Below are 72,089 nucleotides of genomic sequence, written 5' to 3'. Positions count from 1 at the left end.
TCCTAGAACCACCCTGCCAAGCAAGTCTGTTTCTGGTGACTCGTATTGAGCTCCTCCATTGTAATTATCTACTTAAGACACAATAAAACAAGGCCACCACTAAAAGCTGTACTAGAGATGTAGCCCTGGAGAATAGGGTGAACTCCTTATTAATTTCTTGTGTTCTTGTATTGCTTACTATATTTCTCTGTTGTCTTTCCATTTCAATTGTCTGTGTATTAGAAATCTGATTGATCCGTTGCTTAAATAAAATGGAAACACACACCAGCACATGAGTTTATAATACCTTTATTCAATAAATCTTTAACTGAGGTCACTCATAGGGTGATTATCAGATCACTAGGCTACATCTGTCGGGTCCAAGGCTACCAAATGGGCATGTCATTGCTTGAATTAGATGCTCAAAATGGTTATATAGTGAGAAGAAAGCTGAAACAGGCAAAACAAGGTGTGAAAATGAGTTCAAAACACAGAAAATAGTCAAGAATGACTTTTGTTTCACCTCCAATAGCTAACCATGGCCCAATATAGCTCCAACACTCCCTAGGCCCTGATGGCTCTCCAAGCTTCTTCGCTGATAAAGCACTTGAAGATGACCTCTGATGTCTCTATAAACTGTACCAATGGCTCTGGAGTGCTCAGAATGGTCAAAATAAAAAATAAAAATAAAAATCGTATCAAAAGGCCTCTCCTAGCCAAAGTTATGGCTCATTCAATTTTTCTCCAGTTTTTCCCTAAAAATCTCCACTAAAACTAGCTAACTACCAGTTAACCCGACTAAATTTGGCCTTACCACCAATTTGGGCATGCTCTGCCAACTAAACTAACAGTTGACCATAACTTCCAGGCAGGACCACATGCATGTGACTGGAAGTTTCAGAACAGTTAACCATTTGGATTTATCCGCTAGGTTTAGGCCATTGGTTCTAAGCCCGTGGTTTCATGAATAGGGGTTTGGCCCTTAGGGGCTGGCCCCCTTTACCGCCCAACCAAATCTTCAATCAAATTTAAATATGAAAGGAACCCATTTGTTGTTAAGTTCCAATGCATAGGCGGGCCGATCGGGCCTGTGGGCTGGTAGTGCGGAGACCCGCATTCCATTCCTGTGAGCTCCAACACATTTCGCCATACAAACCTTTGGTCTTGGGGCCACGTGGCGGCCTCTGGGCAAGGCACATGTCAGCTCCCAATTGGACCTCCAAAACAAAATATTCTCGAGAATATTCTAGGGAATATTCCTCGAAATATTCTTTTTTATTTTTTTTCAAAACTCAAATTTTGCAAGTTATTGGGCATTTTCAAAATACGATAACTCCTCCATACGGTGTCGGATATGACTTTTGTTTGTGGCTACAGGATCATTTCGACGAGGCCAATCTGATCATTTAGGTTGCAAGTGTTTTTGGACACTTTCAATTTTTGAGCCTTTTCCATGGCTTGGACTTGAGCTCCTCGATCACTTATCATCAACAAAAATAAGACTACAAACTCTAAAAAGAGTAGAGAAAAAGAAACTAAAGGAAAATGTCCTATGTAGGCAAGGCAAAGCAAGAAAAAAAAGTTGGAGAAGGTGGATGTGCTTCTAAAAGAAACCAATACCCTTTTTTTGTAGGCTTGGGGTCATTTTGAAAATTTTGATTATGCACTTAAGAAACAATAATTTTGGCTTTATCGCTGACAGTGTGCTTAACAACATCTTTATATATAACAAAGGGTTGAGGAACTAACATCTCCACTCTTAGCAATTTTGAAAGAAATAGGAGCTAACATCTCCACTATCAACAATTTTCAAGAATAGGAGCTCACATCTCCATTGAGAGCAATTTTGAAGAGGAGTGATGACATATTTGTTGTCAGTGAAATTCAGCAAGAGAAACACTGACATTCCCACTATCAACGAATTCTAAAAACCAAACAGAAAGGAAAAGTTGATAGTCGTTCTATCAGTGAAATATTCAACTCAAGAAACCAAAGAAGCTGACAATGGTAGTATCAACAAATTTCACCAAGAAACCCAAGGGAAAAGGAACTCTAACATAAAATCATTTTTTGAAAAAGGATTGAACCTATTTGCTAGCAAGGATTCAATTGTACTAGTCAGGGACTTGTTTATATTTTCGACGAAGATATTCTAAAGATATTTTTTCTTAGCCTATATGTTAGCATATTTTCCAGCAGATATTTTATTTTAGAAAAAACTTAATGTAATTAAAGATATTTTCCACATGCATGAACTTAGAATATTTTGATATTTTTGGATTATTGTAATTAAGTTTGAAACTATAATCCTATGATTAGTTGATGTAATTTCTATAAAGACAATTTCTGAAGAATGGAAAAGGGTTGGTTTTTATTGTAAAAACATTAGCATTCTGGTGTATTTGAGCATATATTAAATATATTGCAGTTTTGATGAGAATTTGTAGAAAATTCATGTGTTTTAGTTTCTTGTCTATTATTTCTCTGTTTATGAAAAATCTTCTTCATGTCTAGAAAATTTAGTGTTATAACCCTATTTTCCACTACATTATAGTGAGAGAAACCCAATATCAACTTACCTCAAATGTTTGGCTAGATTGCATCCCTTTGCACCTTTTCTTTTACTGATGTGAGATTTATCCCATGATAAAAGGATGAAAATACATAATTGAGCAATTTATCATAATTATTTTTCCAAAATATTATAATTGTGAGATAATAATTATTTAATAATTAAGATAATTGAGAAAAATTTCATGATTGTGAAAAAGGTTTCTAGAGTTTTCCATTCCCAAGGAGATCAACTTTACCCACTTGTGCATGATTTGGCTAAGGTTCCATTATTGTAGAAGTTTCATAACTTCTCAAGCCCCTTGCTGTCTATATACATTCTCATGAAGGATATAATGAGCCTTTATAATCTCACCAAGAGGAAAGGGGGTTAAGGAGAGAGTATCCAAACTATAGCACGAGACCTCTGTTGTATTGGGAGAGGAGACCATACTAGAAGCTAGAGGAGAGGATCTTAGTTGTTAAAGGTATATTGATGTACTTTCATTTATATGGTTAATAAAAATATACGTTCCTTCCCCTTATATCAGTTTTGCAATAATTTATATGTGTGATTTCTAGATGTTTTTGAGTTGATGATCTTCTACAAAAGATGACTTGTCATCTTTATTTGGTTGTGTTTGTGTTCAGGCTTTGGATCGAGAGTGGATGAAAGATATCGCTTGATTGGACTGCAATGATTTGTCATCAGTCCCAAAACCCTTCACCAACCTCCGAGGAGGCAAGGTACTTGCTCATTCTTTGTAGCATCAGAAATTGCATCGAAATTGCATGCATGGTCATCTGAATTGGGGATTGTTATTAAATTGTTTTAGCCATTCTCTTTTCTTGTCTGGTGATCTCAATCAGGCATGAGATCATGGAGAAATAGTTACTTTCATAATTAAATGCAACAAAATTGGTGCTTTCAATGGGAGCATTTTTCTTTTGCCTCTTTGTCTTGAGATCTCCTCTTCTTGTTTATGTTTTTTGGTTTTCTCTTGTTCCCATTGAGTTATATGTAGCTTTTTGGATTCATTTTGATCTCCATTGTTTTATTTTCTTCAGATCGAAGTTGGTCTTAGATCTGGAGTTTTGTTTTTGTTTTTTGTATGAGAGAAGAATAAATCTGGGAATTAAAATAAAATTCTAGAATTTTCTATATATAATTTTATTGAATTGACCACAGATTTGATTTCCTCTCACAATTTCATCCAAAAAAACCACTGAAAATAGACTCTGTATTGGTTGATTTAAGTTATATAGTCTATTTTTTTTGCCTAGATGCTCCCACAGGGAGCCATCTGTGCGTCTAAGAGATACCAGATGCACTCTTGTAGTTGTCTTCAGAGCGTCCCTTGATGCTTTGATCTACGTGCTATGGCATCATCTAGGATTTTAGACCTTGAAAGGTCACTGTTCATTTCTGAAATTTTTACCTTTGTTCCTGCTTAGTCTAGGCCTCCTATTCATCTGTTGGATCTGGTCTAGATATGATGTTGTTTTCTTGATTTCCTTAGACCGGTAGCTTTTCATTTTTTGTCTTTGAGTGGGTGTAAACCCTCTCGTCTTTTGATTTTCTATTCGAGACATTTGTGATTCATGGTTTTCTGTTGCTGATCAGTTGTTGTGTGTGTTTGATCTAATTTATTTTGTCCAAGGTCTTCCATTGCTCTTATCCTTTCAAATTATTCTTGATTTTTTATTGGATGCTTTGGGTCGAGGCTTGATTTTCACCTCTAGATCTCATTTTCAAATCTGATAGGTTGTTTTGAGGGACTGTTTAGGCCTAATCTACACCATATTTTCAAACTTTTGTCGCTTTCTCTCTCTCTCTCTTGTTGCCTCTTGTTGAGTGATTTCTTTCCTCTTTTGGTCATTTTTGTCACATTTGGTGGTGTTGTGATTGGTTGTGTAGTTGTCATATAGAAAATTTCTCTTGAGTGTGTTTTGATTATTTTGTATCACCCTCATTTGATCTTATTTAGGCCTTCCTGCCTCTAGGATCTAGTTTTGACCTTTGTAGAACATTGGCCTTGGTTGAGCCATTTTCGTACTACCCTATCTTGTTGACATTCCCTTCCTTGTTTCACTTTTGGATTTCAATTTGATCTCTTTTAGTGTGTTTTGTTAATTCAGCTTTATTTTCCTAGCCATGATGCTTTTGGAGTGCTTTGCATTCTTGCTTGGGAATTTTTTCTTTGGTTCCTTTTTAGTCACTTTGGTTTTTCTTTTTGGTTTGTTTTGGGTCATTAATTCACAATATATTGGCATAATTTTCATTTAAAAATATTTAGTAAAGTGGTGCATCACAATAGGCATTAGTGCATTAGAAGGATCTTACCCTCCTGTAGTTAACATTCATAGAAATGAAAATAAAAAATTACATATAGCTAAATTAGGGTGACTAACTAAGAGTCATTCACACCATCTTTGTTTCACACTACATCCCACTTGTTTGAACAACAACCACTAAAATAAACGTGATAATAAAATTAACTAGATTCGTCTTTTATTTTCACTGGTAGTACATCAACTCTAGTTTAGGCTAGAGTCTTAGAGATAGGAGCATGAGTTAACTGCTCCAAGACTATAAAATAAACTTAGTATCTTGCAGCAGGGAGTTAAATCAATTTGCAGTAGTGTAGTATGGGAATCCCTTCTCACAAGAGGGTCAAGCACGAGGTCACACTTGGGCTAGGTAGGGTGACATGAACCCTTTCACTTAGTTTCTGGTAGCACGATATATCAGAATCTCAATGCATCCAAACAATGTCATTATCGCTTAGGGACCACTTGGGAGGCAACTCTGAAGGGGATTTTGATCTTACCTCCTTTTTGGGGTTAATTTTCTTGCCCTCGTGTGTGGATTTGTCCTACGATTGTCCCCCCAAGTCGTGTTATTGTACACGGTGACCATAGTGGCCTATCTTATCAGGGATCATACATAGGTGTGGGGTCAGGGATGTCTTCTTTGTACTTGGGACAAATATTAATCATACTCTCTCAGTCTGTTACGAAACTAGCTCACAAAAAGGTAGAAAAGATAGATCAACACTTTAGAAATAAGCCTCTTCGAGGGGGAAACCTCCTTTACATTACAAAAATGAACAATTCTTAGATGATTCAAATGACAAAACCTCCTTTCTATATATAGGAGTCTAAGGGGTCACAATATAACCAAAGTCAACTTAACAATAATAATATAAAGGCACAAAAATAGTAATAGTGGGATTCTATGGGGCACAATAATAACAATATGGGGACAATAGGGGCACAACAATAAAAATAAGGGATACAATGACAATAGTAATGGGGGAATCACTAGTATTATAGGGACCTAACATGCCCCTCTCCTTCAAAAAAGTGTTTTCCTCAACGCTTGAGCAGCTTAGATGATTCTGTATAAAATTCTCATCTCCCATGTGGAATCTTCAACAGGTAAGTTCTTCCACTTGATGAGATACTCTGAAATTGATAGATTTCATAGCTGTTGAGTTCTTGTTTCTTTGATTGCTTCAGGTTCCAATGTTATTTTTCCTTCCTCATCAAGTTCTGGAAATATTGTTTGAACTGGAAGCTTGTCGCCCATAACCTTCTTTAAGCATGAAACATGGAAAACTGGGTGCACTCGGGAAGCTGCAGGAAGCTCCAATTTGTATGCCATAGTACCTATCTTTTGCAACACCTTGTATGGACCATAATACTTTGGTGATAATTTATTATCCTTCTTAGCTTGCTTGAGGGACATTTGTTTATATTGTTGTAGCTGTAGGAATACCAAATCACTGACATCAAAATTTCTTTCGCTGCAATGTTGATCTGCTTGTTGTTTCATTCTATACTGCGCCAAGGTGAGGTTATCCTTTAAGAGTTGGAGAACTTGTTGCTGATGCTCGATGTGATCTTCCACTGCTTGAACCTTAGAATTTTCTCTTAAATATGATGTGATGGATGGTGGGTGATATCCATAAAGCATCATAAATGGGGTCATTTTTGTTGTAGTATGGAAGGAAGTGCTATACCACCATTCAGCTAGAGTCAACCATTTGAGCCATTGTGTATGTTTATCAGATACAAAGCAATGAAGATATCCTTCCAAAAATTTGCTTACTATCTCAATTTTCCCATCAAATTGAGGATGATAAGATGAGCTATGAGCTAACTGAGTACCAAGACAAGAAAATAATTGTGTCCAAAAATTTCTAGTGAAAATGGGATCTCTGTCACTTACAATAATCTTTGGGTTTCCATGTATCTTTTGAATTGTTTCCATCAATGCAGTAGAAATTGTACTTGCTTTAAATGCATGAGATAATGCACAAAAGTGTGCATTCTTGGTAAGTTTGTCAACTACCACCATGATAACACTCCTTCCTTCGAACTTGGGTAAACCTATGATAAAATCCATTGAAACCTCCTCCCAACGTTGGCTTGGAATGGATAAAGGTTGTAATAGTCCTGGGGTCTTAATTGTTTCAACTTTATTTTGTTGGCAAATCAAACATTCCGCCACAAACTTTTGAATATCCGATTTAAGGCCATCCCAAAAAAAATCCTTCTTAACCCTATGGTAGGTTTTTAGAAATCTTGAGTGTAGTTCCCTAAGAATCTTTTGTTCGAGTTGGGAATTCTTACATAGGTGTAATCGATCCATGTACCATAGCAAATCATTTTTCTAGCTAAATGTATCATATGTACTGGGATCTTTTTGTATCTTTTGAATGAGTGCCCATACTTCCTTGTGATTCTTCCATTCATCCCTTGCTTCATTTATCCAATATGGTTGGATAATATAAATGGCAGAAAGAAATGCTTCCACATCCTCATCTTTTCTTGAGAGTACATCTGCCACAACATTTTGGTTCCCTTTTTTGTAGATGATTTCAAAGTCATAACCCAACATCTTTGTGACCCATTTTTGTTGCTCTTCTGAAGATAATCTTTGTTCTTAAAAGTATTTAAGACTATCATGATTTGTTTTTACCTTGAAGTGTCTTCCCATTAGGTAGGGTCGCCATTTCTTAAGTGCATGTAGTATTGCCAACATTTCCTTCTCATAAATAGCTTTGTGTAAATACTTTCCTTTTATTGGATGACTTTCGAAAGCAATGGGTCTTTCTTCTTGCATTAAAACAACACTAATTCCATTTCCCGAGGCATCACATTCCATAATAAAGATTTTTATGAATTCCAATGTAGCTAATACTGGTGCTTGGCACATTGCCTCTTTAAGATGTTCAAAGGCCTTTTTTGTTTCTGGAGTCCATGAAAATGCATATTTCTTCAATAATGTTGTTAGAGGTTCTTCTATTCTCCCATAATTCTTAACAAACTTGCGATAATACCCTGTCAACCCGAGAAATCCTCGTAGATGCTTTATGGATGTGGGGATTTTCCATTCCTTAATGGTTTTAATTTTGTTAGGGTCTACATTAACACCTTCATGAGATACAATATGACCCAGATATCCCACCTCTTGTACTCTAAAGAAACATTTAGATATTTTTGCATATAATTGTTTCTCCTCCAATAGTTTGAGCACCATGTTAACATGTTGGACATGATCCTTCCAAGACTTGATGTAGATTAGTATATCATCAAAAAATAATAACAAAAACTTTCTAAGGAAGGGCTTGAAAATGGAATTCATCAAACCTTGAAATGTAGAAGGTGCATTAGTAAGGCCAAAAGGCATAATGACCCTCATGATTTCTAAATGTTGTTTTTGGAATGTCTTCAGTCTTCATTTTGATTTGATGATATCCTGAACGAAGATACGACTTGGTGAAGTAAATTGATCCATGCAATTCATCCAATAATTCATCAATGACAGGAATGGGAAATTTATCTTTAATAGTGAGCTTGTTGAGCTCCCTATAATCAGGACACATGCGCCATGATCCATCCTTCTCGTGAACCAATAATAATGGAGCAGAGAAAGAACTTTGAATAGGTTGAATTATACTAGCCTCTAACATTTCTGCAACCATACATTCAATTTCACTCTTTTGGACATAACAATATCTGTAAGGCCTGATTTTTGGAGGAACACTTCCTGGAATAAAATTAATAGCATGATCATGATCATGAATAGGTGGGAGGCCTTTGGGAGTCTTAAATACCTTGGAATGATTGTTCAAATCTTTTTGGAGATCTAGAGAAATGGATGATTTCGATGTGGGAACCTCTAGTGAACATAATTGTGCAATTATGCCTCGTTGTTCTTTCTTTAGAAGCTTTGTCATTTTGTTAGAGCTGATTATCTTTCCCGGTTTCCTCGCGTTAACCATTAATTCAACTTCCTTTCCTTCTAAAGAGAATTTCATGAAAGGTTCTTGAAAATTAAAAGCTATTGTACCCAAGGATTATAGCCATTGGACTCCTAGTACAACATCAACACCACCCATTGGAATGGAAAGCATTGGGCTATTCAATACATATTCTCCCATGGATAGCTTGATATTATGGCACTTTCCTGAGCAATTTATGGTTCCTCCACTTGCAACCATCACTTGACACTCTGGTGCTAGATGTGGGAAGCAATTCAATTCCTTGGATATCTTACAATGAATAAAATTATGGGTACTTCCTGCATCAATCAACACTATTACCTTTTTCTTCTTGATATTCCCTTCTATCTTGATAGTTTGAGGAGTGGTAATTCCAGCCAATGCATTACAAGATTTGGTTGGATTCATTTCTTCTTTTTCTAGGGTTTGTTCCTAGTGTATATCCTCTTCTTTTGACATTTCTTGTCCCTTTTCTTCCTCCATTTCACAATCTATGTAAAATAATTTCTTCTCAGCACACTTATGACCTTAGTGTATTTTCTATCACAACTGTAACAAAGCCTTTTTTCTCTTTTTTCTTCCAATTTTTGTGGTGTCAACCTTATAGGTTGTGGAAAGCTAGGGACAACAACACTTCCATATTTATAGTTGTGAGTGGTAGGCTTCTTGGTTGCCATAATTTTTCTTTCCATTTTTCTTGCTAACCTAAATTCCTTCTCCAATGAATTAGGTTTCCAAAGGTGAACCTCATGTTGGATATTATCCTTTAAAGTCCCTATGAACACATCAATCCTATGATCCCATGGAATATCTTTTACCCTTATGTTCAATTTTTGGAAGTCCTCAATGTGCTCCATCATTGAACCCATTTTTTTGAGATTTATCAATTGGCTAAAAAAGGTGTTGCTTTTTGTATCCTCATAATGTGCTATCATTTCTTCCATAAAAATTTCCCAACTGAAAATTTGTTTACGAGAGCAAAGCCATCGATACCATACAAACTGATTTGGTTCCAAATACAAAGTTGCAATACGTACCTTTTGTGTGTTTTGCATATTATGGAGATCGAAAAATTGCTCCATCTATGTATCCATGCTCCGAGATCCTTGCCATCAAACTTCCTCATATCGATTTTTGGAACATGGTGGGTCTTCAATCCAACATTAGAGTCTATGAAATCGTGATTAACATTTCTTTTGTTCTCATCGTGAGTTTCCTTTACTATCGTTTCACAATTAGTAACCATTTCTTGTAGCAACTTATTCAAATTTATCTTCAATTCTTCCATCTTAGAGTCCATGCCATTCATCTTAGCAGCCATGCCATTCATCTTAGCTTCCATGCCATCCATCTTAGCTTCCATGCCATATATCTTAGCTTCTACGTCTTTCTTCAAACCATCCATCTTAGCTTCTGTTACATTTTGTGTGAGTGAAATTTGTTGCACTTGGTCTCATAATTTTGATATATCATGTTGCATTTCTTCCTCTTCTTCATGAGTCATGCTAGAGCTTTCAGGTTTCTTACTAGGTGTTTCCATTTTCTTTCTTCGGGGCATTAATTAATGATAATAATTCTTCACTATGCCCTTTGAATTCCTTCAAACTAATTTTTCAAACCAAGCTTATGAAAAAATTTAAAAAACACTACACACCTTTTTTCACTTTGTAGGAGCTCGATATTGAATTTGATGTAGCTCTGTAATTTTGGATCTCCAAGGTCTGAAATTTCTTCCTGCAGTAACCCTCTGAGTAATCTTTGTAACCCTGCAAGTCTAATCAAGATTGGATTCTCCAATGAAGAGTTATGCCAAATCTCCCATGATGACCTGAGTATATACTGGTTCAGTAGAGTTAACTTGTACGATGTGCCGCGGGTCACTGTTTCAACCTTCGGTTCTAAAAATGATACCCAAAAAACTAAAGTCTGTCATATTTCTGTAAATTCTTATGAAAATTCAATCTAATGATCAGAGCGAAAGTTATGACGATTTTCCCAAGGTCACCTATTTGGAATGTAATTCGAGAGTCTGAAAAAACCCTAACTTCCTCAGGTCATATCTCCAAAAATATAGTGAGACAAGCTCTAAAATTCGGACCCCAAGTTAAGAATTATTTCGACTCAAACGGATTTTGTTTCTAGTTTTTGAAACATCACAGTAAAAAACATTATAGTGAAAATGCCATGATGACGTATTTGGAGCAGCGAAACCCTAGAATCCAAAGCTCTTATACCAAATGTCATGAAACCAACTCACAAAAAGATAGAAAAGATAGATCAACACCTTAGAAATAAGCCTCTTCAAGGGGGAAACCTCCTTTAAATTACACAAATGAATAATTCTTAGATGATTCAAATGACAAAACCTCCTTTCTATATATACTAGTCTAAGGGGTCACAATATAACCAAAGCTGACCTAACAATAATAATATAAAGGCACAAAAATAATAATAGTGGGACTCTATGGGGCACAATAATAACAATATGGGGACAATAGGGGCACAATAATAAAAATAAGGGATACAACGACAATAGTAATGGGGGAATCACTAGATTATAGGGACCTAACACAGTCCTATCAAGGGGTGTTCCACATCTTGTGAGGGTACTTGTGCCGAGTTCACAGCTAAAAGGGCTACGTAGCAGGTCACTAGTATAACTGTTCCACCGCTAGCTTCTTTTTATTTTGGTTTTCATGTGCTATCTTCTAGGATGTTTCTAATGTGTGTTGTTTGGTCCAAGTCAGTCGTTTTCTCCTTAGGGCCTTTTCACTAACACAATTGTGTTTACACTATTATTTATCACCCTACCTAAATTTGTTCATTGTTAGTCACATCATCTCCATGGTTTACCTCCTGAACAAGGTGGAGTTGTTAATCCTACACGAAGAGTTCCAGTCGGTGCTCATGACTCATACCAACACATAGTCGTGGACTCTATACCTCGTCCTTCTAGTACTGATTTTGTTTCTATCGAGACTTTGGTAGATGATTCTACTACTCCTGCCAACACACCTTTGACCGATCCATTGGGACCTGAGTTATTGCAGCCAAACCCTAACAATTCCACACTAACCTACACTTACATTCCCTTGTCCATACTTTAACCTATGGAAGAGTATGAGACTTCCTAACCTTCTGCATCAAGAGTATCAGCTGCCATGAAATCATTGCCACCTCTTAGCGTGGCTATACCCACTCCTCCATCCACACCTCTCACTTCTTCTTGGGGAATTCTACCAGTTTCTTCTATGACTCCTACAAATTTCTTGAACGTTTCCATGCCCACACCATTTCCTATGCTAACCATGGATCCTAAGCCTAATCAACTAATAGGTTTAGAAATATTTGCTCCACATTTTTCCGAACCAACTACTCCTATCCCTTAGTTAGGCATGATTACTTCTATTAATATGTGAGGGGATCACCATTTGTCCCTCGTCAACCTAGGGTTAACACCATTTCCAATATGTCACAAGCTTGGTACAATTTTCTTTTTGGAGGGGTGCCACCTACAAATACTTTTACTGGAGGGGCTAGTTTACCTAGGGGCCACCCTGCTGCCAGTACCGTTTCTCACAAGGGTTATCCCCCGTATGTCAGTCATACTGCGAAAACTAGTCCTTCTTCTATCCATGGGTACAACCCCATCAAAAACCATAATTTTGGGGGTCCTTTTCTCTCTTGCGATACTTACCTCGGTGACATCCATTTACCAGTCATACTATCCCGCAACAATCCTATGTCTGGGTGAACCATTTTCTTCACAAGCAGGTGCATTGTTCCACTCCTTATATGTGGGGACCACATAGTTGGTTGGGAGCTTCTCCTGCCTATGACCCATTTATTCAACTTCAAAATCCATTTTCATCTTCTCTCAATTTTCTAGATTTGGCTAAATTGACTAATGACCCCATCTGGCATGATCCCTGGTGGCCACCCATGCCCGCCAAATTACCATATGATTTTCCCAAGTTTGAAGGAAATTCTGGGGAGAATGCATCCACACATATTACTGCTTATCATTTGTGGTGCTCATCTAATTCTTTGGTGGATGATTATGTTAAACTTAATTTATTCCAATGTACATTGACTAGGGATGTTATTGTTGAAGAATTAAGAACAACTAGGTGTAGTATGATTCTTCTTGACTTGATAACAATTTTTGAAGACTTTTTACTTTTTCTTGTTAGCTTAATCTTCTTCTTCTTATTATTAATGCATGTGTGTGTACTTCATCAAACTACTACAAAAAACATAAGAACAAGAACACAAGATGTTGGTTCTCTACTAGGGCCAAAACCTCTCTTCTCTTAAGAGGAAAACCCTTTAGTAAGTTTCTCTTATTGAAGCTTCTTATTGATCAATTCCAAACCCTAGACCCATGACTAGAATATCCTCCAAGCACAAGTCAAGTCCTTCCTGCTTTCTGCACTTTGTTCCCTGGCATTTAGTCTTCCTTCTTCCGAGACTTTGCTTCCTGGCACTTCGTCCTTATTCTAGCACTTATATTAGTCTTTGTTAGGTATCTTCTATCAGAGATATTCCTCTTTATTTCTTGTTAGATTCCTTTACATATGAAGAGTACTTTATCCTTCCTCCAACCAAGCCCTTTCTTGAGATGTAGATGCAAGTATGATATGACAATACTGTATCAATGTTTTTTCACATGTGTGAGGGGATTCCTTCAATACTCTTGTGTGGAGGTCCTCTTTTCTTCTTTTCTTGAGTGTGCTTCCTTTTCTCTTGTGTGAGAGGCCTTATAGGCCTAAGTTTCTAGCCCAACCAATGAGATATGTGTGACTATGGTGGAGGGCTGCTAAGACAATAGAGTACCCTCTTTATCTTCACACGTGTGACTATGACTTTCCCTAGAAACAATCCTCTTGAGCTCAATTGTGTACCCTTATTCTTCGCTGCACTTGGAGACCCTTTCTTTGTCCTTCTTTACCCTTTTCTTGACTTCCTTACTTCTTTGATTTCAGGGGGAATGCTTGACATTGTAATGGATTGGAAAACCTCTACACATAGAAGATTTTCCCTCCTTTTGGCCTAACTAGAAGACTGCAGGCCAACTTGACATTTATAATTCAGATTTCTTCTTTTGTAGGTGTCGTTGCATGGAGGAGACTTGTTGATTTTGCTTGGAGGTATTCTCTTAACTCTAATACATAAACATACATGGTGTAACATGCCCTTAAGGTCTTCAATCATTTTCTTTTGACTCCTTGACTCACCTATAGCACTTAACATGTGCTAGACCTATTTCAATGAGCAAGAAACACAATGTCGTATATTATAAAAATAATATTTATTTTCTTGAATAAGTACAAATATCAGAAGTACATTTATGAAGAGCTAACCTAGTTAAATTTCCTTCAACACTCCCTCTTAACTAGGTAGGTATTCATACAACATTACAAGGTGTTTGGGTATATTTCAATCTTGAAGAATTCACATAAGAGAAATCGGATTGGAAATCCATCTGTTATAGCATCATAGTAACCAACATTATTTCCACAGCAAGGCCTTGATTGACAACTCTATCTCTCAATAGATCAGAGCACAACTCTAGTGAGACCAATGACTTGTAGACACCTTAGTCATTGTCTCTCAAGGCACATAACCCACCCGTGTATTCACTGAGTATGACCTTATGGTACTATTCTTATCTTGGGTTCCAAGCCCTCAAATAATATCAATCCTCTTGCCTACTCTTGTCTTGGATGCCATACACATCCTCAAAGTGTATTAGATGGCAGATGATTAGCCAATCCTCCCATTCTTTCTTCCAAAGTGAAGACAAGAATGTTGTGTCTATCACTTCCTCTCAATTGAGGAAGACATTCCCAAGTATCATCTGACAAAGTACTTGTCCAAGTTCGTTTGTAATTGGGAACTTTTTATAACTCCCTCTTAGCTACGGACTTGTCAATTCATCAACAACTTCTTCTTTGTGGGTCCTCGAACTACTTGATCTCCTTTCTTCCTTTGATATCATGAAGTCTTTGTTAGAACTTCTTCTTGGTAGGGCACCATCCATCGATGTGACTTTCCTTCTTTGTTTGTCATGTCTTTGCTTCATTCATGGAAAGTAGCCTTCTTGTCATATATCAGGTTCTCTTGTCATCTAGTTATTCCTTGTCATCTTGTCTATGCTTCAGACTACTCTTCACATGGATGCTTCTTTGTACTTGCTTGTTCCCATGCTTTGATCTAGTAGTCCTTCATCACTTCATCCTGATATTGCTTCAACATTAAATGGTGCTTTTTCTGGATGGATTCTTCATCATGACATCTTCATAGAGTAGAATCAGTTATCTGCACCTTTCATATCTCCAAGGCCTTCATAGGTGTCAAGGGTCCTTTGTTCTTTTCCTTTCTTAGTCAGAGTTGTCCTGCCTTCTTCCAGGAGATGTCTTCAATCGATATTTTTCAAATAGTGATTCTTTGTGATCATGGTGTTCTTCACATGCTTGATTTCTTTCCTCACTTGCTTCTTCTTGGATAGATTAGCCAACCACCTTTTTCCCCTTGTGGGAGCACTTCTTCATTCCTTTCTTCTAGGGCTAGTTAGAATTCCTTTTTCACTTGCTTCTTAGTCAGCAATCTTATACTCATTATGTGAGTATTTCTTTTTGTTGACCTTCATTGCATTGTATCACATGCCTTTGTGCATGTCATTGGTGAAAGATATTATTTCATACTTTATCATGTCATAGAACTATTCCCATGACTCAATAATATACATATAATAACATGACTAAAATTTGATGCATACATACCTCATCTTCATTCTCCTTTGATCATCTTAACTTCATGTGATTGTCCTTGGTGTGGCCCTTCTTTCTTCATCTTAGCTTGCTTTCATATCATCCTTTTCTTGAATCCCATGAATGGTATTCCCAATGAGACATCTTCTTTTTTTTATGAATATTATTTTGAAGATTCCATCATAGGATCCTGAAGACCCTTACCCTAGAAATGTTTCTTTCCTTTTGATTATGGTGGTATTCTAAGATTCCTAATCATGATCAAATTTCTTTCATTGTGGATGAGGTCCTATACTAGGTATGCTACTTCTACATGAATATCTTGAACTATATCTATCATGCTCTTATATTCTAGAAGATATTTCTAACCATGCATTTTGTTCTATTATAAATTCTCCTTCTACATGAGTATTTTTGAATTCTACATACATCATGCTTCTAGAAGATGTTTCTAGCCATGCAATTTTATTCTATTCCTACATGCTCCTATACTACTCAAAACTTTGAAAGAAGACCCTAAGTAAAGAATTACACTTAATCATAGTAGAGATGTAGAGGATCTTCCTTCTTTTACTTCTTTTCTTCTTCTTTCACCTCTTCAGTTATGTGAGCTTCTTCCCTTTTTATTTTGTTGTTGTTATACTTCTTTAGTTTAGGAAAATTCCTTTAGTAGTTTCCATATTCTTAGCATCCATAGCATTGGATTTTGGACATATCTTTGTTGTTTGTTCTTCATGGACCAAATTTGCCAAATTTTCCCTCTCTTGGCCATGGTAGAAAATGCTTCCTCCTTTGATCCCACATCTTCCTTTGAGTTGAGTCTTGTTTCCTCTATATTTCATAGAGACCCAATTTCACATAGTGGGGTGGTTTCCTTCTTTGCATAATGGTTGATGTGAAGTTGCCCCAATCCTAAGGTAGAGCATTAAGTACTACGGTTTTCATTTCTCTGTTAGACATGACTTCCCCTAGCTCTTGAAGTTGATCCCTCATCTCAGAGATATTCATGAGGTAGGGAGATATTCCTTCCTTTTATATCTTCGTCTTGTACAATTCATTTCGTAGAGATGTCACTTCTCCAGCTGTGGTTACCAAGAATAGCTCTACTAGTTTGACATAGATTTTTTTTTATGTTTCAAGTTTGGAGACATAAGGAATGAGAGAGTCTTTGATGGATTATATTAGAATCCTTTGATATCTTTCCTCTTCCTTATTATACCTGGCTAAGGCTTGAGTTTCTTCCTTAGCAGGAATAGTAACATTCCTTTTGATGTGTTCTAGGAGTTCATTCTCTTTGCGAAGTAAATCAATCCTCTTCTTCCATGCAAGAATGTTATTGGTACCTACCGATTTATTGCTTTCCTTGCAAAAAGACATTGATGTGTATTCAGAAGGGGACATATACTTACTTAACAGATTTGGAGATGTAGTGGACTTTATTTCTCATTGAAGACTTGATGGCTTGCCTTTCTTAGATCTTGATGTTCTCCAAGTTGCTTTCTTCCAAGTGGGCTTGCTTGATGATGAGATTTGCTTGATGACTTGTAACTTGATGTAGGCCATCATTTGTTTTCCTCTTCTTGTAGGTGCCTTTATGTAAGGCTCTTCTTCTTGCTTTGCAATCTTCCTTGATGATAGATGGTGGACCTTCTTATCCTTTTATGGGATCGAGACTTCATGGATAGATTCTTCAACTTTTGTATATGTCCTTCCTTGATGAGTGCTCTTGAGATGCCCTTTCATTGTTGTGTCACCTTAGCTCTAATACCATGTTGAAAAATTAAGGGAAATTAGGTGTAGTGTGATTCTTCTTGACTTGATAACAATTTGTGGAGTCTTTCTAATTTCTCTTGTTACCTTAATCTTCTTCTTATTATTATTAATTCATGTGTGTCTACTTCATCAACTGCTACCAAAAACATAAGAACAAGAACATAAGATGTTGGCTCTCTATCAAGGCCAAAACCTCTCTTCTCTTAAGAGGAAATCCCTTTAGTAAGTTTCTATTATTGAAGCTTATTATTGATCAATGCCAAACCCTAGACCCTTGACCAGAATCTCCTCCAAGCACAAGTCAATTCCTTCCTCTTTTCTGTACTTCATTCCCCAACACTTATTCCTCCTTCTTCCGACACTTTTCTTCATAGAACTTCATCCTTCTTCCAAAAACTGATATTAGTCTTTGTTAGGTATATTCTATAAGAGATATTCCTCTTTATTTCTTAGTAGATTCCTTTACATATGAAGAGTATTTTATCTTTCCTCCAACCGAGCCCCTTCTTGAGATGTAGATGTAGGTTTGATATGAGAGCAGTGTATCACTATTTCTTCGCACATGTGAGGGGATTCCTTCAATATTCTTGTGTGGAGGTCCTCTTTTATTCTTCACTTGAGTGTGCATCCTTTTCACTTGAGTGAGAGGCCTTATATGCCTACTTTTCTAGCCCAACAAACGAGATATGTGTGACTATGGTGGAGGGCTGCTAAGACAATAAAGATACCCTCTTTATCTTTGCACATGTGACTACAGATTTCCCTAGAAACAATCCTCTTGAGCTCAATTGCATACCCTTCTTCTTCGCTGCACTTGGAGACCCTTTATTCATCCTTCTTTATCATTTTCTTGGCTTCCTTACTTTGCTAATTTCAGAGAGAATTCTTGACATTGTAATGGAGTAGACAACCTCTATATATGGAGGACTATTCCTCCTTTTTGGCTGACTAGAAGACTTCAAGCCGACTTGACATTTATAATTCGAATTGCTTCATTTGTAGGTGTCATTGCATGGAGGAGACTTGTTGAATTTGATTGGAGGTATTCTCTTGACTCTAATACATAAACATACATGGTGTAGCATGCCCTTAAGGTCTTCAATCATTTTATTTTGACTCCTTGACACACCTATAGTACTTAACATGTGCTACACCTATTTCAATGAGCAAGAAACTCATTGTCATATAGTATAAAAATAATATTTCTTTTCTTGAATAAGTACAAATATCAAAAGCAAATTTATGAAGACTAAACCTAGTTACATTTCCTTCAACAACTAGAAAGTGGTACATCGACTTAGATACCACATCCTACGGTGACTTTTCCTCCCTAGCTCAAACCTTTTTGACACACTTTCAGTTACCCACTCGGTATGACATCGATTCTGACCTCTTTTCTAATTTTAAGCAAGATGATGCCACATTAGTATCTGGTCATATTCATGAGTGGTGCCATCTCAAGATGTTGATGAGAACCAAGTTATCTAACGAGATATTACGTAAATGGTTCATCCGATCTCTCAGACCTCAAATTATCAAGTTGTTGACAGTGTTGGACCCACCAACATGTGAGGGTATCTCCCCGGTAGGAAGTCCCAACTAGACCTGAGACCGTTTGGAGTAGGAGTCCTAACAGTGGGTAGTATGGTATTTCCTTGACTGTGGTTACATGAAGAGGTAAGTAAGATGTCGTTGTTGGTATAAAGCATGTGATCTTGAAGTAAGTCAAGGAAGGTGCATGCAAGACTCGAGCACACAGAAAGGGGGAAGAGTGCGCCCCTTAGAAACCTGTGATAGCACAAATCTTGAAAGGGAACACACGAGAAGAAAGACATCATGAGAGAGACAGAAGGAGAGCTGACGATCCAAAGTGATGGATTTTATCAACAACACACTTCGATAAGATTCATGCAAACACATACAGAATAGTCCATACATACATGTGTAAATTACAGCTACATACATCATTAAAGTAACTAGGATAGCCGAACTATAATAACAACATATGCATGAAATGTGTTGGCTCTGTTATATTAAAAGAGTGAAAGATCCAATCATACATACAACCATGATAACCAATAGCCCCGATAGTGGAACATTGCAGTCACTACTGCCTGCTCCTCTAAAGAGATTGTTAGGTAGCGGAGGCCCCGCGTAATGGTTTTGGGAACCTAAGTCCACAGTTTTGGGAAAAAAGTATAGTAAATACTCCACGAAGTGCGCGGAGTGCGAACTATAACAAGTCAAGTCAAAGGGTTGTCCACCCTAGAATAATGTAAAATAATAGGAAGAGAGTCAGCCTGGGAATGTATAAATAGAGCAAGGCTCTATGGCTAGAGGTCAGATTTTGAGAAGTCTTTTTCTTGGGTCTTGGTGTTATCGTTTTGTGAGGACAGTACTATCCGCATCTATAAGTCCGAGTCAAGGGTGTTGGTAGATAGATAGAGGCTTTGTAGCTGTGTACGCAGATGCCTCGTAGAGTCCGCATCTGTGTGTGTGGATCCCTGTAGTTGAGTGCGCAGGGCAGATTTGGTTGTATGGATAGAAGATTTTAATAAAGATAAGTGGTTTCTGAAGCATCGCAGATCTATTGTGTTCTGGTTTATGCATCTGTTATATGAGTTTATATCTTTTTTTGTTGTGATTGTGCACATTGGGTTTTACTGTTAAATGTTTGCTTAAAGACTATAACAAGAAGATCAGATCTATAATAATTTCATTAATAAGAACGTACACCTGTACGGATCTACGCGGGAGCCTGATATTAGTCTAGAGTAGCATGAGGCCACAGAGTGGTTCGCAACCCCTCCAGACCACATCAAGACATCCCAAGGGTGCGGAAACCTGGTTCCAGCACCCCCCCTTGCTACCTCGGGTGAGACCTCAGTCTGTGCTCTGTAGGCTATTGTCGAAAGGGCTAGTAGCTGTGGGATTTATTTGGCTAATAACTCTTCCGAACCTAGGTCAAGGCCCAACAAGCCAACAAATGGTTCCGTTGCTGGGACTGGGATCTCCCTAAGGGATGTCTAATGTCGGAATGCTAGAAACCTACAAAGAAAGAGCTTGAAGACTGGTTGGATTAGAAGCTTCACGAGTTCATGGTACAAGAAAATAGAAATCCACAGATATTTGAGGAAAGGTGGTTGGATCGCTACATATACATATAAATCCACGAGATCTTCTTCACGTCATTTTTGACAGAACTATATGAGTGCATCGCGAGGCTAGCTGATAGTCAGGGAAGGTGCAAGCTAGATTAGCCCATCGTGTGGACTCTAGAGTTGGTGCATAGGCTGGAAGCATATGAAGAAAAAATCGCACAGGTAGTGGATCACTGGTTGGATCGAGTAATAGGAGGGTTTATAACCGAGTTTGTGATAGACATAAACATGAGTTATAGTGAGGCAGAAAGGCGCTTTCTCCAAGGGCCGTGGGGTAAGTACATCAAATCGTTGAATACTTGGAATAAAATGTTGTTATGTGAAAAATGAGTTATCTGCATCCATCGATGTCTAGGGTAACGAGGAGTGTAAGAGGCTACCGAGGGACTGAAGGGTTAGAAAACAGTCCTCTGATTTCATTCTCACGAGAAAGTGAGGAGGAGCTTGTAGGGTTCTCCCCGAGAAGTGCAGTCCGATTGATAAAGTAGCGCTTTCCACCAATACCACCGTCGTCCATGCCATTGCCTACTTCACCTACATCCAACCCATCTTCACCCACCCCACCGTCGCCACCACCGAGGGTAGGGATGGCAGGTGCGATCAAGTTGCCAATACTTAGAGGTGTAGGAAATGAGGAACCAAATCAGTTTTGGTTTGTGGTAAAGGCTGTATGGGAAGCCCAAGGCATAACAGATGAGAACATCAAAATGGCTTCTTTGGTGAGCATGCTGCAGGACCACACATTGACGTGGTATATAAAGTACTCTAGCGATCACCCGAATGCAGGAATAGCAGCGATTTAGGATGCGCTAAACATAGAATTTGGTTGACCAAAATCAGAAATGCAGTCGATCATCGGGTTCAAGGAGATTGCGATGATGCCTGGTGAAACCCCGTGGGATCTGGACCAGAGATTGAAAAGTACAATCTGTGAGGAAAATATGACACTAACAGATGTGCAACACTACACGTGGTTTGTGGTGTCATTGACACCACATCTGAGGATGGTGCTATCACAGCAGAAGATCTCAACCCAAGTTGAAGCATTGGAGACATCGATGAGGTTGCATGAAACTCCAATACAGGATTCAGGGTTGGGAGTTCAGCAAATCCACGCGCAACTACAAAATCTATGCTTAGAAATGAAAAGTCTAAAATAAGATAAATCACCCCGGTTAGAAGCGCATGCAAAGGCCAGGGTCATGATAAGGATCACTGTCCGATATTCGCAAACTATCAGGCAGGAGGGGGACCAATGCCATTACGACCAGAGGCCCAAGTAGGGCTGAGCGTGGTGCCTTTGCTCTGGTGCACAATCTGTCAGGTGGGAGGAAAGCACAACACAGACAACTGTCATCTATTGCCGAAACTGATACAACCCCCTCAGTAGCTATTTTTCAATTTCTGTAGATAGATGGGCCATGAGGAATGAAATTAGTGAAGTTATGAGTTGCTGATGGAACATACACCTGCTTACAGGATGCAGACTGAGGCACGAGGTCAGGATCCAGCTGCAGCGATAGTGCGGGGTGGATTTCAGGGACACAGACGGGGATGAGGAGGAATGGGACCTGGGAAAGGGTGGGGACAATTAATCTACTACAATTGTGGAGGACCTAGGCACTATGCACGGGATTTTACGAACCTAACCAAAGCATTTTGCCCGTACTGTTACCAATTTGATCATGACGTAGTAGATTGCCGAATACTAATTGCACAAATGTAGGAAAAAGGGGTGCTCCAGGCTACTCCCACTCAGAACGTCCAGATGATGAAGGCAGAACTGCGCGAGGAGGATCCTAACATGAACATGATGCTTAGAAGTGGTGCGACTACAGGAGAAGATAAGGGGAAGCAACCTGAGGAGGATGCATGTGTTCGCAAGGCCCCTACAAAGCAACCTGATTTTTATTTAGAGCATGTAAAGGAAACATTTATGGAAGCTAAGAAGAGCTTCGCAGAGCTGTCTACTTCGGGTAGCAGGGATCAGACTGAACTGGAGTTGGAGTCCTCTATGTTAACTACCTTTTCAAAGACATGCATGAAACTACTATGGGAAACTAGAGTGGTGAAAGGATTGCAAGAATTGATAACTACGTGTGCAGGGTCTGGTGAACTGCGCATGCTCAGCAAGCTAGGTAAGCATGCTTTATGCACAGGACGGGAGATGTGGTTGACTGCCTAGATTGGCTACTATGAGATGGATCAATTCGTTCTGGACTTGGGGTCAGATGCGAATGTCCTACCTAAATAGACATGGGAATGCATGGGTAGGCCCACATTACAATGGTCTCCTATTCAATTACAGATGGAAAACCAGTAAAATATCTTGCCCATGGGGAGACTACAAGGTGTCGCAATAGATATAGAAGGTGCAAGCACATAAACAGACTTTGAGGTAATAGAAATTGTGGATGACAGTAACCCTTACCTAGCACTATTGGGGATAGACTGGGCAATGGACATGAATGGAGTCATTAATCTAAAAGACCAAAAGATGATATTTGAGAAAAAGTCTCTACGTGTAGTCGTCCCATTTTATTTGGACAAAGGGGCGCGCTACACTGAACCCATATGCAACAAGGAGAGTGATGAGGACTTGGATCATATCTACTAGATCACAGCGTAAGATCAGGATTGGGTGAATCTGACAGCGGATGGGAGAATCTCCTGGGAACACAATAGTTCTTGTACATCGAACTCCGATGAAAAGATTGAGCGATGGAAGAACCGGTTGCATGAGGTAACAACGCTAAATTGTAACATGACGACTATATCACTACACTGTGGTTGCCACCCAAGCAGGGACATGGGGTAGCAAAAAAAGAGTTAGGGTTTCTCTTCTGCTATTTTGGATATATTGAGGCCTCCATCCTCAGGAGGCCTGCACAATGGGCTATTAGCTTATTTGCTATATTGGGGGGTCGAGTTATCGACGTGAGATGGATCAATAGAGTAGATGATTCCGGTGATAATGCGGAAACAGTACACGTATATATATCACAAAAACGTAAGATACAAGTGGGTGATAAAGTAGCTGGAAGGCATGGTAATAAAGGTATTATTTCAATAGTTTTGCCCGAGTGGTTAATGGCTTCGGTCTTGAAAACCGGTATAGATAAAAAAACTATCGAGGGTTCGAATCCCTCTCTCTCCTTTTGTTTTTCAACAATTGCATTTACCGGTCCAATAAAAAAAAAAAGAGAGAATAGCATAGAAGCAAGGGAGCGACCAAATGATGGGGGTGCGACAAAAGCAGAGGAACCAGTAGACCACTACGAACTGGTTAGTTTGGAAGAAAAGCAGGGTGCACAAACGGGGTCACCAAGTGCAACAACTACACAAGGGTGGAGTATACACCAAAAGACTAGGGGAAAGTGGCGCGAATCTAGGAGGAAGTCACGCGGTTGGATTGGCAGAAAAAAAGGGGGTGAGCATCCATCGGCAACATAGGGTGTGGGTGTATGGTGTGCTAATGCCTAACCGCATGCGAAGCAAAAATCTGAATCCACCGCAGCAATGTAGCCCGCCAGCTGTCTGCGACAAAACCAACAGGAAAGTGGGAGGATGCACGAATAGCATAAGACGATCCACTGGGACACCAAAGAGTTGATGGACCTATCACAGAGGGAGGCGAAGGTGCATTTCTCAATAGTAAGACAAGAAGGACCCCAGAATGGGCGAGGTAGCATTAGGCTGCTTGAAATCCATGAGAATCGGGCATAGTAGAGTGGGAGAAGCGCGACGATAGGGAAAGGAATCAACAAAATAAAACAGGGCATCACACAAGCGGGTCGTGCAACTCTACACGTCAGAAAACCTAGTCTAGCCTAATATATCTCAGAAATAAGATGAGCTACAGCCATGCTATCATGGCTGCGACTGCACCAATGGAGGAATGTACCCCATACAGTAGCACCTAAGGAGCTAACGGATACGAAGGCACTCGAAAGGTGCCCGTAGCCCGAGCTAGCAGGGATGCTGAGACATCGCACATAGGGTGAAACCACCTAACTAGCTGTGGGAAGCACAGTCTCTGCACTTCCCACAGTTGAAACAAGGTGCAGGACTATAAACAAGTTTACGGAAGGTCGGCGCAGAAAGAACGTTCCATGCAGGGCCAGTCGGATAGCAAGATTGCGGTTGTACCAAAGGGGCTATGATGCCGCATGGAAAGGGTGGCAGGTGACCGTTAACGCTACTATTCATGACAAGAGGTTCCAGTTACGGTAGCAGGGAACAGGCGGCGGGCCATTAAGACAGAAGTTCTGAGATAGATATGAGAAGATCTGCCGCCGAGAAGATATTAATGCACTAGAAGTGGAGGGAAGGGATATATTCAAATCTACGCACTTCTATAACACCCTTGGGACAACGCTAGGATATGTGAGATTAGAAACAGTGAAGACCAACAAACAACCTGCTACCAGGCATCCCATGAGTACCATGGCAAGAACCCGGGCATGGTTTGCAGAAGAGCTGCATCCAACCCAAGAGGAGCCAGATGGAGGAGCGGCGACCCTCGAGGTTCCAAATTCCCCACCCACACTGCAGCCCCATAAAAACAAGCAGACGATGGGGCTAGTCAGGGTATCACCAAGATTTAGTAGAAGGTCAGTAGCTGAGAAGGGCAAAACAATCACCGCCGAACCCGATGAGGACGACGAATATTTGCAAGCCCTGATCGCTCAGATTGAAGCATAGGATGAGGATGAAGAAGCTGCGTTTCAAATACCTTCCTTACCCCCATATGTCTCCCCATGGAAAGGCATGGCCAAGATACCAAAGGACCTGAATGCTGGAAAGAGCACACTACAAACCCCGCTTCTTCCACATGAGATAAGGTTTGATGGTTTTCCATTGGGCCAAGTACCGAGTATCAAGTTTAAATATTGGGATCTAGCAGACAGTGACAAGTTCCCCCAATTGGCCACAGACAAATTACTACCACGGAAATGGTTACTGGGTGTGGAAAAGGCAGGCTTATTGAATCTGAGGTGGATACCCCACTATCACAGCTAACCATCACCATTTTTGTGATCTAACAGTCACTCTGTCTGGTACATGATGGGTATCTTTGGTTGGAAGAGCTGATTCCGATCATAGCTGATTTAGTACACCAGATTACTCACCTGCCGGTTAAAGGGAATGACCCCACAAACATAGCCGAAACAAGTAGCGATGTGGATCTTGCAAAAACGATGAAGGCTAAATATAAACTGGAAAAAGGAAAGCGTGGGTATGTAATAGCAAGCATCAACAACCGAGGGGTGTGAGTCACCACCCTACGACTAGCCAGTAAAATCATGAGGAAATGTCATGCAGATGAGGTGCCAACCCCTGTTATTGCACTTTCAGAGCAGTGTGCAAAAGGAGTACAGTTCAACTGGGCGCAGTTCTTGTGCGATGAATTTCTGACAAATTGTAAGGAAGCTCAGGACAAAGGTAAGACTTTCCATTATGCATGGTTTCCATTTAAAGGTAAGATAGACGATGCCATTTACGAAGTCTTGGCAGCATGGCCTCCGAAATGGTGCACCCCGGATAGGGCCGCATTAGAAAGGATGGCAGTACAGCAGTGACTAACTAAACTAGCGGAAAGGACACATCAGGGACAAAAGGCTACTTCGCTGCAGGAGGCGACCCAGGAAGTAGTTGCTAAAGAAACCCCGGAGGATCAGGAAATGTCCTTGGAACAGGACAGGCAGAAGGAATCAGAGACACAGGAACACATCGACCTCACCACAAAATCGTCCCAAGGCAAAAGGCAACGCAGTAAGGAATCGCCACATGCATGCAAGAATTCCAAAGCAGCTAAGATGTTGGAAAAATAATTTCTTAACAGCAGCAAACCAGTGTGCAATGTCATTATCGACACATAGAGAAGCTAATGATAGAGCAGACAACTGTGTTGGGGGAGCTCAAAATGCAACTGCAGGCATTACAGGTGCAACCCTCGGGAGGGATGACACCAAACGTAGAAAATGATACAGCCGCAGTTGAGGAGATGGTGTGTAGTCACACAATGAACACTTTAGTATTGCTAGAAGGCGCAATCCTAACCGAAGCTGAGGGTGACATGCGAACTTTGGGGTTGAATTTGACTACTCTGCCTCAAGAAACCTTCTACCAACTGCAGGATGGAGTAACTGTTGAGATGTGTGCCAGGGAAGGTCGCGCACTCCAAATATTAATAGACCATAAGGCAAGTCTAGAACAGATCAGCCTGTAGCATGATAACTTGGTCGCCCACAGCTAAGAAGTGGAACAGGCCATGGCAGCAGCTTGCAGCAAGGTACCAGAGTTGGTTGTCCTACAGAACTTTCAATAATGGAAAAGATCCATTACATGACTGCCAGATTTTGTACGGCCCACGAAGAGGCCGTGAAGGCTCAATGGGAATTAAATTTGAAAATCGTGGAGCTAAGACTAAAGGCGTGTTGGCTTATATGGGCATGACCTAGGTTTGGAAGAGTTATTTAGCCAAACAAATCCCGTAGCTACTGGCCCTTTCAGCAACAGCCTTGTTACACAAAAATATCGTCACCATGATTATTTGCAGTCAGTATGGGTCCATCATCACTTGTACTATCCTCCTAAGCATGTCTCAGACCTCATCTCTTCAAGTCAAGCTTTGAAAATGGGAGAAAGACATTGAAAATCAATGAAACTCTGGTTCCTCACTTTCTCTCACTGTTACCTACGGTCCCGCACCTTCTGTTCATAAAATCTGTGGACCTGCTCGCTCTGTCCCTAAAGGAGTAGGTGCGGACCCATATGAAAGTCAAAAAGGAGAAAGTTTATTATAAAAAACTCACTTTGGGTTAATTCTAGATGATTCTAGAAGGAATTTTGACGTGGATTGTTCGCTCTGAGGTGGTTCATGCATCCCAAAAGAGAAGGAGCTAATCCCTTGATGGGAGAAGCTATCCCTTTGAAGGAGGACCTAGTAAATTCCCTCCATTGCACTATAAATTGAGGCATTGGGGTGAGGACTAGGGAGGTTAGAAGCTGAACATTTTGAGGGTAAATGCTGGTGAAATTAGGACTTCTTAGTTGAGCTTGAGAGGAGAGATCACATACCTCTTGGTTCCATTGGGAAGTGAGTGAAGCTTGTCAAAGTAGAGGAGACTTCTTGCTGGACCCTGGGAGGAGCTTGTACAGCGTCAAGGCACAGGTTGTAAAGTTCTTCTTCTTTTGAATTAATACAATCAAACTCATTTTTCTCAACAAGTATCTCATGTTATTTGTTTCATGAACTCCTTGACTTTCATGTTAAATATGTTTTATGATATTGGCTTTTCAGGTGCTATTTAATTTGTTTGCCTTGTTTGTGTTTGCAGATTCGCGACAAAAGAGCTCATTTGGATCGAAGGAGCGAGGGCATCCACAAACTTGCGTTGGACCTAAGGTAGGCCCTAAAAACACTTGTTTGCCTTTGTTTATAAAAGCATATTTAGAAAAAGATAGTGTCTGATTGGTTTGCTTGTCATTAGGTCTTCTTTAGATTCTAGGAAGGTCTATCTTGTCTGCAAGATCGACTTATTCCGTGTGACAAAATGGCGACTCCGCTGGGGACTTGATTGTTTTCCTTGTTTTTACTTTGACCTGAGAAACTGTGTTTTTGTTTCTGTTTTTGGCTTGTTGTGTGTGGAATTGGGTAGAATTAGTAGATCCAGGGTTGTTTTTTGTTTTTCATAACTTTGGGAGAGAACCGCACCCTAGCCTTTTGACACAGTGCGTACTTATCCACACTTTGGCTTTTAGCACAGAGTGGTACCGCACCTGTGTCAACTGTGGGCCTGTGGACCCTGTCAAAATTTTGAAGAACCTAAGATTTCCTCTGTTAGTCAGCTTAGTTTTTGTTTAGAAATTGTTATCCACTGCCCAGACCTGCATATAACCTGTCAGAAGCTTTCCTTAGAATATTTTCATTGGTGTTAGGGTTTTAGGTGAAATTCCTAGGAGTTTTGCTTGTTGGATTTGTTTTTCATTTTGGTCTTGTAGTAGCTCTGAGCTTAGAAGCTGTAGGGACCTCAGATCACCTTGGTTTCTGTCAGTCTTCTTATGAGTCTGACCATTTATGATATCTACCCTTGTTGAGGAATCCGCTTTGTGTTTTCTCATTACAAAACTTCGAAAAGCCTGTGTTTAAAAGTTTGGATTTTCATTTTTTTAAAAAGAAAACGAAAGATTGGTTGTTTTTTGACTAATTGTGATTCTGCATAAATTAGTCCTTAGCTCACATTTAGCTAAGTAAAACATCCTCAAAAAGACACTTTGTAAGATTTGACTTCAAATAGGTTTTTATAGTTTATAGATCTCAAAGTTAGTCATTTCCATAGTTTTGAGTGTTTTATAAAAAATAAAAAATCTCTTTTTCCAAAAAGTTTGTTTTTGTAGTGGTTGAGTGCTTTGAAACGAAAAAGGGAATTTTTTGTGAAATAACTAGTTGTCTCGTTTTGAGTGCATTGGAAAGGACAAAAGCTCTTCTTTAAATTTGTTTCTTAAGAAGGATTTGTGTTTACAAAGTATTTTCATTCTCAAACTCTTTCTTAGTTTAGAAGTTCATCGAAGAGAAAAAGATTGTTTAAATCATCTTAGGTGCATTTTTAGTGATTTTGAGTCGAGTCTTCATACCATGAGTTTCATCTCCGCACCTTTTGACTTAAACAAAAACCAATAAAAAATAACGCTTAAAGTAAAATTCATCTAGCAACATTTTTATTTCTAGGGATCTGATACACCAACTTAGCTTAGGCTAGTGTCTTGGAGTAGGAGAGTAATTAACTCTCCAAGACAGTAAAAACAAACAAGTAGCTGTATCTTGTGGTAGGGAAGAAATCCAATTGTTGCATTTATGCTTTGGGAAAGCTCCTCTTAAAGGAGAAGCATGAGATCGTGCCCGAACCAGTGTGGGAATCAATCCTTCCTCATTGGGAATGACGCCAGATATTCACGTATTAAAAACGGTAAACCTCAGATTAACCATTGTCGAGGAGCCTGGGGTCACTTGTTGGTAAACCTTGGATTATGTCAAGGAGCCTTCAAGGGGATTGAGCTTGCTACTCTGCCCTTGCGTGCGTATCGGATCATAGACTATTCCCCCAGGTATACTTGTTTCAGTTGGTAACCTTAGTGGCCATATTCTTTAGGATTCTTCCTGAGGTGACAGTGGTGGGAAGATCCCACTGTACCTGGAGCAGACATCGGCTAGACTCACTTGGATTTTCTGGGGGGTTCTCTTCACTCGAGATGGTTAAGTGGAGGAACTTGTGCCAGTCTATTCATTAAGTAGGTTGCCGGGGTAACTGTTCCAACCGCCATTTCTGTATTGAACTCTACGACATTGGACTCCATCACCAACTAGTGTTTTTAGTACAGAAAGTTACTTATTGTGTGTGTTTTATCTCCTAGATTCTTTAGGCGTGTGATTCAAATTTGTTTGGTTCTTTAGAGGCTTTAGGTGGTTTTCATTGAGATTTTACTTTGTTTGCATGTGAAGTAGTTAAAAGTTTTTAACTGTGGCTGAATTACCAAGGCAGTCCCGTAGACTTCGGGGCCAACCTCCTGAGTTTTTAACCGTGGCTGATTTACTGAGGAAGTCCCGTAGACTTCGGGGCCAACCTCCTGAGGAAGTCCCGAGCCAGCTTGAAGGCTTGAAAGTCCTCGTAACTCCTAGAGACAGTAGAGTTGGGTCACCTGAAGAAGGAGAATCTTCTTTGATAGTACATCCTGATTTTCAAACGTTAGTGGCAGATTATAATCCACAGTCAGTGTCTGTTTCTGAAGTTACTGGTAGCTTTTCATCTACTAGTGATATAGGTGAGGAACCTGAAATATTCGAACCTGAAAGTGAATTTGCTGCTACTCCGACATCGGGGTTTGCTTCTCCAGCTTCTAGTGGTCCTGGTTCACCTAGGGTAGAAAGAGTAATCACGCAAGATCTTCCTTCTGGACTCATAGCTATTGAAGAACTTGCTACTCCAGAAGAAGAAGTAGGCATCCCTATCCCTGAAAATCAACCTGTTATTGAGCTAAGGGAGTGTGAATCAATTTTTTACAGTCCACCTAGGAGCAGTGCTTGGTATCTTTCTTTGACTAATTTCTTAGAAAACCCAGGGTTAAGTTTTTCACCACCTCGCACTCCTTATCACCCAACACCTAGAGGTTATTATCCTCCATTAAATATGTCAAGACAGTCGTCCATTTTTACTCAATCACCCGAATCCTTTTTGTACAGTGGTCCTTCTGTTCCCTCTGGGTATCAGTCACTTTTTGGTACTTTTTCGGGAACATCTCCTCAACCCATTGAGCAAGGGTTATTAACTAGAAGCAATGGTACTAAGTCGTTGAGCGTAGAAGACATTCTCATGATGTCAGGTTCTATTCCCAATCCTCAACCTCAAGGTGGCCAGTTACCGCCTGGAGGGTAGCCTCAATTATCGCCTGGAGGGCAACCTCAAGGTACCCAATTTGCATCTGGGGGGAAACCTCAAGGACAATGCATACCTACGGGACAGTACGTTCCTCAAGGTCAACCCCAGACTCAATATGTACCCCAAGGTCAACCCCAGTATCAATTTATACCTCAAGGTCAACCCCAGTATCAGTACGTGCCTCAAGGGTATCAACCCCAAGGTCAGTACTCGAACCAAGGTTTCCAACCACCCTCCGATCAAACGTATGTTCAAGGAACGGGAAATGTACCTTTCAATTATCAATCCTACCCTCAACCCGGTTATGGTCCTCAATATTTTCAACCTGTTATGGGTCACTACCCCGGAATGAACATGTGTGGGATCCATTGCAAATTCAATAGGTCTTGCAGCCAAATGTACAGTTGTCATCTCAAACTGGACAACCCTTAGTTTCTGGTACACCCCAGCAACCAGTCCAGTCTAATATTCAAACTTCTGTACCTTCGGTAGTTTCTCAGCCTGGGCCTAGTACCCCTCGTACTCCACCTCAAACAACTGCTGCAATTGCCGCAACATCTGTTCAATCTACCCCACCTACTTCCGGAGTATCGACAGCTCCAGTTTCTACTGTTCCTGTATCTACTCCTCAGACATATTTACCACCGTCTAGATCCACGATTCAAACTTCGGTTCAGATGCCTGTAGGACAACCTGGTTCAAGTACGGTTGTCACAAGTCAACCACAATTTACTTATCAACCGTACCAGGGACAGTACCAATTCAGTACTGCTGTGCAGCAGCCAGTCTATCAGTATCAACCGTACCCTGGGTACAGTTATTAACAACCTCAACAACCCCAGTACGGTCCGGTTAATCCTGGTTTTCCGGGAGGATACAATATCCCAAATGCAATTCCTATTCCAAGTTATCTTGGATATCCTCCTCCTGGGGCTAGTCTCATGACCCAGAGTTTTAGGGACCCTAATTGTCAGTTACCGTTTATTGCAACTTTGGACTTGCCTGACTTGTCGCGCCTAACAAACGATCCCATTAATTATCTTCCGTTTTGGCCACCAATGCCGAATAAGTTGCCTAGTGACATTCCTAAGTTCGAAGGCAAATCAGGAGAGGACTTGTCAAACCATGTGATGACTTATCACCTCTGGTGTGCGTCTAACTCCATTTCAGATGATTCAATCCATCTTAGACTTTTCCAGCACACTCTAATTGGTCTCGCAGCCAAGTGGTACATTGAGTTACCGCGAGGCACTTTTTATAATTTTAGTCAGTTAGCTACCTCGTTTTTAACTCATTTTCAGTTGCCAGTCAGATATGACAATGGCACGGAATTGTTAACTTCTTTAAAGCAATCGACATCCACTTACATTTCAGATCATATTCATGAGTGGAGACGTCAACGGCGTTTAGTGAAGGTATTTATTCCGGATCAGATTTTGGCTGAGTGGTTTGTAAAGTCTTTGTTGCCAAAGATCACTGAAGATGTAGCTAAAGCCAGAGTAGTTACTGAGGAGCAAGTAATTGCTCAAGCACAATATCTTGACTTGGTCTATACTCAGTCAGGTACGTTACACGAGAAAATCCCCGATCTTCCCAAGAAGAATCAAATCGCTGCAGCTCCTTCGGGATCTCATGCCGCTGATGGTATGATTGGTATGGTTAACACTAAAAGTAAGAAGAAGTATTCCAAGAATTCTTCTCCTATCATAACCTTGCCTGATTCCCCGACAGGAGATTCTTCTGTGGAGATTTCCGCCGATATTCACGTTGTAGAGTCATCTACAGCCAAATCAAAATCCGGTGGGAAGAAGAAAGGAAAGAAGAAGAATAAGACGGACAAAAATTCAAAGGAGAAACCTGAAAAATCGGAATCCAATGATGAAAAACGCAAACCTCATTATCCTTGTCTCATTTGTGACGAAGAACATTTTACAAGAGACTGCCCTCATCATGCAGAGGTTGCGAAGATTGTCAAAGGTTCCCAAACGCCTGCTGTTTTGAAGGATCCTTTTCTAAGTCAAGACAGTAAGATGATAGGTTCCTCCTCGAATGTCAATGAAGAACCCATATTGATGATGTCCCATGTTAGGATTGCGACTCGATCGCAAGATTATGGTAGTAAAAGTCATGTTGATGGTAAAGAAGTAGAATCTTCTCATTCTAATCCATCAACCTCAGCTCCCAGTTCCGATCCACTACAGATCGAGAAACCTAATCCAGACTTAGTAATCAAACCGCCCGCCAAGGGTATACTTCGAAAGTCAGCTTTCAATCCACATGCGAGAGCGGCTCAGAACTATAACATTGTTGAGGATTTAGCTATTTCACCCTCAGCAATGTCGGCTTTGGAAGTGCTGCAATGATGTCCAGCACAACGTAAATTACTCTTGTTGGCTATAGGAGCTGTTGACGTTCAGGACTCAAACCTAATAATTTTCGATCTAGAAAATAGTACACCGCGTTTGCCTCATCAAATGGCTTTCCAGATCACAGTGATAGTAAAAAACAGGCCTATTCATCAGACTATAATTGATGAGGGAGCCTCGACGTGTATTATGTCGATCCAGTGTTGGAGATCACTTGGTTCTCCTTTGCTAAATCAATCCCCAACGATTCTAAAGGCCTTTGATGGCCGTGGGTTTCATCCTTTTGGCATTCTACAGGATTTGCCTATAGGGGTTGAAGGAAAAACCGTTAATCTAGATGTGGAGGTGGTTGATGCCCCTCTAGATTACAACCTTCTCTTGGGTCGAAGTTGGTCTTATGCTATGACAGTTGTTGTTTCATCGGTCTTTCGGGTTATAAAGTTTCCTCATAATGGAAAGATCGTAACAATAGACCAGCTGGCTTACTTTTCATCTGACTCAACCTCTGCTAAAAGTATTCAGCATGTTGGTAAAACGACTATCCCATATAAGGATGTTGGAGTAGGACTAGTTAAAGATGCCAGTTTACTGGGAACTTTTCCTTTTCCTCCGATCAACGCATCATCTTCATTTGCAACCATTCATATGATTACATCAGACACCATTGTTTATGATGATCCTTGGATCATTCCTTCTGAATCTGAGATAGACTCATTTGGTGATGTTATGCCTTTGAGTCCATATGAAATTGCGTATCAGGCTATGCAATCGTTTACCGACCCATTTTCAACCAAAATCGACTTAATGAATGTGGTCCATGAGGAATCACTTTTCACATCAAACTCGGATTCAACAACGTTTTCCGAACTTATTCACTCTGATGAGCAAATTCGTGAAATCCTATGTGTAGATGATTTACCATGGGAAGATCTCCATCACAGATCTTCGTTTTTACCTGAGAATGATCGTTTTGAAAACGATTTCTCATCAACTTTTACGACTGAATATGTCAAGGAACCTCAGAATCCAATGAAACATCCTGATTCAGAGTTAAATTTGGGAAACATCTCTCGAACTATTCCTATTGACATTTCGGTTAAACTTGGAATTATTGAAAACATTCATATAGGTGCCTCATGTACAGAAGACGAAATTCAAATATATAAGGCCCTATTTCAAGAATTCCACGACGTGTTTGCCTGGTCCTATGAGGAAATGCTAGGAATTGATCCCGCGATTGTTGTTCATGAGATCAAGACTTACCCGGACGCTAAACCCGTCCGGCAAGGTTTGCGTCAGATTCACCCAAGAAAAGCTGCTGCAATTAAAGCAGAAGTTGAAAAATTACTCAAAACAGGGTTCATTTATCCGATCTCGTTAACAGATTGGGTATCGAATATTGTTCCGGTTAACAAAAAGTAGGGAACAATAAGAATATGCATCGATTATAGGGACATTAATCGAGCCTGTCCAAAGGACAATTACCCAACTCCCTATATCGATCAAATCATTGATGATTGTGCCAGCAGCGAAATATTCTCCTTCATGGATGGTTTTTCTGAATACAATCAAATCAATATTCTACCTGCCGATCAACCAAAAATGGCTTTCATTCATCCATGGGGGACATTTGCTTATTTCAAATTACCTTTTGGGCTCAAGAATGCCGGAGCAACTTTTCAAAGGGCCATGTCTTATGCGTTTCATGACATCAAGCACATTGTGCAACCCTATCTCGATGATTTGCCTGCTCATTCATTACATCGAGCTGATCACCTCGTCCATTTACGAGCAATCTTTATGAGGTGTAGGCATTATCAGATTCGTTTGAACCCACACAAATGTGTCTTCTGTATAGAAACGGGTCGATTGCTGGGGTTTGTAGTTTCGAAAGCCGGCATTCGCGTCTATCCCTCGAAGGTCGAAGCTATTGTCAAATTGCCTCCTCCTTCGAGTCTTCGCCAACTCCAAAGTTTGCAAGGGAAAGCAAACTTTTTACGACGATTCATTCCTAACTACACTGAGGTTACAAAGGGTTTTACCTGGTTGTTGAAACAGAATACTCCATCCTATTGGGATGAGATAGCTCAGAAATCTTTTGATGCACTCAAACACGCGTTGACCCATGCACCGTTATTGCATCCTCCCAACTACAACCAGGATTACTTCTTGTATCTCGCCGCCTCTCTCCACCATTGGAATGGTCTTAGTTCAGGAAGATGAATTCAGAACTGAACATGTGATATATTACCTTAGTCGAACTTTAAATCCAACTGAGCTAAAATACTCACATGTGGAGAAATTGGCATTGGCAGCTGTTCAAGCTGTCCAACATTTTCGTCACTACATTTTACTACGTAAAACTACAGTAATTTCAGATTGCAACCCTATGATCTACATTTTTACCAAGCAATTGCTAGGGGGAAAGTACTCTAAATGGATTGTTATCCTGCAGGAGTTCGACTTGGAATTTGAAAAATCTAAGTCTAAGAAATCTTTAGTTTTTGCGGAGTTGATGTGTGATTTCCCGCGTGCTGACACGGAAACTGTGGCGGAGGAGCCCATTGCGGACGAATCCTTGTTTCTAATCAGCACTTTAGATCCATGGTATGGGGATATCATCGTTTATCTCCAGACCCAATCCTTTCGGCCAGAAATTTCAAGGTCAGAACGTCGTAAAATACGATTCCAATCCCAACAATTCAGGATTATTGGAGATACTCTTCATCGCCGTGGGGTGGACTCTATTTTTCAACGTTGCTTAACTCACGAGGAAATTGAAAGGGTTCTAAATGACTGTCACTCTGGAGTGTGTGGCGGTCATATGTCTGGGTATGCCACAGCCCAAAAGATATTGCGCGCTGGCTACTTCTGGCCGTCTTTGTTTAAAGATTGTATTACTGCGGTTCGAAAATGCCACAACTGCCAAATTTTTTATCAAAAGATGCATGCTCCACCTGCTCCTCTCCACCCTATAATTGCCATTGGTCCTTTTGCCAAATGGGGTATCGATTTTATTACATGTAACCCTCACTCGGCTGGGGGGCATGTGTATATCATCCTTGCAGTAGATTATTTTACCAAGTGGGCCGAGGCGATGCCTACATTTGAGGCAGACGGCAAGACAGCTGCAATTTTCATGTTCAACCATATAATTGCCAGGTTTGGTGTCCCACAAGCGATAATCACCGATCATGGGCGTCATTTTCGAAACGTTATGATGATCGAACTTATAGGTCAGCTTGGTTTGCGTTACGATAGTTCAACTCCTTATTATCTACAAGCTAATGGTCTGGTTGAATCCATCAACAAAGTTTTAGTCATCATGATCCGACAAATCATTGGGATTCATCAGTCGAATTGGCATAACATGCTATTTTCAGCACTTTGGGGGTACCGAACTTCAGTAAAAACATCAACAGGGTTTACTCCTTTCCAACTAGTTTATGGTCTGGAAGCTATGTTACCCATTGAATGCGAAATCCCGTCATTGCAAATGGCCATCGAGTTACTTCCAGCCACTTCTGAAGAGGAAAAGCATTTGTTATACTTGGCTCAATTAGATGAGAATCGACATGATGCTGCATTGGCGATCGAGACTCACGCAAAACGTATGAAAGCTTAGTATGATCGAAATGTGACCCCTCAAAATTTTTCAGAAGGAGATCTAGTCTTAGTTTATGATTAAGCTAATGACAAATTAGGTGCTGGAAAATTCGTTCCTATGTGGCATGGTCCCTATGTTGTCAAGCGAAAGCTAGCAAAAGGGGCCTATGAATTGGTAGACTTTGACGAGAACTCTTTGGGTAAACCCAGAAATGGTCTTTACTTGAAGAGGTATTATGCTTAAAGAATGGGTATGGAGATTTTTAGTTAGGGTAGTTTTTTTTATAGCTGGTGTGTTTTAGTTTAAAACAGTGTGCTTAGCTTAGAGATTTTTTTTCGTCATTATTCCTGCTTATCTTGGTTTTACTCTTGATATTTCAGATGTCTATGCCTCTCCAAACATACATTGGTTTCGCTGATGGTGCTTGTCGTAATACACAGAACATTTCTTCCGCAGCTTGGGTTATCTATTCGCCCTCTGACGAGTTAGTATCTATGCATGGGGTAAGCCTCGGTCAAACAACGAACAACATTGCCGAGTATAGTGCAGTGACTGAGTTATTGTCTGAATCTATTTCATTTGGGATTCGGAGTTTGATAGTGAGGTTAGATTCTGAACTCGTTGTATTACAGCTTAATAGAGTGTATGCCATTAGAAATCCAGTGTTATTAAGATTATTTTTGAGAGTGCGTCTCTTGGAACGTGAATTTGATTATATTGAATATCAGCATATTCCAAGATCTTTAAATACATTAGCAGATGCAATTGCTTCTCGAATGTTAAATAGACATTTGCAATAATCATACATGTAAATTTAAAACCATTCCATAACATGATTTACAAGATAAGCCGGTAATAGTGATATATATATATATATATATATAGGACTGTGTCAAAAAATACATCGTCCTCGATCATAGGTTGAAAAACACCTTATGATCGGCAAAAATGATAAGTACAAAAAACAAAAATGTCATATGTGCCCACAATAGGCGATCATCCTATCACTGGTGATGATCTCGATAAGAAACCACTGCACGGGCCACCTTGCAAAGGAACCTCCTAAAAGGTCCTGGGACCTCAATCACATAGCGCTGAAGTCAACGAGGAATGTCATCTATAGTGGTCTCCGGAATATCTCCTGTCAAGCGCTCCAGATGACCCTCCAACTCGGCCAAAACCTCTGCTGATTCGTCCTGTGGGGCTAGCGCGGCTGAAACTGGTTTTTTCCTCTCATAAGGCCGAAGAGCGGCTGGTTGCTGTGGACCCACATCTGCATTTGAAACTTTTGCTATCAGTTTTGAGACGATGGAAAAATAATAGAAAAAATTAAAATAGGAAAAATGTTGAAAATGATTTTACCTGAGTCATCCCACTGCTCTCCTGGTGGAAGAGCCATGTCTCGGTCGCCATGAAAATTTACCCCAGCGTAAGGGAAGTCCTGAATAGAAAAAACCTGGGTTTCCAACCATTGGAAATACTCGGGTTTGAATCGAGCAACCTCTGTCCTCTCGTCCGAGTGACGGGCCATAACTGCGACCCATCGCATCAGTTTGGGCTCTCGAGGAAGCCTAGCTCCAACAGTAAGGTGCTGCGGGATCAACATGGGAACCCTCTCTAGGGATCTGGGATCCAGTGGCAATATGTAATGCGGCAGCCCCGCAAAGTCTGGTGACAGTAAACGCAATCACCATGAGTTCAGGACGGGATATGGTCTTTATGTCTATCCCTTTGTCTCTAGCCTGGCTGTTGCAGAACTCTAGCCGGAGGCTATCGATAGACTGGCCACCTGTCCTAGCCCCAAACAGAGTCAAGTCTTCGCCTCTCTTAGGCAAACCAGTCAAGAAATATATGTCCGCCGGTTCGATTTCAAGCTGGTGGCCACCAATGAAGAAGCACTGGTCCTGTATGCTCCATCTGTCAACCAGCCACTGTAAGAAATCCACCTGAGCCCTCATGCTAGGAATGGCCCAGAATTTGTACAAGCCGCACGCCCTCAAAGCATCAAGTGAAGGTTGATGGTTCCATGCGGCAGCATCCACGTCCTCATGCTCTCGTTCACGCCAATCTAGCATGATGTACTCTCTGCATCAAGTAAAAAGATAAATTAGAATGCTAGAATTTAAATTGTTTGGGTCAATTTTGAGATTTTTTTTTGGGTTCAAAACCCTTGCCACGGGTATGCACCCTCTGCTTTAGGGACAGTATGTGGGCCCGCACCTTGCCTTCATGGAAGGTGCGGACCCTTGACTTTTTCCCAATGGAGAAAAAGTCGGGGTCTGCGGGCCAGCAGTGTTACACCTGCGGGCCCTCGCACGTGGGTTTTAAACCTAAAAACCTCCAAAAAATGAAATGAAAGCCTAAAAAAAGAAATGAAATGGTTAAAAATGAAGAGTGGGATGATGTGGATTACCTGGAGAAGACAACATTCGATTCCGACAGTTGGATTTTCCGCAATCTTCACGGGAAGTTTTCTGAACAAAAGCACTATTTTCTCACCCAAAACTCAAACGATAAAAATGAATTGACGAAGCCCCTTTTTATAAGTTTTTTGAGTAAATAAATTGCAAATTTGTTTATGTTTCGCTTTGGAAAGGTATTTTTGCAACATTTTTATCCATTTCAAACAGGTATGAGTAATGTTTGCATTTTTGTTCAAGATAACGGATTATTCAGGTGAAATCTATCATTTTCGACGAAAAAGCATTTAGAGTCACCTTTAAGCTCTTTTCTAACTCCTAAAACATGAAAAGATCGCCGAGTTTTTCTTTTAAACTCGTTAAAATGGAATTAAAAGACGGTCCACTTATAGCTCTTTTATGACCGTAAAAACATGAAAAGATTGCCGGATTTTTGTCGTTTCAAATTCGATATTGGTTATAAAACGACGTGTCATTGATCGCTTTTTTACTTTTTTGGATCAGGGGCACTAATGATGAAAAGTACTCCTTGGTCGTAAAAGATCAAGCGGTTCTCTCAAGTATTATTTTATACTTTTTCGGGCTTGGGAGACACAAATTTACGAAAAAGGTCAACCCTGGAGTTTTCTTAAGTTTTTTCAGACTCTCTAAAATTGAAAAACGCTGAGTTTCTCCTATACTGGACTCGTTAAAATTTCACAGTAAAGGACTTGTTCAATTACAAACAGGAACGAACCACTCCTTCTTAGGGTTCAAATTTAAACTAAGTTGGACTCATTCGAAGGATGAGTTTATAATCAAGAAAATGTTATCCTCCTCAAGCTTGTCAAAAATAAAGAGGTACTTGCCAGAAATGGTGGGGGAAAAGAGAGAAAAATGAGCCTGTTTGTCATACTTTGTAACCACTCTTGAACACGACACTTTTATTCACCTGCGTTGGGAAATCCTTTTCCTAACAGTTGATCAAACCACATTGAAAGTCTTCAGCCAGTTTCTGGGTATTAACTTTGGGTCAATTGTCACCAAACCATCTGTTGTGTCGTTATGTGTTCAAGAGGTCACTGCCAATAAGCCATTCATTTGCAAAATACCTGTCATCCATCTTGACCATTCCTGAGTCAGTCCTTGCAACAAAATTTCTTCAACTTGATCTATGATATCATGTTGTGGGCTTGCCTGCGACGGATCACTTTCTATCGACCTCAGCTCATTATCTAGAAAGATGATCTAGAAATCGTCAGTACCTTGGGATCTGCTTGCCTCAACGGCAGGTTTCTCGCCTTTGACGACAGGTTGCATCATTGACCTTCGATCAAAGGATTCTGTGACATGTTCAACATCAACACATCTATTCACATCTCATGGATTGTACTGGGTACTTTGAGAGCCATTGACATCACTGGTGGTTTCTCTCACACTTGTTAATAGTTTACATCATTGACTGGTAATCAAGTGGTTTCTACCATGTTCGACTTCAACTCATTCATTCGCATGGATAGAATCGTATTGTTTCGGGAAAAAGAAATGAAGACCCTGGATCTAGTTTCCACAATCCAAGCTGCGAGGAATTTTGTATTCATTATATAATGGACTATTCATAAACAGATGGTTGCGTCCATACTGTGTCCACATGAGTCTATAACTTGTGATGTATTACAAGATCATTCCTGTATCAGAGCAGTAGTTAGTTTTCTAAGTCAATTTTGATATGAGTATGGGAATGCCTACCTCAGCAATGATATGATCTCATATATATATATATATATATATATATATATATATATATATATATATATATATATCTTACATTGAATGTTTTTACAGGTTCCAACCAGGCTCTCCACAAGATGATCCTCGAAATGATAAAGTACTTCACTCTTCCTAAATGATAAATGAAATCCTCGTCTACTACAGACTTCGCACTTTAGGGGGCAATCTGTTACACAAAAATATCGTCACCATGATTATTTGCAGTTAATATGGGTCCATCATCACTTGTACTGTCCTCCTAAGCAAGTCTCAGACCTCAGCTCTTCAAGTCAAGCTTTGAAAATGGGAGAAAGACATTGAAAATCAATGAAACTCTGGTTCCGCACTTTCTCTCATTGTTACCTGCGGTCCCGCACCTTCTGTTCATAAAATCTGTGGACCTGCCTGCTCTGTCCCTAAAGGAGTAGGTGTGGACCCCTGTGAAAGTCAAAAAGGCGCAAGTTTATTATAAAAAACTCACTTTGGGTTAATTCTAGATGATTCTAAAAGGAATTTTGACGTGGATTGTTCGCTCTGAGGTGGTTCATGCATTCCAAAAGAGAAGGAGCTAATCCCTTGATGAGAGGAGCTATCCCTTTGAAGGAGGGATTTATCCCTTTGAAGGAGGACCTAGTAACTTCCCTCCATTGCACTATAAATTGAGGCATTGGGGTGAGGACTAGGGAGGTTAGAAGCTGAACATTTTGAGGGTAAATGCTGGTGAAATTAGGACTCCTTAGTTGAGCTTGAGAGGAGAGATCACATACCTATTGGTTCCATTGGGAAGTGAGTGAAGCTTTTCAAAGTAGAGGAGACTTCTTGCTGGACCCTGGGAGGAGCTTGTACAGCATTAAGGCACAGGTTGTAAAGTTCTTCTTCTTTTGAATTAATACAATCAAACTCATTTTTCTCAACAAGTATCTCATGTTATTTGTTTCATGAACTCCTTGACTTTCATGTTAAATATGTTTTATGATATTGACTTTTTAGGTGCTATTTAATTTGTTTGCCTTGTTTGTGTTTGCAGATTCGCGACAAAGGAGCTCATTTGGATCGAAGGAGCGAGGGCATCCACAAACTTGCGTTGGACCTAAGGTAGGCCCTAAAAACACTTGTTTGCCTTTGTTTATAAAAGCATATTTAGAGAAAGATAGTGTCTGATTGGTTTGCTTGTCATTAGGTCTTCTTTAGATTCTAGGAAGGTCTATCTTGTCCGCAAGATCGACTTATTCCATGTGACAAGCCTGCGGAGTGTGGACTGAGGTCTCACTTGAGGTAGCAGGGTAGGGTGCTAGAACCAGGTTTCCACACCCTAAGGATGTCTTGGTGTGGTCTGGAGGTTTCGCACACTGGTTTACAGCATTGCACTGCTCGGTACTTGCACAGATCCAGATTGAGTATATCTTTCTTATTAGTGCACTATTCTATTAGATGATGCGGTTATTAATCACCAAGGTCTTTAAGAAAACATTTAACCAACACAATTGATTTGCGCATTAAAATAAACCCATATTTATACTCATTCCAACCATAAACAGATAGGATTAAACAGATATCATGACAGTTCAGAAGAAACAAAGAATTCCAGAAGAAACTTATCTTTATTTCCACTTTGTCCTTAATACATCCAAATCTGCCTTGTGCACTCAACTGCAGGGGTTCGCGCACAAAACTGCGGACTTTCTAGGCCTCTGTGCACATAGCTGTAGAGCCTCTACCTACTACCCTAATCCCTCGACTTAGACTTACAGATGCTTTCCAAATATCTTTTTCAAGAACCCATTACATTTCATATTATCAAAACTCTACTCCCTCTACCCATAGAGCCTCACTCTATTTATACCCTTCTTTGGCCTACGATCCCTGAGTGGGCTAACTCTATTTATATATCTTTACATTATTTTTGGGTGGATTACCCTTTGACTCAATCCTACTATAATTCATACTCCGCATACTTCGGATTTTTTACAATAATTTATTCCTACTTTTTGGGATTTCTGCCCCAAAACCCGTTTCACGGGACCTTCGGTACCCAGCAGTCCATCAACACAATCATCGTGACTCATTCCAAGTCACTCGCTGGCGTGGCTAGATTCTCTGCCTTGGCTTCGTGGTTCACCTCCCAGTGAGTGGCACTCGTCGTCCTGCTACTCCTTCATTGTTTTGTGCGATGCTTGATCTGGCTCCTGCTTCGGTGTTTCTACCACATTTCACAACTGATGATGCTCATTCTACTCTGCTTGGTTAACACAGAACACCCCTTCATAGTATTTTAACACGAGTGGGGGAGCCACATACAAGACCTCCTAGTACCACCGCAGCCACTTCCAATCTTTGTATCTTCCCTTCGCACTGTCTGCCGTAGCTTGTGTTGCAATTTTGCAAGATCCTGGCGGTTGTCCACAAGATGCCAATATTTGAGGGACATTAGAGACGATTTATTAACTACATATCTACCTATGGTCGCCATCTATCTATCCTTTCATTGTTCTGTTGTAGTGCATCGTCCTGCCCTTGGGCGAGGCGACGACATCCGAACCAATTCTACTTCGTATTCCCGCTTTTCCGGTACATCCCCTACTGGTGATGCTACAGCCTGCAGGATGCCCGCAGCTGTCACCCCCATACTTCTTAGAAAGTCTTGCTGCGCTATTGGCTAGATTACTACTTGTGGGTGCATACCTTGTGCAAAGATAATGAACAACTCCATCTGTGTTTCCGAAGTGTAGGCCACCCAGTGGATTCCCCTCGGTGATTTATAAGCCATGCAAATTTTGAATGCACTGATTTCCATCTATTCCAGTTCATGTAAACTTTTTGTGTAAAACCTGTGGCAACTCATTCCACATTTGGTTCATAATGTTTCTCTTAATTGCCCGCTGCCTGCTCCCTTTTTCCATGATGCAAACATCTTGTCATGAATAGTGATATCAACGGTCATCATTCCTTTTATCAGTGTGTCCATGTCAAGGAAAATTTTAAGAACCCCCCTTAAATTTATAAATATAATAAATGGGCGAATCTCCATGGTATATAGGAAAAATGGAAGGCGATTTTATCAATAATGTAATATGTATATATAATTTTTTGGCGAATCTCTCACCAGGCATGGCGAATATTTTACTCAATTATAAAATCTTGTAAGATCTTGGCGAGTCTTTCACTAAATAATAAAACTTTGTAAAGTCCTAGTGAATCTTAGCATAGGCTACATGCTGGTATAATTCCCCCATTTAAATAGGCTACATTCCAGGTGAATACCATGGGTCAATAGCATGTGCCGTTTTGGTGAATACCATGGGTCAATACCATGTGCCATTTTTATTTTTATTAATTCTAATATTAGGGTTAATAATGGTTTTTTGCATGGTATTAATAACAATCTAGTCCATAGTATTTGTCCCATAGTATTTTGGCCATAGGTTTCACCTAAATATAACCCATTTTTTTGATGTTAGTAAATATAAGGTGACTTATGGAGTAAATATAAAAAAATGTTTTATTTGTTTACCATACCTCTCATTTATTTATATTTTTATTAATTTACCATACCTCTTTTACAAATATGGTATTTGGCCCATAAGATTCACTTAAATAAAACCTCTTTCTTGAGCCTTCATAAATAGAATGAGGGTTATGGACTAAATATAAAAAGAGGTTTTATTTATTTACGATACGTCTAGTTTATTTATATTTTTATTTATTTACCATACCTTTTGAGTAAGTATAAAAAGGCGTTTTATTTATTTACCATACCTCCACTTTACCTATATTTTTATTTGTTTACACCCTTACATGTATATAAGGTGACTTATGGAGTAAATATAAAAAATGTTTTATTTATTTACCATACCTCTCATTTATTTATATTTTTATTAATTTACCATACCTCTTTTATAAATATGGTATTTGGCCCATAGGATTCACTTAAATAAAACCTATTCTTGAAAATGGGCGAATGGATTCACTTAAATAAAACCTATTCTTGAAAATGGGCGAATGGAAGGTTGTAAGTCCTAATTTCAAGGGCTAAATTTACCTTTTTTACCCTCTCCCTTAAAATAAGGTGGGCTATTTGAGGTGATTTGTAAAAATGTACTATGATACAAAACATTCGCCCACTAAAAATTTAAAACCCCTTAATTTCGCCAAAGGGCGAACATTCGCCCCTAAAATTATCCTTGGTCCATGTGAGCCTTCTCGTGTGACTGTGACCCTTGCATGTGGTCAAATGTAAGCACACCATAGTACTAGCACATCTGTCTCCCAGGCTACTTTATCATCCCCCGCCTTCTTGTAACTAGGTGGAGTGGTGAGATTATCTTCTGAACGGCTAGTCAGGTGGTCGGCCCACCCATGTAGAGCTTGAGGTGACTACCATTCACTCTTCCCAAGAAGGGATCTCCATTGAGTTTAGCCAGCTGAACCACACCCCCATCAGTGAATTCTTTGACGATATAGGGTCCCAACTAGTGCATGTAGAGTTTTCCTAGGAATTTTTCAAACTTACTGTCATAAAGCAATACTAGATCATTCTCTTTGAAGGTGTGCACCTTGATATGGAAATCGTGCCATGATTTCTCGCATTGTTTCTGTACCTGCTGATGGAATCCAGCCAAAAATTGTTCCTCCTCCAATTCTTCTAGCTGTGCGAGCCTCTCTTCCAAGGCCCCACAGTCTGCCATACCTGTGATTGCCGCGATCCGCAAACTAGGCACAATATATTCCATAGGCATAACAGCATCTTTGCCATAGACTAAGCGAAATGGTGGTTGGCCTGTCAGCTTCTTGTACATCATTTGGTATGCCCATAGCACAACAGGGATGTGCAAGTCCCAATGATTGCAGTGCACATTACAGACCTTAGTCAATGTGGTCTCCAAAATTTTGTTGAAGGCCTCGATGGTCCTATTTGCTTGTGGATGGTAGGGCATACTTTGTTGGTGATATATCTGAAATTCCTCTATGAGTGCGCTGATCGTTTCATTCAGAAAATGCGTTCCCCTATCACTCATGAGAATTTTGGGGTAGCCAAACCTGGTCAGGACGTTCTCGAATAAAAATTTTGCTACTGTCACGGTCATGCAATCCTTAACTGGCTACGCCTCGGTCCATCGGGTCAAATATTCAGTCACAGTGATGATATAACATGCACCCATCTTTCCTCGTAGTTCAATAGGCCCGACGAAGTCGATCGCCCATTTCTCAAATGGCTGTAGCGTTATCTGTGGTTGAAGTGGCATTTCATCCCTTCGCGATGGTTTGCCCATCCATTAACATATATCACAGGCCCAATAGTATGCTTTCGAATATCGATGTATAGTAGGCCACCATAATCTGATGCGGAGAATCTTCTGGGCTGTGGCGTGGCCCGCATAATTTTCTCGAGCAACCCATCCATGTGCTTCGGCTAGGATTTGTTCACGCTCAAATTCCACTACATATCAATGCAATATTTCGTCGTTGCCCATCTTGTAGAGGTGGCCTACAGTTACGGTAAAATCTGCTGTGCATATCACTAATTCCTTCTTTTGCTGGACATAATACCCCTGTGGCGCAGTGCCCATAGTTAAAAAGTGGATAATATCTTCAAAGTGGCCATCTGCAATGCGCATGGCATATAACTACGCGTCTGGGAGTCCCTCCCCTAGATTTGTTGGTTCTTCTCCAGTCTCAACTTGGGACAGGTGATCTGGACCTGCATTCAGATGTCCCAGCTTTACAACAACCTCAAATTCATAGTCTTGAAATAGTAGCAACCATCGACAAATGCGCCGCCCCAACACAAGCTTATTCACTAGGTATTTGAGCACAGAGTGATCAATATACATCTTAAAATGTCCGCCGAGTAGATAGTGGCAGAATTTTTAGAGCGCATATACCATCACCAATCCTTCTCCCTCAATAGTAGAGTAATTCTTTTCTACTTTGGACAACCTGTGACTTGCAGATGCAATCGGGTGATCAATTCCTTCTGTGCCTTCTTGATTTAGTACCGCACCCAATACAATACACGATGCGTCGACATGTACATGAAATTCAACGTCCCACTTTGGAAAGACTAAGATAGGGGCAGATGCCATCCTTTCCTTAAGCGTCTGTAGGTTTTTGTTACATTCCTTATTCTAGCAATACGTAGCATCCCTCTTCAGTAACAGTTCCATTGGAGCCGTGATCTGGGTGTATTTTTTTATAAACTTTTGGTAGTAGCCCGTGTGTCCCAATGTAGCTCGTAGCTACTTTACACTTCACGGTGCTTGCAAATTTAGTATGACATCGATTTTTTCCGGATCCACTATCAGTCCTTGCTTACAAACCACATGGCCTAGCAAGTTCCCGAAAGGGACAAGGAAAGTACACTTCTATAGGTTGAGCATAATCTTGTGTCGGTGGCAGGTATCCAGCATCAATCGTAAACTCGTGACATGTTTCTTAACCAAGCCAAATACGATCCAGTCATCCAGGTAAACTTCTAAGAACTTGTGGATAAATTCTTTGAACACAGCTACCACAATATGGGAAAATATCACTGGCGCATTCTTCAGCCCAAAAGGCATTACCGTATACTAAAAACAACCCCATTTGGTAGCAAACATTGTCTTGCTTCGATCCTCTGGCGTGATCTTGATCTGATGGTACCCAGAGAATCCGTCCGTGAAGGAGTAGGCTTCCTGCCCGCCCACATTTTCTAGTACCTCATCTGTAAAGGGTGTTGGAAATGGATCATTAACACAAGCATCATTGAGCTTCCGTAGATCTATGCAGATGCAGATCTCACCCTTCTATTTCTTCTCCTGCACGACCATAGGACTTACCCAATTGGACTCCTCGACTGGTTCAATAATTCTTGCTACCAACATTTTGTCCAATTCTTCACAGACCTTTGCTTTGTATTTTGGATTCAATCGATAGGGTTGTTGTTTCACTGGTTTTTCATTTGGCTTCAAAGTTATTTTCATCATCCCTAAGTCTCCTAGAATCCCTTTTAGCTCCGTAATTTTTGTAGGGAATAAATCTTGGTATTCGTGGAGCAACTCAATGACCTTTTCCACCGTGGCATCATCCCAATAATCCCCAAGCGTAGCATACTTCAGCTCTTCCTCTATTCCGATATTTACCTGCTTTGTTTTCAATGGCGCCGTGATGTCTGGATCTTCTATCTCGGGGCTGCACACCTCACAACTACCTTTGGATTTGGGTATATTGATGTTACGCGGGTCATCCTCATCATCTTCTACTTGTACATTGTAACATGCTAAGGCCTGGCTCAATTGTCGCAACCAGTCTGACATCATGACTTCTTCTGGTTCCGGTAGTGTTCTAAAGATGGCAGTTTTTACTAACTGTAATGCGTCATCCACGGTATCCATCCATTGATCTTCAAAGAGAAATTTCAACAAAAACCCTTTGCACAGGATATCCCACTCGCCGGTGCCATGTCGGAGCTCTGTTTCCATATACCAGTTCCTGGGAATGACATCCAGGGTATGATAAAATAAGTGCACCCATTCTGGTTGAGGCTCCATACCATAAGCTTTGGTCCATTTGCTCAGGTGTATGCGTGGATTCTCTTGTCCATCAGGTGTTGGCTTCCCAAATCTTATCTGCATCATACACCTGCAACTTCGCCAATATTTGAAGGTTCCTTCATGGGTACCCCACCATCGCACCAGTGTCGTGCGCAATGCCCATTTTAGCACATCAAACCATTGGTTCTCTGGTGCTGTTCTTTTGAATTTAACCATGAATTCATCCACTTCTGTCAATCCATCATACATCGACAGTTCGTGGGTTTGAGTTTTAACGCAATACATGGATGTTGTCATCATATAACTGTGTAGCTTGGTTACCTCGTTCACCATGTTTCGCCCTTGCTCATCTTCTTCATCTGAATCGTTGGTGCATGAGCTCGCGTAGCCCCACGAGGATCTCCTCTCCTCCTTTGGCCTATGTGAAACAATCTTGTAGATACAATCCAATGCATCGTCACTTTCGTCGCTGTGCACAGGTTCTGTGTAATGTGGTCCTTCTGTTGGATCTTGCAGAACGACTACACGAAGCGACTTCTTCTCAAATATCATCTTCCTCTGTTTAAGGTCGATAACCCCATTCATGTCAGTAGTCGAGTCGACCCCTAGCAATGCAGGGTATGGGCTATTTTTGTCCACGATTTCAATAACTTCGAAGTCCATCTGGGTACTTGCACCATCAATATCTACTGTAATTCCTTGTAGCCTTCCCATGGGCAAGATATTCTGTTGATTGGCCATCCGCAATTGGATAGGAGACCATTGTAGTGTAGGCTTACCCATGCGCTCCCAAGTCTGTTTAGGTAATACGTTTGCATCCGAGCCTAGGTCCAGAATGACCTGATCCATCTCGTAGTCACCAATCTGCACCGTTAACTGCATCTCCCGACCCATCTGTGATGCATGTCTTCCTACTTTCTAGACTGTGCGAGGTTCACCCCACCTCGTGCACCTATTAATCACTTCCTATAACCCTCTAACTGCCCTATTGTCGCGAAGTAGTTTTATGCATGTCTCTAAAAAGGTAGTCAACATCAAGGGATCCCTATCCGGCTCAGGCCAATCCCTACTACCTCGGGTAGAGACGCTTGTGAAGCTTTCCCTAGCTTCCATATTGGTTTTCCCATTGACCTCTCCTGTGGCTGTATTGCTTCGCACTACCATGTTTACCATGGGTTCGTCGTCGCGAGGTTCGGATGTCATCATATTTACGTTTTGCGTGGTTGTAGGAGGCGCTGCCTTTTTTTCACGAATTTGCACTATCAGCATGGGCCAATCTAGAAGCTCATGATCAAATTACTGACAATACAGACATGATACTCGAGTTGGATTGGTACAATCCCACATATAATGTCTTGTTCCTCCATAGTTGTAACAGATTAGTTGTTCGTGACCCCTTCCTAGTCCCATTCTACCCCGTCCTCGACCACATCCCAGGAACCCACCACGTACAAACACCGCAGCTGGATCCTGACCTCACACCTCAGTCTGCATTCTATAGGCAGGTGCCTGGTCCATCAACATTCGATAGCTGTGACAATCTCTTTCTTCATGACCCACCGATCTACAAAAGTTGCAAAAGAGCTGCTGGGGGGTCTGGTTGTATTTGGGCAATAGATGGCAGTTGTCGGTGTTGTGCTTCCCTCCTACTTGACAGATTGCACACCAGAGCCGGGAAATTGCGCTCAACCTTGCTTGTACCTCTGGTCGCAACGCTGTGGGTCCCCCTGTTACCAAAAAATTCACTGAGACTAGACAGTGATCTTTATCGTGTCCCTGGCTCCTACACTTTATACACCATACTTCCTCCTGGACTTTTGGGCGCAGTGTTTGTTCTTATTTTAACTTCTATATTTCCAAACACAAATTTTGGACCTGCACTTGGATATTCTACACTCCCAACCCTGGATCCTATACCGGGGTTTCGTGCAGCCGCATTGCTGCCTCAAGTGATTCTGCTTGGGTTGATATCTTCTATTGTGACAAGGCCGACTTTAGATATGTCATTAGTGATGCGATGAACCAAGCGTGATGCTATGCATCCGTCAGGGTCATGTTGGCCTCGCGAATGGTGCTTTTTAACCTCTGATCCAAATCCCATGGAGTCTCACCAAGCATCATCGTGATCTCTTTGAATCCAACAACTGACTGTGCTTCTGACTTAGGCCAGCTAAACTCCTTTGTTAATTCAGTATGGATGTCTGCTATCCCCACTGTTGGGTTGATGCTTGAATACTTCATGTACCATGTTAGCGCTCGATCCTGAAGTGTGTGAACTAAGATGGCTTTCTTGATATTATCATCCGTGACCTGCTGCGCATTCCATACTAATGTTAGTATAAACCAAAATTGTTCTGGGTCTTCACCTTCTGCTCCTTTGAACACTGGTAAGTGAATCGTGTTTGCCATAGTTACCCTTGTTCTACTCCTGTCCCTGATTCTCTTGATTTTTCAACGTTATTTTCTATTGAGTCCCCATGTTTCACACTAGACACCCCTTATGCAGATCCCGATCCTAGCAACGGAACCATTTGTTGGCTTATATGGGCCTGACCCAGGTTTGGAAGAGTTATTTAGCCAAACAAAACCCGCAGCTACCGGCCCCTTCGGCAATAGCCCGTGGAGCGTGGACTGAGGTCTCACCCAAGGTAGCAAGGGAGGGTGCTGGAACTAGGTTTCCGCACCCTAGGGATGTCTTGGTGTGGTCCGGAGGTTTCACGCACTGGTTTATAGCTCCGCACTACTTGGTACTTGCATAGATCTAGCTTGAATATATCTTTCTTGTTAGTGCGCTATTATATTAGATTATGTGGTTATTAATCACCAAGGTATTTAAGAAAACATTTAACCAACAAAATTGATCTGCACATTAAAATAAACCCAGATTTATACTCATTCCAACCATAAGCTGATAATATTAAACAGATATTATGACAGTTCAGAAGAAACATAGAATTCTAGAAGAAACTTATCTGTATTTCCACTTTGTCCTTCATACATCCAGATCCGCCCTGTGCACTCAGCTATAGGGGTTCACGCACACAGCTGTGGACTTTCCAGGCCTCTATGCACATAGCTGCAAAGCCTCTACCTACTACCCCAATCCCTTGACTCAGACTTACAGAAGCTTTCCAAATATCTTTTTCAAGCACCCATTACATTTCATATTATCAAAACTCTACTCCCTCTACCCATAGAGCCTTGCTCTATTTATACCATTCTTTGGCCCGCGATCTCTGCGTGGTTGACTCTATTTATATATCTTTACATTATTTTCGGGCAGGATACCCTTTGACTCAATCCTACTATAATTCGCGCTCCGCATACTTCAGAGTTTTTACAATAATTTAATCCTACTTTTTGGGCTTTCTACCCCAAAACCCGTTTCGTAGGACCTCCGCTACCCAACAAGGCACAACCACCCACACCCCCAAAAGTTTGAGAGCAACACCGCGATGAAATTCAAGCAGGGTTGGAAGTTATAAAGCACGCGGTCAAAGATTACTCGAGATTGTTGGATCAATCCCTACTTACGCTCACGTCTCTACATGACAACCGAACGATACAACAGGTAGAAACAGAAGTATGGGAGTTACAACAGGCGTATGACACCATCCAGGGGATTGTACAAATAGTTTCCATCACACAACGACTCGCTAGAATGAGGGAGGCCCAGGCTCTCGAGGCATAGGTTGACGTGGCTCGGAAGAAGGACGCAGGGCTTAAAGAATGCATCCAGCTTTGGCTAGATGAGTCATTCAGAGTCTCTTCCAACATCGAGGGATAGTTAGCACACATGCAGGTAGCATTTGAACCTAGGCAAGCAATGGAATCAGATACTGATACATCGGTGGCTTGCATAGACTGGATAAAGCAGATGGCAGATGATTTTGTTGCGAGGGTAAGCGAAGCACAGAAGATGTTGAATGACCTCTGCGCAAAGATTGCCACACTAGCCGAGTGACTTGGGACAAGTCACATTGATTGTGTTGGGGGCCTATTGGGTATCGAAGGCCCCGCATAATGGTTTTGGGAGCCTAAGTCCATAGTTTTGGGAAAAAAGTATAGTAAAGACTCCACGAAGTGCATAGAGTGTGAACTGTAACAAGTCAAGTCAAAGGGTTGTCCGCCCAAGAATAATGTAAAATAATAGGAAGAGATTCGGCCAACCCATAGTCCGTAGACCATAGGAATGTATAAATAGAGCAAGGCTCTATGTCTAGAGGTTAGTTTTTGAGAAGTCTTTTTCTTGGATCTTGGTGTTATGGTTTTGTGAAGACAGTACTATCTGCGTCTGTAAGTCTGAGTCAAGGGTGTTGGTAGATAGATAGAGGCTCTACAGCTGTGTGCATAGAGGCTCAGTAGAGTTTGCAACTATGTGCGTGGACCCCTACAGCTAAGTGCGTTGGGCAGATCTGGTTGTATGGATAGAAGATTTTAATAAAGATAAGTGGTTTCTGAAGTATTGCGGATCTATTGTGTTCTAGTTTATGCATCTGTTACATGAGTTTATATCTTTTGTTGTTGTGATTGCACACATTGGGTTTTACTATTAAATGTTTTCTTAAAGACTATAACAAGAAGATCAAATCTAAAATAATTTCATTAATAAGAACGTACGCCTGTGCAGATCTACGCGAGAGCCTGATATTAGTTTAGAGTGGTGCGAGGCCACAGAATGGTTCGTGACCCCTCCAAACCACATCAAGACATCCCAAGGGTGTGGAAACCTAGTTCCAGCACCCTCCCCTACTACCTCAGGTGAGACCTCAGTCCACGCTCTATGAGCTGTTGTCGAAAGGGTCGGTAGCTGCGGGATTTGTTTGGCTAATAGCTCTTCCGAACTTGGGTCAGGGCCCAACAAGCCAACAGAGATGTACTAGCTCTTCACTTTGGAGAAGCCATGGCTCGTTACAATACACTCCAAGCTTGGCTCCCAAAAACTCGTACAATGAGTTCCCCTTTGTGACTCGTCACCTCCCTCATGAGTCTTCAACTTACACGACTGTTACATTTTTTGGGAATGGGTCCCCTAGGGTCAATTTTGGGTTAAAAGCCCAAGTTTTGTGGTTAAGGGCTAAAGAATGTGAAGTCTCAGCATTTTGTGATCACAAAGCGCAAAGATGTAAGGAGTCATCAAGGTTTTCCACCCTTAGTTTATGTAACTTGTGTCAGCTTTATGAGATCCACCCTTGGTCCATGGACCATGGGATTGTATAAAAAGGGAATTCTTAGAAGAGTCTAAGGCAATTTTTTAGTTCAGTTCAGATATGTTATGAGAAGTCATTAATGTAATGGTTCTATGAGAGCTAAGAGTGAAGATCCTTAGCATAGGAGAGAGGCTCTGTAGCTGTGTGTGCAAAGGCCTAGGGTAGAAGTTCGCAACTAAGTGCATAGACCCTTGCAGCTCTGTGTGTAGGATAGTTAGAGTCTATAAAGGAGATATGAACATCAATAAAAATAATTATTCTGGAATTACTTGTGTTTGAGCTATTTTACTTCTATTATGAATGTATGCGATTATGTTATGTTGAATACTAGATTTATGATTTAATGCTGTATTGATGCATGAATCTATGTGTTTTACTTTGTTATATGAATGCAAGTAAGAATATATGTTTATGTGAAGATAATCATAATGGATGTTGAAGTTATCCACTACTTAAGCTAATCTGGGTAAACACAATAGTAAGATTAATTACAGAGGTGCGTAAGTGTCTAACTTGGTTATTTAGGGTACGTGAAGGATGATCACAGACCTTCACAAAGGTCTCGAAGCCAAATAAGAGAAGTATATAGATAAGCCCTAAAAGCTTATCAGTCTATGAGATGGAAGGATTAGCGTATAAAATGACATCACTACCATCTCAAGGTGTAGAAACTTGGTTCTTGCATCCCCCCATACTACTTCAGGTGAGACTTCAGTCAGCGCTCTGCGGATTGATGCTGAAAGGGTCAGTAATGTAGGGATTTGCTTGGATAATTAATGTTGAACATGGGTTAGGTCCAATCAAGCCAACAAATGGTTACGTTGTTAGGACCAGGATCTGCATAAATAGATGTGTGATGTCGCATCACTGGAATCCAACTAAGAAAGAGATTGAAGATTGGTTGGATAGGAAGATCCACGAATTCATGGTACAAGAGAACATGAATCCATGATTGATGAAATAACAGTGGTTGGAAAGATATTTGTAGACAAAGATACACGAGATCTTCTTCTGTTCCTTCCCAGTCGAGTTGTACGAGTGGATCGCAAAATTGGGAGACGACTAAGGAAGGTGGAGGCTTTACGGTCCAATAGTCTAGACCCCAGAGTTAATGCGGAGATTAGAAACCTCTGAAGATAAGATCATGCACGTTATCAATCATTGGCTCAATCATATCATAGGAGGGTTCGTGACAGAGTTCGCAGTTGATACCTCGGTCAGTTACAGTGAAGCAGAGCACCGCTTCTTCAAGGGTCCGCGAGGTAAGTATTTAAATTCTTTAAATACCTAGATTAAGAGGCTTTTGTGTGAAAAGCGGGTTAGCAACTACCTTGATGTTTGGGGCTACGCGAAGTGGAAAGACCTTCAGAAATAGAGGAAAAATATGCCCTGAATATAGCCCGCTAATTGAACCTCCTTTAAGTGATGACGAGGAAACAACACAAGCTTCTTCATAGAGCATTGTTCCGTTGATAAAGCAAGGGTTCGCGTGAATACCTCATCCACCCACACCACCTCCATCTTCACCTCCACCACATGCACCTTCGCCTACACCACCACCACCTCCACCACCATTCAGTATGGTGAACTTAGTAAAGATACCTGTGTTCAAGGGCTTGGGAAATGAGGATCTGGACCAGTTTTGGTTCATCGCAAATGCTGTATGGGAATCTCAGGGTATCACAGATGATCAAATGAAGAAAAAAACATTGGTTAGTGCTTTGCAGGAATGGGTGTTGATGTGGTACATTAAGTACTACATTGATAACCTGACATCTACATTGGGGGATATTTAGACTACGCTGAATAAGGAATTCAGTAGACCTAAGTTTGAAGTGCAATCAATTATGGGATTCATAGATGTCATGATGAAGCCTGGCGAGACACCCTGGGATTTGGATCATAGATTGAAGTGTACAATTTGTGAAGCTAACATGAATCTGACAGATGGGAAACACCACGAATGGTTTGTGGCTTCTCTTCTGCCTCATCTAAGGGTTGTGCTATCACAACAAAAGATTGGGACCCAAGCGGAAGCCTTGGAAATTGCGATGAGATTGCATGAGACACCGATGCAAGTTGCTAATTTGGGGGTTTAGTAGATTCATGTGCAGCTGCAAAACCTTTGCCTAGAAATGTAGAGTATGAAGAAAGATAGAACAACTCAGCTAGAGGTGTGCGAAGAAGTTTGGTGCCTAAAGTGCAAAGGTCAGGGGCATGACAAAGATCACTTTCCTATCTTCGCAAATTATGTTTCAGTAGGGGGACCAATGCCTCTGAGGCCGAAAGCTCCAGCAGGGCCAAGTACAAGGCCCGTGCACTGGTGTTCTATCTGTGAGGTAGCTAGGAAGCATGCGACAGATAATTTCCATTTGCTGCAGAAATTCATACAGACACCACAACAGCTCTTCTCTAACTTTTGTCAATCGGTGGGTCATGATGAGTGCAATTTCCATAGTTACGAGTTAATGATGGATAAAATGCCTGCATATAGGGTGCAGGTAGAAACCCGACCTCCGAACCAAGGTGATGGGGGAGCGCGAGGTGAATATCAGGGGTGCGGACGAGGATGAGGTGTAGGAGGACCTGGTAGAGGTCGGGAGAAGGTCATTTGTTACAACTATGGAGGACCGGGACACTACGCGCAAGACTGCCCGAATCTGACATGGCTGTCATGCCGCTATTGTACTTAGTTTGACCATGCAACTGAAGATTGCCTGGTATTGCTGGATAAGATACGTGAAAAGGGGGCGTAGCCTCCTCAGCCACTCAGAACTTTCAAATGATGAGGTCTGAGCCTCAAGAAGATGATCCTAAGGTAAATATTATGTTGCAGAGTGGGATGATGACAAGTGAAGATAAGGGGAAGCATCCTGAAGAAAGTGAATGGGTCCACAAAGCTCCAGAAAAGGAGGTCGAGTTTGATTTGAAGCACTCATGGGAAACATTTATGGAAGCAAAGAAAAGCTTCATTGAGGCTTCTACCTCAGGAAGTTAGGACAAGCCAGTTGAAGAGATGGACCCTTCTATGCTTACTACTTTCTTGGAGACCTGTATGACTATGTTACATGACAGGAAGGCTATGAAAGGTCTACAGGAACTGATAAATAAGTGTACCAGGAAAGAAAAAACTCCTGATGGACCATGCGTAATCAGGAAGATTGGTAAGCATAAGACAAGAACGGGGCTTGAGATGAGGCTCACTACGCAGATAGGAGAATACGAGATGGATCTAGTAATTTTGGATCTAGGGTCGAACGTGAATGTTCTGCCTAAACAGAGATGGGAAAGGATGGGAAGACCTATGCTGTAGTGGTCTTTGATTCAATTAAGGATGGAAAATCAACAGAAAATCATCCCTGTCGGAAGATTGTAGGGATTGACAGTGGATATTGAGGGCGCAAGTCCATTGGCTGACTTTGGAGTGATAGAGATTCTGGATTCCCTACCCTGTGCTCCTTGGGATCAATTGGGCCACTGACATGAATGGGGTAATCGATTTGAAGAAGTGGAAGATTATATTTGAGAATAAATCACTCCATGTAGTAGTTCCCCTGGACCCTACAAAAGGACCGCACTATACTAAACTGGTCTGCGATTATAAAAGTGATGATGATTTGGACCAGATTTATAAGATAATGGTGTGAGATTAGGATTGGGTGAATCTGACAGCAAATGGCCGCATTGCTTGGGACTGCGAAAGCTCCTGAACATCAGATTCAGATGAGGAGTTGGAGCACTGGCAGAATCGACTACATGAAGTATCTATGCTACGTTGTAATATGATGACCAAGTCATTGCGTTGTGTATCATCAGAGGTAATAAATCTGCCTTACTATGATCGTTTGACTGATGTTGATAAATTTTTGCATGCATTTGAGAGGGAAGTACCAGAGAAGAATCTCTTTCAGGCCTTGGATTGGGTGTTGCGCGCTATGCCTACGATATGGTGGGGTACGCACAAAGATAGTGTTGACGATTGGCAAGTATACAGAAAGATGATGAGATCGCGGTTTGGTCACCCACAAGTGCGGCTAACAGAGAAATATGATGGAAGGAATGACCGGCGTGATCACCTAGCCAAATGGACTAAGGTTTATGGAGCGGAGTCTCAACATGAATGGGTGCATATGTTTTGTCATACTTTTGATGTCATACCGATGAACTAGCTCTTAGAAACAGAGCTCTGCCATGGCACTGAAGAATGGGATGTTTTGTGACAGGGATTCTTGCTAACATTTAGCTTTGAGGATGGGTTTGAGAGTATTAACAAGGCATTGCAGGAAGTTAAGGCAAAAATCTTCAGATTACTGTAGGATCCTTTGGATTTAATTCAACCGGAATGGACAACCTAGCTAAGCCACACACTAGAGTGCTACAATGTGACTGTCAAAGAAGAGGATGAGAACACAAGAAACATCAACGTCCCAGAGACTAAAGGCCACCACAAAGTTGAAGGAATGAAAATTGAAAATCCAGATATCACTGCGCCACTAAAAACAAGACAACTAAACATTGAGACAGAGGTGGAGCCGAAATTTTGAAAGATTGGGGACGACTAGGATGACGCAACAATAGATAAGGTTGTTGAATTGCTTTGTGAATACCAGGACTTGTTCCCTACGAAGTTCTCAGACCTAAAGGGGATAGTAGTGTTATAGACATTTCTGTGCCTTACAGCTCTAAGCATGAAATGTCCATAATCCGAGGGATCCTAAGTCCCTAAATGTGTTGCTCCTACCCCTAGAGGAATGAGGTCAACCAATTACAGCTTCTCCCAGAAGTTCTCCACCAGAAACTGCTCAGAACCAGTCAAATCAGGATCATTTCAGCTGCTCCACTAGCTACCTACGTTGCATAGCACCCAAGTACACTAGCTAGGTGCGTTGTAACGCACCTAAATGCACTACCAAGGTACGTTGAGCGGGAAATGACAAATGGCAGTGCCATTCCACGAGGTGGACAGACAATGGAAGCTTCCAGAATCTTCCCCAATGACACTTGCCTCACTGAGTTCGACCAGGGATGAGTAAGAGGCTCTCAGTCTCCAAGTGGAAGCAAGAACTGACAGAGAGAAGCCACAAGTCAAATGACAAGCTGACTCATCTTCTTTGCATACATCTATATATGGATCCCTCATCCCAGAGATCCAGAGGCTGGAATTTTGTACTTTGCAGAGAATTGCTGTTGGTTTTTGGATTGAGATTAGAGTATTGGGTGATTTATGCTTTGTTGGAGGTGAAGAAGGGATTCCTTTGCTGGGAGGTTGATGCTGGATCGGGACTCACTTGGTTGTATCTCCTCCTAGATCTTCTTGTTATATCAATAAAACTATTTGAGTTTCTCCTACATGCTTGTGTATCAATGATGTTTTGTTATATTTGCATGTTTAGCTTAAATTTGATCCTAAGCTATTTATGAATGTAAATCAATGTCTTTGTGTAGTTTTCCTCTTCTGTGATCTTGCAGGAACTTGGTGAAGCTGGGCAAAGCTGGGCAAGTGAGGAAGCAGGTAGCTGGAAGATGTCAAAGAGGAGAGAGATTGGATCAAAGGACTAGCGCAAGACACAGGTTGGTTCATCCTATCCCTCTTCATTTACAGTTCATAAAGAAGAATACACAAGTAGTTTTCTCTGTTTGTTGCTAAGGCACTGTCACACCTTAGGTGGATAGGGTCATTCTGAATAGACACTTTTCCCCACAACAAAATGGCGACTCCACTGGGGAAGATTGTCTAGTTAGTTTATTTGTGTTTCTCTTGTTGTTTGTTTCATAAACACAGAAGTAGCAATCGAACTGCATTTGCCATTATCAAATGCAAAGTAGACACCTGCTGCTTCAATCCACTCACTGGATCTGTTTATGATTTGAACAGTGGATTCACAAATGATCTGATTACCCTTTGTGATAGCTCTTAGTCCTCCTTTAAATCATCCCTCTGATTGTACCTTACTGATTGCTTTTACTCGGCCAAAAACCATAGATTAAACTGCAAACCGTGACCCAGAACCCGGATAGAAGTCTCGTTTCTGCCCCAGCGCAGGCTCTGTGAAGAGGTTCTGCATTTCAACGCAGGTCCCGAGAGGGCTACCTGCGCTGCAATTCAGTTTCTCTGTGCAACAGGTGCGCTGATCAGCCTTGCCCTGTGCAGCTGAGGTTCTTTGCTTCATTTTGTCCAGTTTTGTCTCTGATTTTTGCAACCTGTGATCAGTGTGTGTACCTGTCTGAAAACTCCTTTTCTTTTCCTTAATTCCGCCTCCTTTGTACAAAAAGGTTGTATATGTTCTTTGTGTGTTTGTTACATCATTTACCGTTTTCCATTGAAAGAGTAGAATAGTCATACTGTCGTCCTTGGATTTAGATCTGTCGTAAGTGTCGGTTTTGATCTTAGGAAAAAGTTTATTTGTTGTTGACAGTTGATTATACTTTTTTCTTTTGCCTTTGGTTTGAATTTGTCTCTTTCTAGTGTCGAAACGAGTGTTTATTTCAAAATCATAAAGTGTCATAATCTTCTCTACCTTTTGATTTCAAAAAGAAGCTTGTTTGTGTTTTTCACTTGAAAGCGAATTCAAATTTGTACAACAACTTTATTTTTAGGCATCAATATTAAGAAAGTGAAAACAAATACATGCATATGTGCATTTGCATATTGATAGTTTGTATGGCTTGATTTAGGAAAAGTGCATTTACAGTGTGCTCTTTGCTCTTTGAGAAAAGATTGTGTCTTTCTTTTCCCCTTGTAGCTAGGATTTTCATTGCTGAAAAGAGATAAAAGCTTGCTTATCATCTTTAGATTGCATTTAGGAATTACATCTACATCTCGTGGTGAACCCAAAAGGCAAACTTCATAAGAAAGATCAACTTAAAATAAATTGAATGAATCTAACAACGCTTTGGAACTTAACGCACAACATAGAGGTCTAGGCTAGAGACGTATTCCGACGTTGTAAAGCCTGGTAACTGTTGTCCTCACGGATGGTTGGGTGATTCCTCCACTGTGAGACGATAAGTGCCAGTACGGACTTGTGCTCCCATGTACCGTCGAGTATATATTGGGAGACCCCTATAGGCTTAAAACCTTTTATCCATAGGAAGCCGTGTCGGCCGCCCTACTGATCGCAATGCACCGAACACAGCATTCGGGAAGATTGACTGCCGTACCGTAAAATGTATTCTACAATTTTGTGATTGGTTTGGTACTCCCTCTACCTAGATCTCCATAGCAGTCCCTTTCGTTCCTTTTCAGACTCCTTAACAGAAAAGGTCCATCTGAGCACTTGTCACTTCAGGCTCATTAAAAATCGAAGGAGACTAGAGTCATCTTTTGTTTTTTCTCGACTCTTTAAAATTGAAAAAACAAGTTGTGTCAAAAGCATCTAAAATTCATTTAATTCGGAAACATACTTCCCCTTTTTATTTTAGTTGATCGAGTAATCCGCAATTGTGGAAGAAAGTCAATTGAAACCCCGTCGTTCGCGGAGGCTTACGAGTCAACCGTCTTTGTCTCCAGAATCGAAACCAGTACGGACAAAGCGAACTCGTTTAACCGGTTCGAAATCTCCTATTAAAGTTAGAACAAGTGTTCCAACAACATCCGAGATTCCGGTTACTCCAAACATTTCTGGAAACCCTGCCTCTACAGAAGAAGTTCAACAGCCACAGAGGGACAGTGATACTGATCCTAGTTTAAGAGTAAACACTTGTGTTAACGAACCAGTTCCATCTACAACCGGTTCGGAGAGTCTTTCTCTTCAAACATCTGTCGCTGTCGATTCCACCCCTTCTTCGGCACCAGAAATATTTTACGGACCTAACGATCTTCCCCTTCCACCTGGTTTGATTGTGATTGAAGAAATTGTAGAAGATCCTCAAACAAGTACTCCAACGCACTTTGGAGTCGGGGTCACTCTATTTCCTTCTTCATCAGAAGTTGTTCTACCACCGGTGGAAGTTCCTGTAGAATCGCTAGGTAATCTTTTGGATAGACTAGATATGTCTGAATAACCGTCGACATCTAGGACTGTGTCATCCGACACAGCAATGGCAGAGCCTCCTTCTACTACTCCAACGATGTTCAATGGTATACCATCTGTCCCGGCAAGTTATCAACAACAAGCCGGAGTCCAATCAGAGACTGTTTCGATGACATGGTCAGTTCCTATTTCTTCATCCGGATTATCATCTGGTATTTCTTATGTTGAAACTCAACAAATTGATCCAATGTGTCTTCAAAGGCAAATCTACCCTTTAAGTACTAGATTGCCACCATATGGGGGGCAGTATGCCTTTTCATTGTTCCCTCCCAGAGAACAACCATATGGGAGTTTACAACAAAGTTCAGGTCAAACTGGAATTACATCCAACGGTTGGGTACCAATACTGCCTCAGCAACCAAGGGTTGTATATTCAATGCAACCAGTCCACCCTATGTCGAATATTCCCACTATACATGCTATGGTGACTGCATAGCAAGTACAAGCGTTACCTGTTGTATGTCAACCCCAAGTTTCTCAGGTTGCAATACAATAGCCTCTTGTCTAAACGACTCAATCACAACCTCAGGTTAGTGCCTCCTTATCTGGAGCGACTCAGGCTCAAACAAGTACTGTGACTCCTCATCTTGGTCAATCATCAAGTATTGGGCATCAGAAAATGGTCCAACAACCATGGCTGGTTCAATCTCAACAACTGCCATTCCAACAATCATATCAAGGACCTGAGCAACAAGTCTTTGTAAGTAATGGGCAACCGCATTTCCAAAGAAGTTATCAACAACCATATTATAATGGTTATGCCCATCAACCTTGTCAAAGTTACCAGCATCAAATACATTATGTTGGTATGCAAAGACCCACTGCTCAGGCGATTCGATCTTATCCTGGGTATGCTTCGCCTAACCTGAATCAACAGTTGCCCTTTGTAGCAACTCTAGAATTACCAGATCTAAACCGGCTGACGAATGATCCAATTGCTTATGCCCCTCGGTGGCCAGCGATTCTGCATAAACTTCCGTCAGATATTCCTAAATTTAATGGAAATCTGGGTGAAGACCCATCGAATCATGTGATGACCTTTCATCTGTGGTGTTCATCAAACACCTTAAATGATGATTCGATAAGACTTCGCCTCTTTCAGAGGACGTTAACGGGTCCGGCGGCAAAATGGTACATCGAATTGCCTAGAGCTTCATTCGAAAACTTCAGTACCTTAGCCACAACCTTTTTAACCCATTTTCAGTTACCAATAAGGTACAAAACGGGAACAGAACTTCTTACCAACTTCAAACAGACAACGGCCACTCACATATCTGATCATATACATGAGTGGCGACGTCGTCATAGGATGGTAAAAACATATGTTCCTGATCAGCTATTAGCTTAATGGTTTATCAAGTCATTACTGCCTTCCATCACGGAAGATGTGGCAAAGGGTGGAGTCGTAAAAGAAGAGCAAGTTATCGCTCGTGCGCAATATCTGGACTTGATTTACACTCATTCTGGCACGCTCTACGATAAAATACCTGACGCCCCTAGACCGGAATTCTCAATTCCTCCTCCTCCTAAACCAAACAATGACTCTCATGTCGGCGATGGCGTGATTGGCGCAACAGACACGAAATCGACAAAGGCTACATCTAAAAAGGCCCGTAAGATTTCTAGTCAAAATGCAAATGAGGAACTTCTTGCCTCGGAAGTAAATGTTGTGTCGACCGACAAGGGCAAACAACTGAAGCAACCAGGGGGCAAGAAGAAAAAGAAATGGAGAAAAAAGAAGCAGGATAGGTCATCTCCTAAAAAAGCTTCTTCAAACCCTTCTGGGCAAAGGAAACCCCCTATGGGGTGTCATATATGCGATGAGGATCATCGGACGAGAGATTGTCTGCATAAAGCTGAAGTTAAGAAACTCTTTAAAATTTCAAAAACCTCAGCAGTATTGACTGATCCATTTCCAAACCCGGGAACCAAACTGGTTGCTAATCAAAATTCTTCCCGATCCCAAGTGCTTATGTTGTCTATCTCAAAGCAGCAAAATGATGCTTTGATAAGGAATAAAGATACGGGAATCCATAGTTGTCGAATAACAAGGCTAATGAACAACCTAGTAGTTCGACAACAACTTTGACCGAAGTTGTGCCACCCATCATTCCTGAACCAATGATAAAGTCGCCAAAGGGAGTAGTACACAAATCGACATTTAATCCTCGTGAAAAAGTAGCACGGAATTATAATATAATAGAGGACCTGGCCCAATCGTCGTCCGCTATGTCGACACTGGAGGTACCACAAAATTGCCCCTCCCAAAAGAAAACTTTATTATCAGCAATAGGTGGGGTTGACCCAATGGATTCCAATCTTGTGGCCTTTGATCATAAAGGATATGACCCTCAATTACCGGCTCAACTAGCTTTCCTTATTCAAGTGAAAGCCCTCAAAAAACTGTTCATCGAACAATTATTGATGAGGGGGCATCTACATGTATTATGTCGATGAGTTGCTGGAAAAATTTAGGCTCACCACCCTTGTCGAGATCGTCAACGACGTTAAAAGCATTTGATGGACGATCATACACTCCATACGGGATTTTAAGTAACTTGCAAGTTGAACTGGGGGGCAAAACAGTAGAAATTGATGTTGAAGTAATCGACAGAAACCTCGATTACAACATCCTACTGGGAAGGCCCTGGATATATGCCATGGCCACAGTTGTGTCGACCTACTTCAAGAAGATTGCATTTCCCTTCCAAGGAAGAATTACAATCGTCGACCAACAAACATTTCTCCCCAAAAGTTCACAAGTTACGGGAAGCATTCCAATGATCCATGGAAGCAATCATTCGCTTCAAAATATTGGAGTAGGCCTCCTAAAAGACCCTGCCTTAATGGGTACTTTTTCCCTACCGCCTCCGAGTAATTTGGCGGAAGTGGCCACAGTGGGAACCTGCAATATGAAATCTTCTATATCTAATGGATTCGGAAGATTCCTAAACATTTTGTCAGCATGGATCATTGCCATTTTAGAAATATTGTAGCAATCAATTTTCTTGGCTTGGGGGGCAAACCCAAATCAACGCTCATCGAGTGTTTGGATAGATAGGTCTAAGGAATATGGCACCTCTTCAGATCCTTCGTCGCATGTACATCCTACAGATGAAGGAATCATTCAATCAATGATGATAGAGGAGGCACCATGGGAATATTACCACCATCGCTCCCATGTTCCGAATTGTAAGGAAGATAGTTCCAGTGACCTTAATTATCCTTCAGTTTTTTATTTTCGAGGATGGTTCTTATCTCTTGTCGACCTCGTTAAAAAATGAAACAAGGAGTCATGAGGATAGTTCTTTTACTGTGTCAACCTCATTAAAAAATGAAACAAATCCCCTTTCCAAATCTCAAAGGTAAACCTTCATTCCAACCACCGAGTTGAATGCAATAAAGCTTGGGGGGCATGCACCTCAATTTGCGTTATTATGCTGGGGGCATGCAAACTTATCAAAAGCAGTGTTACTGCAGGGTTCAAGCTCGTTAAAAAATAAACCCGCCACGAGTAGTGTTACTACAGGGTTCAAGCTCATTAAAAAATAAACCCGCATTGAACAGTTTTAGCACATAGTTCAAGCTCGTTAAAAAATAAACATAAGACCGAGCAAGTGTTTCAATCCGCGTTTAAGCTCGTTAAAAAATGAACTATCCTCTGGTAAATAACCACCGTGAATGTAGCATTATCAGCCATTAAAGCCTTGGTCGTGTTTGCACCGTCACCTCCACTTTTCCATTGGCCGATCATTCACCTCCATTTGATTGTTTACCCATTTTGAGGAACAGCTACGAAGAGTGATTTCACTAGCCATCCTTGTGACACTGCCATGATTGGAAAATTCCAAACCTTACCTGGAATCAGCTGTTACCCATTGTATCACTCGTTCCTCAAAAGATGAGTCTTCTTTAAGCTCTTTTCATCTGACTCGTAAAATATGAAAAGATTGCCGAGTTTTGGCCTTCCAGCTCGTTAAAGCGACCGGAAGTGCTATCCCTCCTCTAGATTTTAATCTTTTTGGACCTGAGGGATTATTGCACAAAAAGATCGAGCGCTTGTTTTGTTTGGCTCGTTAAAACTATCGAAAATTCATCCCTTCTGTATTATTTTATACTTTTTCGGACTTAAGGGATTAGATGACGAAAAAGGAATTCCGAAGTTAACTTTACGTACCTTTTCAGACTCTCTAAAGATGAAAAGGACCAAGTTATCTTTGTCGTTAGACTCGTTAAAAACATTAATAGCGACAAACTTGTCTTTAGACGAGAACGAGTTTCACTATCGCTAGGCTCGTTAAAACATAGCGATCGGTTTGCCCGAAGGGCAAATTATATAACAAGCATATGTTATCCTCCTCAAGCTTGACAAAAATAAAGAGGTACTAGTCAGCAATGACTAGGGAAAAATTGGGAAGAAACTCAAAGAATTTTTATTGGTAGCAAGTCGCTCTTGAACATGACACTTCCGCTCCGTGCCTAAGTCGGGTTGGGTTGTTTCATTCACCGGTCACATCACCATGGTCACGCCATACCATCCACATTCGGGGTAAATGCTACCAATCCATCACATAAGTGTCGCCGACATTTTCAAGAGAATTCATCCAGAGAAGTCATCCATGTCCCATCCACTACCATACACTACACTTCATTCTTTCATGACCGCCATCCTGAACCATATATCATCAGATCGTTTTCACCTCCATCAAAATCATTTGCTCCGTTCCGTGTCATTGATGTGGGATTCATCAAGGCCCTCCTTTGACGGATCGCTTCTTGTCAACATCAGCTCATTATCCAAGAAGTTGATCTAGGAACACCCCACTCAGTACTTTGAAGCTTGCATGCCTCAATGGCAAGTTTCTCACTTCCGGCGACAGGTATACATCAATGACCTTCGACCGAAAGATTTTGCATGGTGTTCGACGCCAAGTCCTTTATTCACACCACGTGAATTGTACTGCAATACCTTGAGGGTCATCATCATTATCAGTGATTCCTCTCGCGCTTGTTAACAGTTTACATCATCGACTGGTAATCAAGCGATGTCTTTCCATGTTCGACTTCAAAACATTTCTCACATGGATCGACTTGTACTTCGAGTGAAGATCGGACGAGTTTGAAGACCTCGAATCTAGTTTCATCCATCCGGGCTGCGATATATATTCAGGAAAATAAAGACATTGACATGTACAGCATTGCAGCACAGATAATCATCCTACCAAAAGGATGATGACTTCATCAAAATCATCAGTCTACCATCAGACGATTGTCTGTCCTGTGTACGTAAAAATGAATTTATAAAGTTGAGCATGGGAATGCCCGCCTCAGCTAGATCATGAAAACAGTATGAAGATAATGTATTGTATTGTATCTTATTACAGGTCTCCTCCCAGCATTGAAAGAACTTTGGATCCTCCTAATAAAGCATTTCACCCGATAAACGGCCTCATACTTTAGGGGGCAACTGTTATAGACATTTTTGTGCCTTACAGCTCTAAGCATGAAATGTCCATAATCCAAGGGATCCTAAGTCCCTAAATGTGTTGTTCCTACCCCTAGAGGAACGAGGTCAACCAATTACAGCTTCTCCCAGAAGTTCTCCGCCAGAAACTGCTCAGAACCAGTCAAATCAGGATCATTTCAGCTGCTCCACTAGCTACCTGCGTTGCATAGCACCCAAGTACACTAGCTAGGTGCGTTGCAACGCACCTAAATGCACTACCAGGGTGCGCTGAGCGGGAAATGACAAATGGCAGTGCCATTCCGCGAGGTGGACAGACAATGGAAGCTTCCAGAATCTTCCCCAATGACACTTGCCTCACTGAGTTCGACCAGGGATGAGTAAGAGGCTCTCAGTCTCCAAGTGGAAGCAAGAACTGACAGAGAGAAGCCACAAGTCAAATGACAAGCTGACTCATCTTCTTTGCATACATCTATATATGGATCCCTCATCCCAGAGATCCAGAGGCTGGAATTTTGTACTTTGCAGAGAATTGCTGTTGGTTTTTGGATTGAGATTAGAGTATTGGGTGATTTATGCTTTGTTGGAGGTGAAGAAGGGATTCCTTTGCTGGGAGGTTGATGCTGGATCGGGACTCACTTGGTTGTATCTCCTCCTGGATCTTCTTGTTATATCAATAAAACTATTTGAGTTTCTCCTACATGCTTGTGTATCAATGATGTTTTGTTATATTTGCATGTTTAGCTTAAATCTGATCCTAAGCTATTTATGAATGTAAATCCATGTCTTTGTGTAGTTTTCCTCTTCTGTGATCTTGCAGGAACTTGGTGAAGCTGGGCAAAGCTGGGCAAGTGAGGAAGCAGGTAGCTGGAAGCTGTCAAAGAGGAGAGAGATTGGATCAAAGGACTAGCGCAAGACACAGGTTGGTTCATCCTATCCCTCTTCGTTTACAGTTCATAAAGAAGAATACACAAGTAGTTTTCTCTGTTTGTTGCTAAGGCATTGTCACACCTTAGGTGGATAGGGTCGTTCTAAATAGACACTTTTCCCCACAACAAGTAGGAGACTTGGTGGTTATGAAAATTACATTGAAACCGAATGTGAAGCCGATCAAGCAAAAGCCTTACCGCCTCAATACAAAGTATAAAGAAAGGGTCTACTTAGAGTTGGATAAAATGCTTGCGGCAGGCATCATTGAACTAGTAGAAGAGTCTCATTGGGTAAGCCTAATGGTAGTTCAGGACAAGAAACAAAAGGATGAAATAAGGATATGCATAGATCTCAGGAAGTTGAATGATGCCTATGTACATGATCCCTTTCCAACTCCATTTACTGATGAAGTACTGGATAATGTTGGCAGTCAGGAAGCATATTCATTCACTGATGGGTTCTTTGGTTACCATCAGATAATGATCACACTGGAGGATAGAAGTAAGATGACCTTCACCATGGAGTGGGGGTGCTTCCAGTATACAATAATGCCTTTTGGGTTGAATAACACGCCAAAAATATTTTCGTGCGTGGTCATTGCAACGTTCAAGGATTTTATTCACAAGTTTTTGGAGGTATACTTCGATGATTGGATAGTGTTTGGGTTGGTAAAACACCACATAGCTAGTCTATGCTTGATGTTGGATACATGTCGGAGGTACCAAATCATGCTCAATTTGAAAAAATGCTTGTTCTGTGTCCCTTTTGGGATCTTGCTGGGTCATGTGGTATACATACAAGGCTTGTTGGTAGACCCTGCTAAGATTGTGGTTATAATTAATTTGGAGGAACCAAGAAGTGTGAAACGGCTGCGCGCAACATTGAGGCATATAGAATACTATAGAAAGTTCATAAAAAGTTATGCCCAAATTACCGCGCCGATGGAGAAGCTGCTAAAGAAGGATGCTACATTCTGTTGGAATGAAGAGTGTTAGAAAAGCTTAGATGTGTTGAAGGAAAAGATGGTCACCACGCCGATCCTAGTCTTCTTGGATTTGAAGAAGGAATTTCATGTGCATGTGGATGCATAATGTATTGCACTCGGGGTAGTAATGACATTGGCCAGTGAGGGAGAGCTAGATCACCCTATAGCGTTTGCAAGTAGAAAATTGTTTAAACTTGAGAAGAACTATTCAACGACAGAGCACGAAGGATTGGCTATGGTGTACACACTTGAGAAGTTCAGACATTACTTATTAGGAGGACACATTAAGATGTATACAGACCATTCTGCATTGAAGTACTTGGTGAACAAGCCTGTGTTGGGGGGGAAGATATGAAGATGGTTGTTTATGTCTTAGGAATATGATTTTGAAGTTATTGTAAAGCCAGGATGATTGAATGACAGATCAGATCATCTATCGTGCATTGAAACAGGAGAGGAGCCTACTAATTTGGAAGAAGGACTACCTGACACGCAGTGCTTTGCAGTGTGTGTTGCAGGTAATAACTTTGTAGATATCATACACTTCCTGACGATGAGGATGGATCCAGAAGGGTATACTAGTTAACAAAAGAAGGAACTAGTGGTGCACACGACAGTCTTTTCTGTCATTGCAGGGCATTTATACAAAATGGGTTCCAATGAAATTCTGCGACATTATGCACCTGAATTTGAATGAAACAACATCCTTGTTGAAGGTCATGGAGGAGCCACGGGAGGACATTATGCAGGAAAAACAACAGTGCAAAAGATTTTATGCACTGGGTTGTTGTGGTCGACAATTCATAAGGATTCCAAGGCTTATTGTAAGGCATGTGATGCATGTCAAAGGGTGGGTAGGCCATTGCGAAGGGATGAGCTACCTCTGAATCCGCAGATGTCATTACAACTGTTCAAAAAGTGGGAGATTGACTTTGTAGGATTGATTCAACCTCTAGGAAAGAAGACAGGTGCGCGGTACATCATCACCGCAACTGAGTATTTGACCAGATTGGCAGAGGTGCAACCTATGAAGGACTGTACAAGGGAGACAAAAACAAAGTTCATCTTTGAGTATGTACTGACTAGATTTAGTTGCCCACAGATTTTGATGAGCGATCGCGGTATGCATTTTCTTAATGAGACGATCAGCACGTTGACAGAGGGGTTCCAGGTTCATCATCAGAAGAGTATGCCATATCACCCACAGGGTAATGGGAAGGTGGAAGCATTTAATATGATATTGGAAAATTCATTGATGAAGGTCTGCAATGCATAAAGGAATGATTGGGATGTGCGTGTACCCATGGTGCTATGGGCTTATAGAATGGCTTGCAAAAAGCTGATTGGACAAACGCCCTTCAGGCTGGTTTATCGCATAGAAGTTGTGATGCCGATGGAGTACATTGTACCTAGTCTACGCATAGCGGCACTCATAGGAATGGTAGATCACAGAGCCCTAGAAGAAAGGCTTGCGCAGCTGACAGAGATTGAAGAGGATCAATTTTTGGCTGGATTCCATTAGCAAGTTCAAAAGGAGCGCGAAAAGGCATGGCGCAATTGGCACATCAAAGTATGCACCTTCAAGGTAAATGATTTAGTATTATTATATGATAGAAAGTTTGATAAATTTTCAGGAAAATTTCGGATGCAGGCTGAGGCCCTATGTCATCAAGGAGATTACTGATGGTGGAGCAATTCAGCTGGTGAAGTTGAATGGAGAGCCATTTCCAGGGAAGGTAAACGACAACCAATTGAAGCCATACACTAGGGATCTGGCCAGATGACTATATGATGGACACATAGTCTTAGCACTCCAGGCAGCTAAAAGGAGGTGCGGGACTATAAAATACACTGCCTGCATTGTAGAGCTGTGCAATGGGGGCATTGTGCGGAAGAGAGGAATGTCACAGTGTCAGCAAAAGCGCGAAGGGAGCTGCATTATAGGAGGAGAGACTGCGCAGGGAAGCCAAAATGTGGTTGTTATGGTAACTGTTCATGTGTTGACAATGGGAAAATGGCTAAATGGAGTGGGGGGTAGCATTTAAGTCAGAATTTAAGTAGGATTCAAATTCGAATTTGTATATAAATTACAGATGTCTGCTCAATGAAAAACACTTTGCATTCTGAGAATTGAGGTGTTGAGCTATCAGGCGCGCATGAACCCTAACTATTTTGAGACATTGGTGGCTAGTTCAGTATTTGAAAAATTGCCTAAAGCAACCTAGTAGCTTCTTACTAGACTCATGTCAGCACCCGTTGAAACCACAAGTGCTGGAGGATCGATGGCCTCTGAGGGAGCTGCCATAGAGGTTGTGAGTGCGGAAATTCCTATAGAAGTGCCAATATCAGAGAGGTTGCCTAGGCTGAGGCCTACGCCCCCCAAAAAGGGTCCCAAGACAAAGAAGGATAAGCAGAAAGCAACATAGTCAGTTTGTGAGTTGCTAAGGAAACACTAGAAGAAGGAAAAGCCCATCGCGTAGGAGAAAGGCAAGGTGGTAGACTTAGAATCTGAGGAGGGCACCAAAGATGTGGATATGGGTGAAAAGGACATTGACATAGAGGGTGTAGACCCTATCTAAAAGCTACCCAAGTAAATTTCTCCCCTCCAAGGTAAGGTGAAGGTTCCGAAGGACCCAGATGTAGGGAAATTTCTGTTAACCACCCCATTGCTGCTAGACCAGATCACGTTTCAAGGGTCGTGCTTGGCACACATTCCTAGTCTTAAGCTAGAGGATTGGGACTTGGTAGACACAAAGCGATTCCCCCACATGGAGATTGATACCTTTATGACCTATGTGTTTTATAAGGGTTCTTTTGTCACCGCGCTG

Source organism: Pinus tabuliformis, chromosome 5_2 (assembly GCF_031772625.1).
Source record: "Pinus tabuliformis cultivar Carrire ecotype Pingquan chromosome 5_2, CPIR1, whole genome shotgun sequence".
NCBI classification, from domain to species: Eukaryota; Viridiplantae; Streptophyta; class Pinopsida; order Pinales; family Pinaceae; genus Pinus; species Pinus tabuliformis.
The sequence above is the reverse complement of the archived record's forward strand: the minus strand, read 5'-3'. Positions refer to the sequence as shown.